Consider the following 69,012-nt stretch of genomic DNA (forward strand, 5'->3'; position numbering starts at 1 on the left):
ACCATGCCCGGCTGATTTTTTCTATATATATTTTTAGCTGTCCAATTAATTTCTTTCTATTTTTGGTAGAGACGGGGTCTCGCTCTTGCTCAGGCTGGTCTCGAACTCCTGAGCTCAAACAATCCGCCCGCCTCGGCCTCCCAGAGAGCTAGGATTACAGGCGTGAGCCACCGCGCCCGGCCCATTTCTTTAACCAACTACAAATCAGAGAATCTTTGAACCCACTTATAACCTGCAAGCACCCACACACACACTTCCAGATGTCCCCCCCCGTTTTCAAGCCAAACCAATGTACACCTTCTGCTTATTGATTTATGAGTTTACATGGAATTCCCAAGGCCCACGGGCTCCTCTTTCACCCTCGCACCAATCTTCAGGGACGCACAGTCCAAATTCTCGCCCGCGGAGCACTAGCCGCGGGTGAGCTCAAGGATCTGGATTTTCAAAAAGAAAGGTGGCGGGATTGGGCGGAAGCGCACATGCGCAGAAGGAATCAGAAATGTTCTTTCTGTGGTCTCATGCTGGTGACGTCATGGGGGGAGACGAAACTATAGTTCCCACAAGGCTCTACCGGCGGAAGAGGAGGTATTTACTTCCGGGGCGTCCGTCCTGCTACCCGTAAACCAAGACCTGAAGGATCAGGACTAAGGGCTACCCACTGGACACCGGTGTGGAATTCGGCTTCTCTGTGAAGTCCTGGATTCACAGCCTGGAACTGTGTGGAACAAATGGGGAAATTTGAATGTGGGCCAGTTAGTCGGTGATATAAATAACTTTTTTTTAGTTCTGATGTAGACATTGCCATTATAGAACCCATGTCTATTTCTTTATTGATGCTTTCTAAAGCATGCAAAAAATCATGTCCTCTAATTTACTTTAAATGTGTTAACAAGCAAAAAATATGTTAATTCTCTTCGAGCCCATTAAAAGGTGTTTGTTCTCATCTACTAACTTGTCCATGTTCCATGGATTATTTTACTCAGTTGGAATCACTGCTTTAACGTACATAGTGGAATAATAGAGCAGGGTCACAGGGTGGGTCCACTCCAGAATCCTGTGCCAGTTTACACGTCCAGTGTCTGATAATTATTTGCTCAGCAATGCCCGCGTTCCATCTACCCATCCATCCACCCAACAAGTCTTCAGTCCTTTGGTTTAGGGGGAGGAAGGGTGGGCAGGGGTGACGGATCTGAACTTTCCCTTTCCTTCCCTGGCGTCTGCCACACTGGAGGCAGAGGTTCTCAACGGGGTTTCTCAAGGCTCTGGCTACCACCGCTGTTCCTCTCTGAACAGAGAAATGCTGGGAACGAGTCATCCAGGCTGCTGTGGGCCTCGGTGTGTGGTCGGGAGTGAGGTGAAAAGGATGTGAAGTCTGGAGGAGGGTGGATGGGGCGTGAGAGACTTTGCACTTTCCCAAGACCTATCCCTGGTTTTCTGTTTTCCTAATGAATGCCCTGCCTTGTTCAAATTCCTGATACCTTCTTTGATCCTAAAATTTCCCCTCAGTGATCTACTCTGTAACTTTAGGGAACTCAGCCTTGATCTTCCAAAGAGCCTTTTGCCTCAGAATTGGAATCCCTAGCCTCCCTTCCCCAGACTCATGGACCCCAGGCCTTTCTCTTAAACCCCTGTGGGTAGGATATCTGGAAATCCTTTAAATACTGGGTATTGGGCAGACGTTGGGTGAAGGGGAACGGTGCCTGATATTCTGCCCTCTGGGATATGAATCATCATTCCCTGTCTTTGTGGGCCTCAGTCTTCTACCCAGAAAAAGGAAGGTACTCATTTGGATGTGTAGACCTTACCCTGAGCCCACTTCTAATAATATAACGGACATGAATGCAATCCCTTTCCCCACCCTAAGCAGGTAAAGTCCTCAGAGCCAAGAGGGGGCTCAGGGACGACACCTGAGGTGTTTCCAACACCAGCCCTGTATTGCAGCTTTCAGTGTTCAAGTCAATGCTTCTTTTTTAAAAGTTATTCCTAAGTATTTTGCTTTTAATTTTATATTAACAGGTTTTTCAGAATTTTATTTTGGGGTTGTTCATTTCTTGTGTGCAAAAATAGAATTTATTTTTGTATCCTGTTAGCTTTGCTGAACTCTTTTATTAATTCTAATAGTTTTTAGTGAATTCCTTACAATTTTCTAAATATCTTAATAAGATCATGTCATTTGAAAATAAAGGTAATTGGACTTCTTTCTTTCCCATCTAGATGCCTTTGATTTATTTCTGTTGCCAAATTTTCCTGGCTAGCACATCCAGCACTATCATGAAGACAGGTGGTGAGAATGGATATATTTATAATATCTTGTTCATGATCTTAAGACGTAAGTATACAGGCTTTCACCACTAAGTATGATATCAACTGTGGGTTTTCATATTCCCTGTATCAGTCCGAGGATGTTCCCTCCCATTCCTACTTTGTTGAATGTTTTCATCGTGAAAAGATGGTAGATTTTATAAAATTCATTTACTGCATCTATTGAGATGGTCATGTGGTTTTGTTTATTATTGTGCTGATATAGTGTGTTATATTAAATAATTTTTAGCTGTTAACCAAGCTTGTATTCCTGGGATGAATCCAACTTTGGCATGGGGTATAATTATTTTTATATGTTGCTGGATTCTGTTTGCTTGTATTTTATTTTTGTGTATATTTTGGAGAATTTTGCATCTATAGTCACAAGATACATTGGTCTGAATTTTTCTTTTCTTGTTTTTTTTTATTTCTTGCTTATTTTTTTTTTTTTAGAGACAGGGTCTGACACTGTTGCCCAGGCTGGGGTGCAGTGGTGCAAGTATAGCTCACTGCAGTCTCAAACTCCGGGGCTCAAGCAAGGGACCCCCCTGCCTCAGCCTCCTGAGTATTTGGGGCTACAGGTATGCACCACCACGCCTGGCTGAGTTTGTATTTTTTGTTGAGATGGGGTCTGCTATGCTACCCAGGTTGGTCTTGAACTCCTGGCCTCAAGTGATCCTCCCACCTCCCAAAGTGCTGGGGTGACAGGCGTGAGCCACTATGCCTCGCTGAATTTTTTTCTTTTCTTATGGTATCTTTGTATGGTTTGGTGTGATATTACTGCTTCATAGAATGAGTTGGGCAGTTTCAATACTACTTGTATTAATATTTTTGGGGGAGTTTGGAAAGAATTGATATTAAATCTCCAAATGTTTGGTAGAATTCACCAGTGAAGTTTGTGGACATGAGCTTTTCTTGGTGAGTTATTTTTTATTATTAACACAGTGTCTTCACTGAGACAATTCTATTCATATTATTCATTTTTGGGGTAAGTTTGGGTAGTTCATATGTTTCTAGTAATTTGTCCATTTCATCTAAATTATCTGATGTATTCACATTCCATTGTTCATATTATTCTTCTCTAAATATTTTTTTATTTTTGTAAGGTTGGTAGTCTCATCTTTCTTTTTTTATTTTTTTGAGATGATCATAAAACAGCACCATGTTTAATTTCTAATTTTTAGTTTAGTCTTCTGTCTGTTTTTTGCTTGGTCAGTCTAGCTAAAGGTTTGTCGATTGTGTTGGCGTTTTGTGAACTTGCTTTTGGTTTCATAGTTTATTGTTTTTCTATTCTCTATTTGACTGATTTCTGCTGTTATCTTTTATTTTTTTCCCTCTGCGCACTTTCAATTCTGTTTGCTTTTCTTCTTCCAGTGTCTTAACACGGAAGCTTAGGTTACTGATTTCAGGCCGGGCACGGTGGCTCAGGCCTGTAATCCCAGCACTTTGGGAGGCTGAGGCAGAAGGAACAGCCTGGGCAACATAGTGAGACCCCTATAAATAATGATCATAAAAAAATCTCTATAAATAATAATCATTAAAAAATTAGTCGGGCATGGTGGCACGTGCCTGTAGTCCCAGCTACTCGGGAGGCTGAGGCAGGAGGATCGCTCGAGCCCAGGAGCTTGAGGTTGCTGTGAGCTAGGCTGACGCCAGGGCACTCTAGCCCGGGCAACACAGGGAGACTCTGTCTCAAAAAAAAAAAAGAAAAGAAGCAGAAAAAGAAAAAAGAAAGGTTATTGATTTGAGTTTATTCTTCTTTCTTAATATAGATATTTAAAGCTATAAAGTTCCGTCTAAGCACTGCCTAGCTGCCTTCCAAATTTTTTATATATTGTATCTTTATATTCAGCTCTCTATTTTCTAATGTCCCTTTTGATTTTTTCTTTAACCCTTTTGCAGTTTTTGAAGTGTGTTGTTTAATTCCACATGTTTAAATTTCCTGCTAGCAGAGCGCGCTCTGGCGGGTTGGGGGGAGTGCGGACCTGGGGTGGTGCCGAGCGGCGGCTGAAGGGGCGCTCGCGTCGTGGGGGCAGCGGGGGAGTCCCCAGGCCCCAGAGGCTCCCACGCCGGTGAGGGCTTCTTTCTGGTTCCCACCTGGGCTGCAGAACCAGCACTGGCCACCAGGGGGCGGCAGTGCCCGCCGTGCGCAACTGCGCCCCCAGAGCCGGGAGCCCCCCAAGGTCGCTCCGCCGCCCCTGCCTCCGCCCGGCCACGCGGGCCGGAGCCCTGTCCCCACGGGGTCCCAGAAGCCGCGAACCTTCCCTGCCAGCAGGAGCCTGGAGCGAGAAGGGCAGGCAGGGGCGAGGGGCCCGGGGCCCCGAGAACTGCTGACTCTGGGGCGCACAGCGCGAGCACCAAGCGTAGGCCGAGGGCTCAGGGAAGGGAGTGTCCACGCCCTCCCCGTGGGCTGGTGGTCCCGGCCAGGCCTGCGGTTCCCGAGGCGGAGCCCTTCCCCTCGCCCGCACTCCCCGCCGCCTTCCTCGCGCAGCGGGGCGCGAGGCCCTGAAGCCCGGGCTGGGCTAGCCGGGCCTGTCCTCCCCGCCTGGGGCCCAGGGCAGCCGCCGGCCTCTGGCCTGGGCTTGTGCAGGACCCCAGCACCCTCAGCTGCCGCCCCCGCCGCGGGAATGGGGCTAACGCCGACGCCCAAGCCCCGGTGACGGATGAGCGGAAAGGGAAGGAAGAGGCCTTGGGTGTGGCCGTGGGGTCGCCCCAGACCTGGGATGTGGGTTCCAGGGCCTGGGTAGGAGCCTGAGGCTGGCCCTGGGGGAGGGAGGTGCCCTCTCTGGGGACCGCAGCCCCGGACGCAGGGAGACTGGCTTTGCCAGGGCTCGGCGACGTGCCCGGGGAGGCGCGGCCCTGCCTCAGCCCCCGCAGACGCAGTGGCGACGGCAGACAGCAGTCGCCCCGCTGCCCGGCACGCTGCGCGCCCGTCTCGCTGCTGGGCCTTCGGCGGTCCTGTTCCCTGCCAGGCCGGGGCTGCGCACACGCGGCGGGACCTGACTCCTCCCCCTGGCCTCCCGGAGGAACGTGGGCCACCGCCCCTCCCCGCCTCCCCGTGTCTGCGGGAACAGCAGTCCTTGCGCCGTTTCCACCTGACGTTAGGTCTGAGCCGTTCCTGACCCTTGCCTTTGGGCGTTCCGGGCCCCGTGCGCCCAGCTGCCCTTCCTCACCATCTCATCACGCTTGGCAGAGCAAGGGCTCACCGAGACCCTGCGGCCCGGCGACCGGGCTTTCCACCAGGGAGCCGGCTCACCGTGGTGACGGGCTGCAGTGCTCCAGGGGCGACTCCTGTGAACGCCCTCGTGCGTGCTAATTCCCTGCTGCACTCCGCCGCCCCAACAGACTCCCAGGCAGGGTGGTCGGGCAGAGGGCGCCCATTTTAAGGCTTCAAACGGGCCTTCCGCCCTGCTCCGACCCGGCCCAAGAGTTAGCGTCCTTTCTCATTCTCGCCGAGCTAGAGGCCAGGAGTTGCCACCTATGAACAACACGGCCCACCAGGTGCTGGCCAGGCCGCGAATTGCCACTCCCGGGCCTGCTGCTCACAGCCTGCACCCGGGACCCTGTGGCATCTCTTTCTCGCCGCACCTCCAGCTGCCTCAGTGCGCCCCTTGGAAAGAAAATAGTACCCAACTGCGAGGCCAAGGAGGCGCTCACCGCAGTGTCTGCACAGGGCACAAGGGTCCCCAGCCACCCTGTCCGGAGCATGGGAGGACCACACAGCCCACTGCTGGATGGCTGGTGGGCTGTGACCCGCGAGACCTCGTGCTGCCTCTTGACACCACGAAGGCGGTTTCTTCATTTCTGCCATAGCAATCCGGTCCTTAACACGGGATCTTGGGCAGGGAGGAACCATCCTCGTTTAAATGACTTGAAGGTGCTGATATTTTGAGTTATTCCCCAACCTTAATCTTTTGTTTTTTTGAGACAGGGTCCTTCTCTGTAGCCCAGGCTGGAGTGCAGTGGGCTGATCACAGCAGCTCACAGCAACCTCAAACTCAAACAATCCTCCCACCTCGGCCTCCAATCCCAACAGTGCTGGCATTATAGGCGTGAGGCACAGTACCCAGCTTTCTGCTGGGCTCTCACGCCCCTCCTGTGCTCAGTCACTGAGGTTTGGGTGCTGGGTCAGCCCCAGCCCAACCTCTTGGAGGTCACACGTGGTGCCACTGAGCTCTGCTGCACAGGACGGTGGGCAAGGAAGGCGCACTGGAGAAGCTGGCGGGGTCCCCGTCCCCACCACCTGGGCCACACCCCCTCAGGCCTTTGCCACCACCCAGCAGGTGCCGGAGCTGCTGCTCACTGTGCCTCAGGCACACCACCACCCTGCCAGCCCCAGCGCACTCCTGAGGAGCAAACTCAGGTTCAGGGACTAGACGGTTAAGCTCGCCGCCATGCATGTCCACCTCCCTCTGTACTGGGAGGGAGCCTCTGCCTCAGCCCTTGCTGGCCTGCAGTTTGGGCAACGCTGCGTCTCCATATGTAGAACAGGCGTGAGATGCCACCTCAGGGTCCCTGACCTTGGTGCAGCCAGACCCGGGAGGGACGGGTGTGGGGCACCGGCGAAGGCATTGGTTGGAGTCCATTCATTTGACAGACACAAGACATGCCTACTGTGTACAGCTGCTTTTCCAGGCACTCAGCATAATTCATTTAACAGAACAGACGGAAGTCCCTGCCCTCCCGGGTGTCCATCCTGGCCAGGAGTCAGGCAGCAGCAGGGGACGTCGGCGCAGTCAGACACGTCCTCCACTCCTGGGGTGGGGACGGCAGACCCAGGGCCAACTGGAAAGAAGCGGACTTGGGGTTGAGGACACACAGGCAGAGCCCCGGCCCCCACCCTCGCGGTTCTTACTAGAGGGCCAAGATCTGGGGCATCTCCTGCTGGAGGGGGGAGCCACAGAGCCACGGACGGCCCCCAAGAGCCCATGCCCCATGGTGCAAAGTAGGCTGCTGGTCCGCTGTGCCTCCGTGGGGGCCAGGACAGGGCCGTGGTGAGCAGCCCGCTCACGCCTCAGCCACCGTGCCCAGCGTGCAGCGGCAGTGGAAGACTCACCGCGCAGAGGGCGAGGTGCGTGAGCTACAGGTAGAGGTGCCGCGTGGGGGACACGCAGCCCACCTGCTCCCTCCTCCCTCAGGGATTTACGGGCACCTGCTAGGCACAGCAAATGTGACTAACAGCAGCCACAGCCCCTCTGGGCCCAGGACGCAGTCCCGGAGGGCACAGGCCACTAGTGGGAGGCTCCTTGCCACTTCAGTTCAGAGGCCAGGCCTGCCATGTGGGGGCCACGAGGAAGGAGCGCCCAGGTTGCAGGCTCTGTGGCCCACCTCTGCCCCGGCCCAGCCTCCCTCACGGGAGGGTAGGGCAGGCCCGGCTTCCTGTCTTAGGCCCTGGTGAGCACGTGGCAGCTCCCACCACGAGGAGGCGCCTCCAGGGCAGGCAGACGGGATGCACACGCCCCTCGGCTCAGATGTCCTGGCCTTCGCTAGGCATGCGGGGACTCCAAAAACCCCAGTCACGACGCCACCCAGCCCAAGCTCTCCCAGGCTTGCTGCAGGTCAGCGAGACCAGCACCCACCTGGCACCCTTTCAGCGGATCCAGGGTCCCTGACCTCGCCAGGCCCTGAGAACAGGGGCCTGGACAACGGCCATGGACAGCCAGGACTGCAACGGACCCATAGGAAGGGCCATTCCTGGGACACCCAGGCCACGGTGCTCGAGGTGGGGAGGGCACTAAAGGACTGAGGTGACAGCAATGGCCTCCTTCAGCTGCCGCAGCAGCTCCTTGGGCTGCAGTGAGAACATGCTGGTGTCCACTCTCTGGAAGTCAGGGTGCTCGACCACAGACGCCAGCACCTCCGCGATGCGCCCGACATCGAACGCTGCCTGCTCGGTGCCCAGCTCAGCACCTGAACTGGCCCCTGCCGTGCCCTCGCCCAGGACGAGCAGCCTTCTTTCGGCGATAACCTTGAGAAAGTGGTAGAACTCTTCGAAGTTGATGCCCGAGCAGGACCGCATGATGACCTGGGCCAAAGGGGAGGAGGCCCGTGAGCCAACGGCTACAGCCCCAGGCTCTAAGGGCCCCAGACATAGGCCCAGTCCTTGATGACAGAGCAGGGACCAGTTAAACCGAGGCATCAAGAGGCTGGGCACTCTCAGGGCTGCCCCAGGTGGACCCGTCACCCACACAGCTGGCGGCCAGGCACAGCCAGGGCCTTACGGGCCCGCCCTCCCCCTCCCCCTCTCCCTCCCCTGGCTGCAGGTCATCGTGCCTGGCCTTGGAGAGTCCTTGCCCCACAAGCCCCGCTGCCTGCACCCTGCGGGGCAGGCTGCCCCACAAGCCCCGCTGCCTGCACCCTGCCGGGCAGGCTGCCCCACCTGGCAGTGGCGGTCCCAGTCAGGCATGGAGTCCCTCCACTCGCCGATCTCCTCCTGCACGGCACGCAGCTCCTGCTGCAGGAAGTGCCACATGCGGGCCAGGTTGAAGCCATTCACCCAGTTGTGGTTGACGGAGATGGTGTCGTCCTGGGAGGGGCAGAGCACAGCTGCCCAAGAGCCCACAGCGGGTTTCCCTGCCTGGCCCGCCAAGATGACCAGGACCTCAGAACACACCACAGGGGCCCAGCCCTCTGCCACCAGGAGGGGCCACTCCCACCTTCCAGCAGTGCCCTCCCAGCAGGGAGAGGATACTGCTGAGAATATCTCAGTCCACAGCTAGCCAAGCGCTCATGGGGCCCAGGGGAGGAGCAGGCAGGGAATGGGGCCTCAGGACACCACGTAAAAGGACCACCTCGCCTGCAGGTCCCCGAGGAGGGCCAGGGCAGGTGCATGTTCCAGTGGGGAGACAGGCTGCTCCAACCCAGGTGGCCTTGCCAGTCTCACCAGGTTGTGGACTTGGTGGTGCCACCCGCTGGGTACGAACAGCATCTCGCCTGCCTCCTGTGTGACCTCCAGGGGTGGGCCGCAGTGCTGGCGCCTTGGGTACAGATGGGCATCGAGAAGCGAGGGGGAGGTCACGTCGTAGGGCAGGCTGCCATGGCGGTCCCGCAGGGCCTCCTCCTGCCCTGGAGGGAAGAGAAGCCACTTCTTCCTCCCACAGATGTTGACGGACCAGCTGAAGGAGCGGAAGATGTCAGCGTGGAACGGAGACCTGCATGCGGCGAGAGCTCCTGGTTTGTGCCTCGGAGCATCCAGCGTGGGCTGTGCTCCTTCTGAATGAGTTACCTCCAACTGAGGGAAGGGCAGCCCATTATTCATGCGGGACAGACCCCAGCTCTCACACCTGTGCCAAGCTCTCTCCTCCTGCTGGCCTGGGCCCATAAGCCAAGTGGGCAGCCACAACGCCCCCAGCCCCACGGCCTCACCAGCTGCCCTTGGGCCCAGCGTAGACAAATCGGTAGTCGTCCACATCCAGGGCATCCCAGAACTCGTTCAGCCAGTCGGAGGAGAAGTACACAGGCAGGGTGAACACATCCTCCACTGAGGAGTCCCTGTGGAGAGGGCAGGAGGCTTGGCAGGGCCCACCTCCCTGCCCTGCCCCACCCTGGCAGGCTTGCCCACGCTGGCAAGTGAGACGTGCAGCAGAGTTTGGTATTACAGGAGCTGGGCCACCTGAGACCACCCAGCTCCATGGAGCCCCCAGGGGGCCAGGCTGAGTCCCACTCAAACTCCTGACCACAGAACTGTAAGCCACTAAGGTGGCTTTGGGAATGGACCGCGATAACGCACAGACAGCTCACACAGGCAGCAGCCCCCCGGCACCAGTTCCACGATTTTGGCCTCTGGCTGAGCCGGGGCTCTCAATGTACCACTGGTATCATCATCGTTCCCAACTATGGGTTTCCTTCACTCTTCACTGACCCCAGTGAACCCAACTCTGCCTGGTGGATGCCAGGCCACAGACCCAGGCATGAGGGCTGCCTATTTACCCTCCCAACCCTCCCTCCCTCCAGGTCCACCTCCACGACCCCAATAATGAGCACCCAAACACAGGTATGTTAAACCAGCGTGGAGCAAGGTGCAACTGCAGCAACACCATGCAGGAAAGAACTTCTGGACCCACTCACACGTGACTCCTCGTCAGAGACAGTGACAGGAAGAGAGCCCCAGTAGCAACAAACTGCATGTAGTTCTCCAAAACACCATGCTGGTCCCTCTGCCTGGCCTGCCTTTGTGCACCTGACAAACTCCTATTTATCCGTAAAAACCCTGCTCAGGGGTTATCTCTCCTGTGGCCTCCCCTGAATGCCTGACCCCAGGCCTTCCTCTGCTCTCTTTATTTTTTAGGGTGCCAGATAAAATACAGGACACTTGGTAAAAACTGAGTTTCAAATGAACAATTTTCTAGTATATCCCATGTAACATCTGGGATATACCAAGATGCCAGCAATATCTGGGATGTACACATACCAAAAACCCAGCTATCTAAACCCCAAATCCACAGTGCATGACTGTGTTTGGGTCTATGTGTCTGTCTCTGCCACTGCAACAGGAGATCCCTGGAGCCAAGACAGTGTCTGGTCACACCTGGCCCACAGTGTACCCGAGCCAGCTCTCTGCACCAAGGAGCAGCAACGTGACGGAGAAGAGCCGAAGTGCTGGTGCTTCTCATGCACTCTAGATTGGCCATGGCAATCACAGGGGCCTGAATTCTATCTCCCTCTGCCTTTCTAAGCTTGCTATGTACATAAGCAAGACAAGAATTCAACTGTTTGCTGATTTACTCAACGGCAATCAAGCACCTACTCTGAGCCAGCTGATGGTCTCACTAAAATGGTCTCTGCTCATGAAAAGGTGTGGACCTTCCCAAAGAGCAACACTGCCAACCATGCTGAAGACAGCCGCATTTCTTTTAACGTGATCTAAATTCCTAACTGGGAAAAAAAGAGCTCCTTTTTGTGCAGACAGGGGCTACCACCAGGTTCACACCTCTGGGTTCACGCAGGAGTCAGGAAGGTGGTGCCATAGCCGGCACCCGTTTACCTGCACAGGTGCCAGTCTTTCAGGTAGAGGCAGCCCCTGGGAGAGGAGTAGCCCCCGTGGATGTACTCTTTCCAGTAGGTGATGTAGTCTCTGAGGGGCATGTGTTCTTTGGGGTTCGAGTTGTATTCCTGGACCCCGCAGTTTGCAACAGGTACAACCACATCTCCTGAAACAGAAGGGTCGGGCACAGACTGTGCTGACAAGCCTCCATGCTGCCAATCCCCTGGGCTCCATCCGCCCTCCAAACCGTTTGTAGAGGAAATCTCCAGGGCGCCCGGGGCTCTAGGCACCTGCTGTGATGCCCACGGTTTGCCCTGTCCCAGGAGTCTGGGCCTGGGCTCTGACGCTCATGGCTCAGTTTGCCTCATTCCCGGGAGTCAGGACACTGGCCCCGCCACCCCGCCCTCACCGTAGGCCTGCAGCAGGTGGTCGAAGTCCGGCCTGCCCGCGGGAGTCACCCAGCGCCGCCGGCCGCCCCAGCCCTCGGTAAAGGCGCCGGAGAACACGCAGGGCAGGTTGGGCAGCAGGAAGCCGCGGACGAAGTCGGCGTAGGAGAAGGCGGCGGGCTCGGGGATGAAGGCCACGCGCGCCGGGGCTTGGCCGCCGCACCCGCCGCCTCGGAAGTGGCGCTCGGCGAGGGAGCGCGTCTCACGGTCCATCCGGCCCGGCAGGGGAAACTCGGGGGTCACTGGGGGTATCCCAGCCCGGGCCGGGACGCCGGCGCCCAGGTAGCGCTCCTCACATCCGGCCAAAGCGGAAAGTGCAGGCGCGGACACGGAACCCGGAGCCAGAGGGCGCCGCGTTTCCCCCGGACCCGAGCCCCGGGAGCCGCCCAACACGCATGCGCGCGGCTCGTCGCGGCCCCGCCCCCGCGCAGGCGCCAAGCGCTCCGAGCGCCGCCGACCGGCTGAGGTTTGCGTCCGGTGTCGGTGCTCGTACCCAGTAGGCGCGCGGAGACTCTCCGTCTTCGCGCCCCCCGCGGCGCCTGAGGAGAGCGGGGCGGTAGGGTGCGGTGGGCCTGTGACCGAGCCCTTCCCGCTCGCCCTCGGCACAGTCTGCCCGCTGTGGCTGACACGGTACGAGCCCTCGGCTTCCCGAGGCCCAGGGGCTGTGAGTGGGGAGTAGGGAGGTGGGCTGGGCCGAGGATGCGGCAGAGGGCTGGAGGTGGGATCCTGGGGCATGGGCGTGGGGGGATCTGGGGCCATAGGGGGATGCCGGGACCTAGGAGGACTGTGGGGACCTGGATGGGATAGTGCGGTCTGGAGGGGATGCTAAGGGGATGCTGGAGCCCTGGAGGGGACGATGGGGACCTGGAGGGCAGGCTATGGACCTGGAGGGGTGGTGGGGACCTGGAGAGGATATTGGGGCCTGGAGGGGATGCTGGAGCCTGAAGGGGACGCTGGGGACCTGGTGGGGACACTGGGGTTTGGAGGGGGCTCTGGGGACCTGGAGGGTACACTGGGGTTTGGGGGGATGGGGCCTGGAGGGTACACTGGGGTTTGGAGGGGGTGGTGGGAACCTAGGGCGTACGCGGGTGTCTGGGGGGGTGGGGCCTGGAGGGTACACTGGGGTTTGGAGGGGGTGGTGGGAACCTAGGGCAATGGCGGGTGTCTGGAGGGGCAGCAAGGGAATGTGAGAGTGCCTGAAATAAAGGCCTGGGGAGCGAGGGTGTGGATTTGGAAGTGGGCACACAGCAGCAGGTCTGAAGTGGGGGGACCTCTGAGGGTGATGTTTTTTGTCCTGCCAAAACTGATTGGAGTACCCCTAAAAGTGGCGACAGTGGAGTTCCCATAAGGGCGTACCCCTGACCATCTGGAGATGGGGAAGGTTGGGGTTCTTCAGGAAGAAGACCTGAGTGCCAGGGTGGTCAGTCCAGAGCGTTTATTCGGGGAGCTTGCGCACAGAGGTGCTGCCGTGCGTCTTCGCTGTGGACAGTGAGAAAAAAGGGGTGTCCTACCTAGGTGTGGGCTGGGGGTCAGGGTATGCAGTCTGTGTGAAGGTTTAAGGAATTTGGCTCAGGCCTGAGGCCAGTTTCTTTCTAGCAAACCCACATACCTTTCCCGGCTCCTGGGAATGTTCAAGGCCCTGGTTTGGGGGAAACACCTGCAGCTGGCCAGGTCACAGAGCAGTCAAGTCACTGTGATTTTCAGTCAAGACGCAGAAAGAAAGTGGGGGGAACTGAGCGACACTAGAGGGAGTTGTCTCAGTGTGTTACAGAGTCTTGGCGACTCAAACCTACCCACATTAACACAGAGAAGAAGAAGGATTTATTACTGCGTAAGCCCGGCGTCACACACGAGGGCGGTCTGCGGGAGAGTATAGGGTCTGGGCAGCCTTGCACAGTGGAGTAGAAGGAAGTACAATGAAAACCTCTCTCACCTGCTCGAGAGAAACTTGATGCACCTATGCCAGGCTCCTGCACCCAGCGAGAGACCTCTCGGTCAGTTTTGGAGGTCTGTGTTGATGGTCTGAGGGTCGGCGGGCTGAGGCTGTGTCTTGTAAGATCTGGAGACCAGGGTGTCTAATTCCTGACCAGGAAGAGACACCCTAGGGGGTGGGAGGGCAACTGCCTTCCCTTTATCAAGCGATGCAAGTGTTTTATTCACCTTTGCTGGCAAGCAGGGATAAGAGAGGTCCTGGGGTGTTGGGACAATTTCCAAGGGGCATGGAGTTTACCCAGAAGGAGGACAGGGAAGATCAGAGGAGGGGAGGATGAGGTCTGGGGGTGTTGAGGAGGGTGGGGGGAGTTGCTGGTGGGGTTTGTGTGATTCCCTGTGTGCTGTGGTTCCTTCCTGGCGGGTTTCACTGTGACTTGCGTGGTCAAGGTATGGAATTCTTTATTGGGTTAGGTGTGGTGGAAAATGAAAATGCTTGGACGAGTTAAGATTGAGAAAAAATCACCCATAATCCTATCCACAAAAGACCTTTTTTTTTTTTTTTTTTTTGAGACAGAGTCTCACTGTGTTGCCCGGGCTAGAGTGCCGCGGCGTCAGCCTAGCTCACAGCAACCTCAAACTCCTGGGCTCAAGCGATCCTCCTGCCTCAGCCTCTCAAGTAGCTGGGACTACAGGCACGTGCCACTATGCCTGGCTAATTATTTCTATATATTTTTAGTTGTCCAATTAATTTCTTTCTAATTTTAGTAGAGACGGGGTCTCGCTCTTGCTCAGGCTGGTTTCGAACTCCTGAGCTCAAACAATCCGCCCGCCTCGGCCTCCCAGAGAGCTAGGATTACAGGCGTGAGCCACCGCACCCGGCCAGAAGACCTTTTTTAAAAAAAATCTTTTTTTTAATAGTTTAGGAGGTCAAGTGCAGTTTTGTTACGTGGATATATTGCCTAGTGGTGAAGCCTGGGCTTTTAGTGTAACCACCGCCATTAGTGTACAGCATACCGGCGAAGTGATTGCATGTCCTTCTTCCCTCCCCCACCAAGTGTCCACTGTCCATCGTTCCGCATGCTGCTTCCATGTTCTCACTTATAGGTGAGAACATGCAGTATTTGACTTTCTAAGTTATTTCACTTAAGGTAATGACCTGCAGTTCTATCTATGTTGTTGCAAAAGACAGACATGATTTCTTTTTTATGGCTGGATAGTAGTCAGTTGTGTATATATGCCACTTTTTTTTTTTTTTAAGAGACAGGATCTCACTCTGTCACCCAGGTTGGAGTGCAGTGGCATCATGATGTCTCACTGCAACCTCGAACTCCTGGGCTCAAGCGATCCTCCTAACTCAGCCTCCTAAAGAGCTAAGACTACAGGTATGTACATGCCACCAAGCCCAGCTAATTGATTTTTTGTAGAAATGAGGTCTTGCTAGGCTGGTCTCAAACTCCTGGCCTCAAGGGCTCCTCCTGCCTCAGCCTCCCGAAGTGCTGGGATTATAGGCCTGAGCCACTGCACTCAGCCTCCGTGTTTTCTTTATTCAGTCCTCTGCTGACGGGCACTTAGGTTGAGTCCACATCTTTGCTATTGTGAATAGTGCTGCGATAAACATGTGAGTGCAGGTATCTTTTTTGTGTATTGATTTCTTTTCCATGGGGTAGATACCCAGTAGTGGGGTTACTGGATTGAGTGGTAGTTCTATTTTTAGTCCAGAGAAGAACACTTTATATTTTCTGGTATAGAACTTAACCTTTCCAGGCACGCATTCATGCATGTATGCATTCTACTCGTTTGTGCAAGTATTCTCCCTTCCCCCCTGCTCTCTCCTTGGCCCCTCCCTGTGTGTGCACATACAGACGCACACGCACGCATGCAGGGTCTCTGTCTCCACACCATATACTGTATATGTGTGTGAGCTTATGGATGTAAACTTGCTGTTTTTAACCTTTTTTTGCTTTTCAATCTACAATATTCTCTGCTATCTTGCCACATATTGACCAGATGCCCCGTAATTATTAATTAGGTGTTTGATTACAGCTGTATTGAGTATAGATGTGGGAGGCAGATGGGAAGGAGGTGGGAACAGAGTGTTTAGTGCCATCTCAGGACCTGGGAGGTATGGTCGGAAGTCTGCGTCGTGGGAAGTATGAAATTCAGATAGGCATTGCCCGTTTCCTGGAAGCAGTTCCTGTAGCTCTGTGGTCGAGACCCAGTTTGCTGAGAAAGGTGAGGTTGGGCCCAAGACCACGGGGCAGTGGAGCCTGTGACCCTGGGAGGGAGATGGAGGCTGGTTTCTCGAGCACTCCCTCTGGGCCAGATACTGTGTGCATTATTTCCCCTGGTCCACACGGTGGCCCTGTGGTGTCAGGATTACCACCCTTGTACTCAGGAGGTGTTACTGATACACAGGTGTGTGTCACCCCGAGGCCTATAGAGCAGCCCTGGGAGCTGGTGAGACATGAATATTCTCAGCCCCACCCAGCCCCACAGAATCCAACCCTCGGGGCAGGGCCAGCTGGAAAGAGGACAACAGGAGGGGCTTAAAGTCAGCACCTTGGGGGAAATGCAGTGGGAATGGTGGGAGATCTGTGCTCTTCTTTGACAGCCCCAGCTGGCCTGTCAGAACCTCCAGGGCTGGAGCTGGGAACCTCTGAGGGAGTGGGAGGCCGGTCTGCAGGAGCAGGAGGGCAGGTCATGGAAAAGCCAACAGCGCCTGCCGCCCCCGCCATGCACACACAGCTGCCACTGTTCTTGCTCGGAGCCTTCTCGTGGTCGTCAGTGCGTGGAAGGTGTGCAAAGTGTTTCTTGTTATTTGACACTGGAAATTAACTAAAAATAGGTTGTTTACTCGACACTGGGTCTCACTCAGGGCGCACATGAGTGATGGAAATGCTGAAAGAGATCTATTATGCAAATCGCCATGATGAAGAGTGCAGTCCAGGTGACCGTGGACGCCTTCCCCAAGAGCGTCACTTGTGTGGGTTGACCTTAGACACCCTTGGGCCCCGCGCCGTGGCTTCCCTCACTGATTCCACTGGGTGTTCTCAGGGTCAGTGCAGGTCCCCAGGTCCACATCTGCACTGCTGGAGGCAGGTTGCAGATTGCAGCCTGCAGGGACCAAATGAGAACTCAGCATGCATCGCCCAGTGGGCAGCGTGTGAGGGAGGGACACGGTCCTGGGTCCTCGTGACGTGTCTGTGGCCCACTCGGCACATGGTGTGTGGGCATCGTGCACAAGACCCCTCCTGTGGCAGTCCCCTTCTCTAGTAGGACAGCCGCGAGAGCACCTGCTGGGCTCTCTGGTGCTGTGTGAGTGCTATGGTTGGCGACGGTGCATTAGGAAGGGTGAGGATGCCATTTGAACACAAACCTGGGGAGCGGAGAAGAGAGGCTTAGGCAGGAGGTCGTGGGTCCTACAGAGCCCATTAGGCCACGGCAAGGAGCTTGGGTTTCACTCCAAGTATGCAGAGGAGTGACCTTTTCTCTTTTCTTCTCTTTTCTTTTTTTTTTTTTTTTTCTGTTGCCCAGGCTGTAGTGCAGTGGTGCCATCATAGCTCACCGTAGCCTCCAACTCCTGGGCCAAGCGATCCTACTGCCTCGGCCTCCCAAAGTGCTGGGATTATAGATGTGAGACACTGTGGTGTTATGACATATATATATATATGTATAAATTTTTTTTTTTTTTTGCCATAGTTCCTGGCTCATAACTCTTATTGTTACTCCCTAGTTACAGACTTTTGTTATGGTGTTGGTGTGTTAGACCTCTGCAGCTTCCCCACCTTTCTGATTGTGGATCGTAAGACTGTCATTCCAGAGAGAGTCCCACCCCGTATCCTGAAGGCTAATCCCATTTCGACAAGGTCATCCGTAAAAACCCCGGAGAACAGGGTAGAGAGCTTCTGGCTAGCCGCATGCACGGAGGTTCCTGGAGTGTGGCTGCTCCGGACGGCGTGGGAGCTGCGCCCCATCTCCCACACCTCGCCCTGTGTGCCTCTCACCGGTATCCTTTGTAATAGCTTTTGTAGGGAGCCAGTGAATGTGCGTGAGTGTTCACCTGGGTTCTGTGAGCCGCTCCAGCAAATTAAGCAAACCAGAGGAGGGAGGGGGTTGTGGTCGGTTGGTCAGAAGCCCTGCAGGCCTGGGCTTGTGAGCGGTGGGGGAGGAGTCAGTCTTGGGGACTTAGCTCTTGACCTGTGGGACCTGACCGCTGCCTCCGGGGGGACAGTGCAGGAACTGACTTAGAGGAGGCCCAGCCGTGTCCGCTGCACGGTGTGCGGGGAAAACCCCGCCTGGTCGTGGGCGTCTTGCGCTGGCGATTATTGTGGTGTGAGAGCAGAGGAGAAGCGTGGTTTGCGGAGTGTTTTCCTAAAGCAGCTGCGTTTTTGAATTCTGTTTTCTGACTGTGTCCTGGGCTGCTGGGTGGAAAACAGGTGGTGGGGCCAGGGCGAGGTGAGGAGGTCCGCTGAGAAGTTGTCCAGGTGTGCAGGGGAGGGAGGACCCTGCCTCAGACAGTGGAACTTTGGAAAATAACTAAAAATAGGTTGTTTACTTGATACTGCGTCTCAGCAGGCACACGAGCGATGGAAGTGCTGAAAGAGATCATGATGCAGGTCGCAGTGCGTGGGGAGTGCAGTCCAGGTGAGCGTGGGCTCCTTCCCCAAGAGCATCACCTGTGTGGGTTGACCTCAGACAAAGCCGGAGCCTCTGGTGGTGGTGCGGGCCCAGGCATGGAGGGCAGGACAGCTGTCAGGACTTGCTGAGGGATCGTCTGGGAGGATGTGGAAGAGAAGAATCCGGAACTCCTGGCCCCGGGTGCCTGTGTCGAGAGAAGGGCAGACAGTGGGGCTTGCAGGTTGGGGGTGCCTGTTAGGTGTGGCATGGCATTGCCAGCAGGTGATCAGGTGTCTGATTCTGAAGCCCTGAGGGTGTCAGGGCTGGAGAGGTGTGTTTGGGAGGCAGTAGCTTGGGGACGGTGTGTAATTCCGTGGGACCATGTTGACTCATCCAGGAGGAGGGGCTTGCCTAAGAGGCCCTAGGCTGTGCCCCAGGTCAGTGAGGTGTAAGGAAGAAGCAGCAAAGGAGATTGAACACAGGAGCTCGTAGAAGTGGGGCCCCGTCAAGGAAGTCAAGGTGTAGGCGGCTCTCAGGAGGGAGCTGTGGCCCGAGGGCCAAGTCTGGCTGTCACATTTTCGTAAGTGAGGCTTCAGCGAGACAGCTTCCCTCTTTGTTGGTGAGTTGTGTGTGGCTGCTTGCACACCTCCCTGGCAGAGCTGAGTCATTGTGACAGAGACCACGTGTGGCTCTTGACAAGGGTTATGGTGCCTGGCATAGGAGAGAGGGCAACGGTGGGGTCCAGGGCCCATGAGGAGGGCCTGGCCTTGAGGGGAGCAGGGACCCCGTTCCTGTGGCCTCCACATGGGGACAGGTGTGTCGGTCAGGCACAGGGGCCAAGTCCAAGTTTGGGCGGCTTCTGACGCACTGTGGGGTGTTCTCACTTCCGCCCTTGTCCTTGATCTCTGTTGACTTTGGTTTTCTGGGAAAGGTGCCCTGGAAATCTGTGGTTGGAAAAGTTATGGCCACATGTTTCTCCCTTGGATTCTTCCTTTCGTATCGGTCAAACTTGAATACCTCTCTCGTGTTCGTTGCCCGTAGCATGATAATGAGAAGCGTCTTGTTTGCCTCCTAATTTTTCAATCTTCCTTCATTTCTTCTCTCTTTGAACTTTAGGGTATTTTAGGCTGGTGTTGTTCTTAGGTGTTTCAGTTATTTTGGTGGTGGATAAACAGGTCCGGAAGGTGAGGTAACGTTTCCGGAGCCGTAAAGTTTGTGGCGGGGCCAGAGTTGGAACCACAGCGTGCTTCCGCTGACTCTGTGATGCCAGGTGTCATAATTCTTCAGGGATTTTGTGTTTAATTTCATTCCAGCTGTACGTGCTCAAGGACCGGGCTTGGGTCAGGTAACCGTTAATGCGGGTTCACTTCTCGCGCTGGGTCTAGCTCTCCAGGTGTGCAGAGACGATGGTGACAAGGTGTGGTCCCTCCCCCCACAGGCCAGGCCTGGCTGAGGACCAGGCAGCCCCTCAGCCAGGAGCATAGGACACAGGCTTGGTCGTCGGCTTGTCCGACACTGTGAGCACCGTGGCTGAGTTGGTGGGCTCCACCCTCCCCTGATTCTGAGCAGCAGACACCTTTGTGTCACATAGCCCAGGGCCTGCAGGGTGGCCTCGTGGCAGCCATGGCAGAACCGCTCCTGGGGGCTGTGGTCAGGGCTCACTGGCCCCGCGTGGCTGTGTCAGCTGGGGCCCTGGGGGTCCGAGTGCCTTCTTCGCTGTCTGGCGCGGGCCGTCCGCAGTGCTCCAGTGAGGGTTCCTCTGAGGGGGGTAAGGATCCGCTGAGCCGCATGCCACTCCGGGCTCACGCTGGCTCAGTCCACGTGGTGCGAGGTGTTGTCGTGTGGGAAGGCGGCTCTTGTGCCGTCAGCGGGGCGGGGACCATGCCGCAGCCTCACCTGCCAGGCCCTCCTTCGGGGGCGAGGCCAGTCTTCCGCTCAGCAGGGAGAGGCCTGGGCAACTGAGGAAATCTCCCGGAGCCTCCCTGGGGAGGGCGCAAGGTGCTTTGCTTGGAGCACGTTTGATGTTGGGCTTCCCCTCGGTCTGGCTCGTAGGACAGGTTCGTACAAGGCCCTGTCTCCTCGGGCTCTTCTAGCCCTAGGCCCGGATGTCCTCCATGACATGGGGGGTCGTGATCACTGCTAGCCTCTGCTGCTTTCTGCTCTGTCCCGTGTGTCAGAGTGTGTCCCTTGTGTCCCCCCTTGGGACCAGAGAAGGCCTGCCTTCCCTGGAACTCAGGCCTTGGCAGGCTGTCCTAGAATGTTCTCTACGCTTGCTGCTTTCATTCTTGAGTGGCAATCACGGGCAGTCTTCTTGTTGCTTGTCTTTGAACATATCTGTTCTGTCTGCTCACCCAGCCCTCCCCTGGTGTCTGGACTGTGTGCTGCACCTCCTAGATACCCAAGACCCGAGACCGTCACTTTCTCAGGATTGACGTCCCTGCAGATACTTAATGATGCAGGAGATAGGATCAGGCAGGGTGGCCCTGGACTCCTGCCGCTTCTGCCATGGACGAGCTGTGCTTCCTCCTCTGTAAAACAAAGCCAGTTGGGGACCGGGTGCGGTGCCTCACGCCTGTAATCCCAGCACTTTGGGAGGCCGAGGCAGGACCATCCCATGAGCCCAGGAGCTACAACGATGCTACTGCACTCTAGCCTGGGCAGCAGACTGAGACCCTATCCCTGACACAAAAACCAAAAGACAACCGAGCCTGTTGGCCTAGATGATGTCTAGGGTCCCTGGAACCCTGATGTTTTCATTACTTTTAAGTCTCATCTTATTTTGTAATGATGACAGCATTTCTTTTAGACTTGTCCTAACTTCAGGCACAGTCGCCCTCGGTATCCCTAGGGGATTGACCCCAGGACCCACCACAGATACCGGCAAGTGGTGTGGTATTTGCGTGTAACCTGCGCACACCTTACGCGTGCTTGAAATCATCTCCAGGTTACCTGTGTTACCTAGCACAATGCAAATGCTACGTGAATGGTTGTTGCACTTTGTTGTTTAGGGAATAAGGACAAGGAGAAAAGTCTGTACATGTTCAGTACACCCAGGTATTTTTTTTTTTATTTTCTAGAGTCAAGGCCTCGCTCTGTCGCCCAGGCTGGAGTGCAGTGGTACAATCCTAGCTCACTGTAATCTCCCATTCCTGGGCTTGAGTGATCCTCCTGCCTCAGCCTCCCCAGTAGCTGGGACTACAGGTGCCACCATGCCTGGATAATTATTTTTTTTGTGGAGGCGTGGTCTCACTATGTGGTCCAGGCTAGTCTCCAACTCCTGGCCTCAGGCAGTCCTCCCACCTTGGTCTCCCAAAGGGCTGGGATTACAGACGTGAGCTGCCGCACCCGGCCTCATATGCTGATTTGTCAACTGAATTACAATGTGGAAGAAGTTTTGATGTCACCTTGAGTGGAACCATCCTAGGGTGTTATGAGTCGAGGGAATGGATTGGTGGAGTTTGCCGCGTGAATATCTCGTTTTATCGGAGAGAAGTCATCTGGCACGAAGGACGCACACTCCAGGACAGGATGGCCTTGCAGATGTAGTGCACGTCACTGACGGGCAGCGAAGGGTCCAGGCGGCACCCTCCTTGCCAGCCAGTAAGTGAGCCTGCCACCTTCTTAAGGAAACCCTGGGGCTGGACGTCACAACTGGGGACATAGGGCCTTCCAGTCTGCCTGAGTCCCATGGTGCGTTTGGGTCACAGCTGGGCAGTCCTGAGCTCAGAAAACCCCCAGTTCAGTGAGGGGCCTGTTTGCAAGCCGGCCTCATTCTGCCCGCAAAGCAGACAGTGTCCTCGTCATCCCGGTTAGATCTCCTCTCGGACCAGGTGGGAGATGGCAGCCACGGCCACGGCTGCCTCCTGTGCAGGCGTCGTCAAAATAGCGCGGGACGAAAGCTGCCACAGACATGCAGAGACGAGGTGTGGAACTGCCTCCCGACCACCTGCACCCCGTGTTTCTGCACCGTCTTGGCTTCTGGCAGATTTTCCCACGGCACTCCCATTAATTTGGCTCGGATCGAATCGTCCTGTCATAGGGCATTTGATCAAGTCTGCCGTCCCCAGGGTCCCAGTCGAATGGACACCACCAACCATGAGCGTCTGTCCCATTCCTTCAGTGATGAGGTTGTCACCCAGGAAGTATGAGAGATGAAACGTGGCCCTTGCCCTTTGGGGCTCCCAGTCCTGTGGACAGGTGGCACCCTGCAGTGTGGCGACTGCATGCGTGCGCACATGGCCCCTACCGCCCCTGGGGGAGCGGGATGGGCTCTGCCTGCTGTGGGACAAAGACTGTGGCCTCATGGGCCACACCGTGGACAAGGGGACCAGCCAGGTGGCCACAGTCAAGCCACACTCCTTCCGCTGCAGTGGCTGCTGTGCGCCCCGCAGTGTGCGTCTGGCCACCGCTGCCTGTCCTCAGACTGCCTCCTCTTGTGCGATTAGAGTCTCACTTTGACCCAGGCTCTTGCAGCGCAGGGGGCACTTTTCCGTGCGTCCCCTTCTGCCGTGTACTGCGTGACATGGTGTCTAGTGCGGCGGTCATGCCAAGTAGTGCAGCTCTGTGAGGAGATGAATGGTCCCAGTTGTCCCTGGCTCCTGAGCCCGGTACCACGTCGCTGTGGGGTTCTCGCGCTTGCCACACAGGAGGGCTCACGCACGCGCTGCCTGAGCCAGGAGGGTCCCAGAGCCTCCGGCTGTGCTGCGGAAAGCCCGCACTTTTCGGTATCTCAGCACTAGTTATTTTCTCCTGTTTTTACGAAGGAAGTCACGTCAGATAAATTGCGTGAGAGAGAGAAGTGGAACGTGTGCCACGCTGTCGCGGGGCCACCACTCTGCCCCTGAGAGCCGGAGCTCGTGTCCCCAGGCCTGGCTTGGCCCCGGCAGAGTCGCAGACTCGGGGCTGGGCCTCACACGAGGCCCACTCCTGATCTGTACTGCGAGAGGGTGGGACTGCGTGTTCCCTGGGCGCTCGTTCAGGTCTGTCGTCCGAGACTGCTCACACGGCACTGATGAGTGTAACTGTGAACGTACGAATGGGAGGCCTTCACCACTTAGAGCTTTCTAGAACTGCAGAGACAGGGAACTGGTGCATGTGCATGTTACTGCCCCGGTGTGTAGAACTCCACGAGGTCAGCTGGGAGTAAGAGAGGGGGAGGTTCGTCTGTAGGATCGTTTCCTCTGTGCATTAAATGAGTATATAGAAATGTCAAAAGGGGGCCAGGCGAGTGCCTCAGGCCTGTAATCCCAATTCTGGGAGGCTGAGGCGGGAGGATTGCTTGAGGCCAGGAGTTCAAGACCAGCCTGAGCAACAGAGTGAGACCCCTTCTCTACAAAAAATTAAAAAATTAGCTAGGCATGGTGGTGTGCGCTTGTAGTCCCTGCTATTTGGGAGGCTGAGGCTGGGGGATCGCTTGAGCCCAGGAGTTCAAGGCTGCAGTGAGCTGTGATCGCGCCACTGCACTCTAGCCAGGCAACAGAGCCAGACTCTGTCTCAAAAAAGAAAAAGAGTTTCCAAAGGGGAATGTGAGTAGAAACTTGTGTGAATGTGCATAGAGAGGGGACATCACAGACAGCGTTTCTGGGAAGGGCCTGAGAGTGAGGCCAGAGACTGAGGCCTGCATGGGGTCTCCTGCACTGCCCTTCCCTGAGTCCTGTCCCTTCTCCCTCAGAGGCGGAAGCACTGGCCTGGCCCTCGGCACAGACCAGCCCAGGAGCAGATGAGCGGGGACGTCTGCGTCATCCACACCTGGCCGTGCACCTACTATGCGGAGCTCGAGAAGCGATGGGTGCCAGGAAGACTGTCCTTGACGCCGCAGGCACTCAGATTCATGGCTGACAGCACGGGAGAGATTCTTGTTGGCTTTCCCCTGGCCAGCGTCGCCGAGATCAAGAAGGAGGCCTCACACTTCATCTTCAGCTCCCTCACCATCCTGGAGAAGGGTGGCGCCAAGCACTGGTTCGGCTCCCTGCGGCCAAGTCGGAATGTGGTCTTCAGCATCATCGAGCACTTCTGGAGAGAGCTGTTGCTGTCGCAGCCTGGAGCCATGGCCGGGGCACCCGCCCCCAGGACCCGGGGGGAGGAGCTCACGGCACTGATGGCTGGCTCCCAGAGGCGCCTGGAGGACACCGCGAGAGTCCTTCACCACCAGGGCCAGCAGCTGGACGGCGTCATGAGGGGCCTGGACAAGATGGAGTCAGACCTGGAGGTGGCTGACAGGTGAGTCTGCTGTGTACACTGCGTGGGGCCCACCCACAGGGAGACCTGCGTGCGGGCACGGGGCCTGTCCACCGCACCCTATCAGTCCACATCCAGCATGCTGAGGGTGGGCTATGCACCTGCTGTATACACCATGCTAGAGACGTTATTGTGTCTGTGGCTTCTCTTTGGTGGTTCCGGACGGGCCCTCATCTGTCAGGTCACAGAGGGTAGACTAGGTCTAGTGTCAGTCTGGTTGATGAGCTCTGTTCTGATTTTTTGTTGTGTCTTTGGTATGAAATTTATAGAATGTTTAAGTGTAATTTCTCCCTTTGTTAAAAAAATTTTTCTCTGTGTCTCATGGTTTATTAGGTTATTATGTATGAAATATCCTATTTCCTTAAGTACTCAGTCTGACAGTTGGTATCTCTGACATTTCACTTTGACACTTCTAGTTTTATTTTTATTGTTAAGGTACATCCTCATTCTTTCAAATACATGTTTTGGCTTACGATTATCATTCAAATTTTTTTAGAGCAATTTTTGTGAAACCATGGATTAGTAAAAAATTTGCATTATTTTTGAATATGAGTTCTGTTGTGGAACCAATGCAGCTGTAGCTCAAAATGTCAACAAAGTGTTTGGGAAGCATGTGGCGAGTGAACACACAGTACATCAGTGGTTTGAGAAGTTCTGTTCTGATGATTTTAATCTTGAAAATGAGCCATGTGGGCAACCTGGGACCAAGGTGGATGATGATGAGCTGAAAGCTGTAGTGGAAGCGAATCCATCTCAATCTACTCATGAATTAGCAACAAGGTTAGACGTTACTATTCCAACAGTATTGGACCATTTGAAACATGGGCACAGTAAAGAAGCTGGATAGATGGGTTCCATGTGAATTAAACGAGTGTCAGAAGAGAAATCGTCTCGAAGCTTGCCTTTCTTTGCTGTCATGACATAAAAGCCAACCATTTCTATACCATATTGTTACATGCGATGAAAAATGGATTCTTTTTGACAGTTGCAAGTGTTCAGCACGATGGTTGGATACCGACGAAGTGCCGAAACACAGTCCAAAACCAAATATTCATCAAAAAAAGCTAATGGTGTCTGTTTGGTGGTCCAGCGCTGGTATCATCCACTGCAGCTTCATGAAACCCGGTCAATCAGTCGCAGTGGATGTCTGCTGCAACCGATTGGATGAAATGATGAGGATGCTTGTGATTAAGCAGCCAAGATTGGTTGATAGAGACAGGCCAATCCTCTTGCAAGACCACATGTCACACAAACAACGCTGCTCAAACCATAAAGGCTAGACTTGAAAATTCTGCCATCCACCGTGTTCACCAGACCTTGCTCCAACTGACTACCACTTCTTCCAGGCTTTGGACCACGTCTAGCAAGGGAAATTACTCATTTCTCAACAAGCTGTGGAACATGCCTTCGAGATTTCATAACCACTCGCGCTCCAGGCTCCCTCACTGCTGTCACAAACAAGCTACTGTTAAGATGGCAAAACTGTGTCAATAGTTTAGGCACGTACTTTGATTAATTGTACTGCTGCTTTGAGATGTAATAAACTACACTTTTGATTCGAAGTCGGATATTTCGCATTTAATGATTTATACATACCTGAGTTCCTGTGCTTGTCTTCTTATGTCTTTCTGTCTTATTTTTGGCTTATTTTGTCTTATTGTTCTAATTTATATTTCTTGTGTCTCATCTTTCTATTTTTCTATTTCTCTTATATTTTTAACTTTCCAGATAACTCTTTTGTTCTCCTAGTGTTTCTCTGGAAAGCATCCTGATCTTGCATCATGGAATTCACCTGTTGTCTCTTAGGATATTATCGCTAGCCTCGTTTGCCTTTACGGTGTCTGGCTTTTCCCAGGTGCTCTTTTCCTGTCGGCGTGATTTATTCTAGTTTGTGAGGGGTGCCCCTCCTCTGGTGTCGCCGTGTGGGTGGGGTCAGCGCTGGGCTCTACAGAGGGACCTTCAGGGTGGGGCCGTGCAGTCCCCGCTTGGTGAGAGAGCCTTCGGGGGCTGCCTCCTGGCTCTGTGGAGGTTCCACCTCCGACTCCTTCCAGGGTCCCCTTGGGCGGGTCCTTCCACGGCCTGGGGCCTTCGGGTCCTGTCCTGCTCTCAGAGGGGCCTAGTCGCCCCACTCAACATCTAGGCCTCTGCTGTGCAACCTGGGCTGTCTTTCCACTTCCCCGCCACTGGCTCAGTTTGCTGTCCCGGTACTCCCCTATCCTTTTCATAAGGTCACGTCCTTGATGGGGTGGGGGGTGTTTTAAGTTCAGCAAGCTCAAATTCTTATGTGTTTTAAATTTCTATCATTATTTCTTTAGAAATAGTTTTGAAATGTGTTGTTTCTAATTTTTGAAGTCACTTGAAGGACAGTGAGTATGTCCCTGCCAGGCACCCGTGGCCGTGGCAGGCAGAAGCTACACCTGGAGCCCGGCTGGCACACCTGTGCTCAGCGCAGGTTCGATCGCTGGCCTGAGGGCGGATCTTCTCCTCAGCCGAGGGAGAGGAGATGAGGAGATCCTTCCCCACACACGGCGTCGTCGCAGGGCTGGCAGGTGCCCCGGCCCTGTTCTGGGAACTAGACACTATGGTGCCCTAGGCCCCGAGCTCCTGTTCACGTCAGTTGGGGTTCTCCAGAGAAACAGCCGGCAGAGTGTGCATCCTGGCAAGGCTGAAGTCTTCGGGGGGCACAGTGGGCTGGAGACTGGGCAGAGTTGCACTCAGGGTCCCAATTCTCTGCGTTCTCTGCTGGCAGGACTCCCTCTTGCTGGGGGAGGTCAGTCTGTTCTGTCACGGCCTTCAGCGAGGACTTGGCCCCAGCAGGGGTGAGGACAACGCATGTTTCTGCTCACGGCTGCACCGTGCCCTGCGGTGGAGGCTGCTGGCGCACCATCTGGCTTTCTCTGCCGTCCTTGGGGACATCATCTGGTTCCAGTTCACAGGATGAAACACAAACATAGCTGGAGAACGAGCTTCTCCAGCCACCCGCATCCATAGCCAAGCTTTTGCATGCAGCCGGCTCATGTCTTTTGACTTGGTGTTTCATGGCCAGTTCCTGCCTTTTTGTGCATCTGGATAGATTGTTTTTTTTAAGTGATAGGATCTCGCTCCATTTCCTGGGCTGGAGTGCAGTGGCGTCATCACCGCTCACCGCAGCGTCAAACTCCTGGGCTCAAGGGATTCTCCCAGCTCAGCCTCTTGAGTAGCTGGTACTATAGATACCACCACACCTGGCTAGTTTTGAAATTTTTCTATTTTTAGTAGAGCAGACTAACCATAGGATTTTTGTTTTAATTTAGTTTGGATAATTATACACCATCTTTATTAAGAATGGCCCATAATAAGGAGGGGTGTGCGTTGGTATTCCTTTAATGAGTGATACAGTGCTTCCTCTTAATGTGTTGGATGGCGCAGGCCACTGGCAGATCTAGTAAGTATGGTGATCTTGCGGCAGCAGTGAACGTTAACAGTGTTTTGAGATCTGCAGCCACCATGATGTGATGTAGAAGTATCTGAGTTTCTATTGGTGAAAGTCACAGGTGGCCTACATTCAGAATTGAAGGAAATGCTAAATTTCAGTTAGAATTTAGTAAAAATAACAAGGTGATTTTTTTCCCCATCCAATTTTGTTAATAATTCTATCAGTGGGCTGCCTTGTGGTTAGCTTATGTGTCAGCTTCACAATCACACGAGCCAGTTCCTTAAAATAGACCCGTCTCCCCCCAACCAGTGCACACTCGTGTGCACACACATGCACACACACACACGCAACCTGTTGGTTCTCTTTTTCTGGAGAACTCTGACTAACACAGATTCTGCTATCAAGAGTGAAGGGTGAGGTCTCTGAATTGGTTTCTGGGATTGGTTCTCTAACCTGACTGGATTTAAAGTCGCCAGTAGCTGTGTTTTCAGGGATGTGGGAGCAGACAGTCCGTGGCATGATGTGGCAATAGGGATATGCGAAATATCACCCTTGGTTGCTCCTAGTCAGGTGCTTAAAACAGGCACAGCCTGGGTGGCCATCAGTTTGATGCCTGAGAACGTTCTCATCAAGCTGATGAGTGTCATGAGATGGGCTGGTGGCCCAACCCAGCTGCACGGTGGGGAGAAAGGGAAGAGTGAGCTCAGGGCGTCACACGAGTGGCCTGCCCGTTTTTGTGTCCACCGCGAAGGAGACCACAGTCTGATCCTGCAGGTGCTGAGTTACAGCATAGGGTGAACCCCAGCTTGGCGTGGCATTTGCTGTTAAGCCAAGGGCGCTGACTGAGACGGGAAGGTTTCCTGGAAATTGAATGCGAACATGTGGGAGGAGCCGGCGAAGCTGAGGACCTGAGCCCTAAATCCTGCCCACTTCTCTGCCAGTAGAGCAGCCCTTCCTCCCCGTCTAAGGAGACTGGCCTTGCCATTTTGTTTTTTGTGTTTTTTGTTCCTTGTGTTGCTCATTTCTGTTTTTTGTTTGTTTTGTTTTGAGACAGTCTCTCTCTCTCACCCAGGCTAGAGTGCAGTGGTGTCATCGTAGCTCACAGCAACCTCAAACTCCTGGGCTCAAGCGATCCTCCTGCCTCAGCCTCCCCAGTAGCTGGGACTAAAGGAGCATACCACCGTGGCTGGCTAATTTTTATATTTTTAGTAGAGACAGGGTCTCGCTCTTGCTCAGGCTGGTCTTGAAGTCCTGACCTCAAGCAATCCTCCTGCCTAAGCCTCCCAGAGTGCTAGGAGTACAGGTGTGAGCCACCGCGCCCGGCCTGTTGTTTTGATGTTTTTTTCCTTACCTGTAGGTTAACTGAATATTATTTTAGCATTCTGTTATGATTTATCTATAGTGTTTTGAGTGTGTCTCTTTCTGTAGAATCTTCTGGATGCTCTAGGTATCCATTATATATGCATAATTTATCACATCCTGCTAATACTGACATTTTTACCAGTTTGAGTGAAATGTAGACACCTTACCTATCTTTCAGTCTCTTTTCCCTACCTGATTTAAATTGTCTGTAAAGTAAGATAATGTCATTATCTTAGATATTCCTCAGTATACTTTGAGAACCCCATTGACAATGTTACAATTTTTACTTCAATACACATTTTAGGAAACTCAAAAGTAGAAGGCAAGCTGATTTTATTTCTCTATATTTTTACTCTTTCCAACCTTCTTTTTTCCCAGATTCCTGTCTTTTATCAGTTCTTTCTGGTTCAACAACTTCTTCTAGCTATTCTTTAAGGATAGGCCTGCTGGTAACAGATTCTCTTATTTTTCCTTCTTCTGAGTCTGTCTCAATTTCCTCTTCATTCCGAAAGGATGGTTTCACTGGATATAGAATTTCGAGTTGACATTTCCTTTCTTTCAGCACTTGAGAAGTGTCGTCATGGTTTCGGATGGAGAACCCACTGTCATTTGAATTGATGCTTTCTCGTAGGTGAGACGACGTGACCCTCTTCCTGCCGTGAAGAATTTCTCTCTGTCTATCCAGTACCTCAGCATCAGAGTCATTGTTTTTTACCCTCTTTGGGGTCTCTCGAGTTTTTTCGTTGGGAAATTATTTCCACGAACGCTTTCTCAGCCCCACATTCCCGTTCTTCTTCTGGTCTGCCTGTGACTCGAATGTTAGTGCTTTTGTTTTAGTTCCTCAGATACTGGAGGCTCTGGTTTTCGTTTGTTTGTTTTAGTAGTTTCTCTCTGTTGTTCAGATTTTGTAGTTTCTGTTGTGTAATCTTTAGTTTCACCAAGTCTCTTCTCTGCCCTCTCCAATCTGTGACTTGCCACATCCAGGTTTTTTTTTAATCTCAGTTCTCAAATTTCCACGTGGTCCTTTCTTACGTTTTTTGTTTCTTCGCTGAGACGCTGCGTGTCCATTTGTTGTGGGCGTGTTCACAGCTGCCCACTGGAGCACATTGTGGCGGCTGCTCCGAAACCTTGTCTTCGCTTTGGCGTCTGCGGCTGGTCCCTTCCCAGCCAGGTTGAGAGGTCCTGGTGCGTGATGTGGCGAGTGTCTGCCGTCGCCTGGACATTTGGGGCATGACAGTGCTGGGCTCCGCGCCTGGCCTCACTCCCCTGCTAGCCCCTCGCCGCCCAGGGCTGGCAGGGCCAGCTTCCCTGTTCAGCCCTCGTTTCCAGGCCAGATGCGGGTCTCTTTGCACTCACTTGGCTTGGAGTTCGTGTAGCTTCTTGGAAGTGTAAGTTACGCTTTTTAATGAAATCTGGGAAGTTTCCAGACTTTGTTTCTTCAAACACGTTCTCTGCCCCTTTGTCCCCTTCCCTCTCACACCCCCATTACGTGCACACTGGTGCTCGTAATTTTCAACATTAGGCATGTCATTGTCGTTTTTTTATAGAGGCCCTTTATCAGATTGAGGAAATTTCCTTCTATTCGTAGCTTGCTAGAAGTTGTAACATAAATGAGTAAATTTTTTAAGCTCTTTTTCTGCATCTATTGTGGTGATCATATAATTTGCCTTCTATTTATTTTTCTATTAATGAAATGAATTACAATGATTAGTTTTCAAATGTTAAATCAATCTCATATTCCTGGGATAAATACCACTTAATCGTGATATATTATTATTTTCACTAGATTTGATTTGCTAATATTTTCTTTCTGTTTTAAAAATTTTTTTGTACAGTCTCACTATGTTGCCCAGGCTGGTCTCGAACTCCTAGGCTCAAGCAATCATCCTGTCTCTGCCTCCCAAAGTGCTGGGATTACAGGCATGAGCCAATGCACCTGGCCTATTTTTCTTTTTGTATGTCACTAGATTTGATTTGCTAATATTTTCGTAAGGAATTTTGCTTCTGTGTTAATGAAAGATGTTGATATGTACTTGTGTTTTCACAGTATCCTCATCGGGTTTCAGTAGAAGAGTCGTGCTGGTCTTGTAACATGAATGGGTAAAGCATCCCCTCTTGTGCTCTTCTGTGGGAGGGTTTGTGTACGATTGCTGTTACTTCTTCCATATAAGCTTGGCAGAATTCATCAGTGAAAGCACCTGGATCATAGTGTTCTCTGTGGCAAGCTTTCTTGTTACGGATTCGGTTTCTTTGTAAGGCTATTCATAGTCTTAATTTTTTCTTGCCTCAGTTTTAGAAGTTGGGTTTTTCAAGTGTTTTGTTCTGTTTCATATAATTGTCAATCAAGTTCATTGGTGTGGAATTGAGAATAATATTAATATCCCCCATAACCCTCTCAAGATCTGTGGTCATGTCCTCTTTTTCATTCCTAATGCATTTTCTGTATCTCTCTCTTTTTTTTCATTTCTTTTTTTTTTTTTTTTTTTTTTTGGTGACAGAGTCTCACTCTGTTGCCCTGGCTAGAGTGCCATGGTGTCAGCCTAGCTCACAGCAACCTCAAACTCCTGACCTCAGGCAATCCTCCCGCCTCGGCCTCCCAGAGTGCTAGGATTGCAAGCGTGAGCCACCGCGCCTGGCCACTTTTTTTTTTTTTTAAATCACTTCTAGTTAGTGGTTTATTAATTTTTAAAATTACTTCAGAAAAACAACTCTTAGCTTGTTAATATTGAATTTTTTTTTCTGTTTTCAAGTTCATTGAATTCTGCTTCTCCCTTTTCTATTTTCTTTAGGTTTAACCGGCTCTTGTTTTTACAACTTTTTGAGATAGAATCACTGATTTTTAAACCTTTCTAAGAAATTTTCAAATATGTGTATCGGGAGCTATAAATTTCTAATGGCTGTTGTATTTGCATCCCACCAGTTTTTGTATATTGTATTTTTATTTTCATTCACTTCAAATAATTTCTATTTTTTTTTCCTTTTTTGATCATGTATTATTAAATATTTAGGGGTGTGATTTTCTAGTTATGTTTTGGTTGTTGATTTCTTGTTTCATTTCCTTGAGGACAGGGGACAGTACTGTGTATGATGTTAGCCCTTGAGGTGTATTGAGACTTATTACATTCTTGCTTGTGAATGTTCTGAGGGTAGTTGGAAAGAGTGTGTATTCAGCACTTGTTAGATGATGTTTCTATAAATATCAGTCAGGTCAAGTTGGTTAAATAGTGTTGAAAATTCCCGCATTATTACTAATATTTTTTTTGGCTTTTTGCTCTATCAATCATTGAGAGAAATGTGTTAAAATCTACAACTATGATCATCTATTCCCCCTTTTAGTTTTGTCAATTTTTTGCTGAATGGATTTTGAAGTTATGTTATTAGGTCCATGCATATGTAATATTGTTGAGTCTTTCTGTTGGATTGACTCTCTGGTTATTATGTGATGCCCATCTTTACCCCTGGTAATACTTCTTGTTTTAAAGTTTACTTTGAGCATGGTATATCTTGTTTCCAATCCTTTACTTCCAATGTATCTGTGTTTTTGTGTTTCATAGTGTGTCTCTTGTAAGCAAGATGTAGCCATATGTAGTTTCTTTATCCAGGCTTGCTTTTTAATTAGAGGAATTAGTCCACCTGCGTTTAGTGTGAATACTAATATGGTTAGTTTAAATCTCACTATGAGATTAAATCTCACTATACTAATATGGTTTGGTTTAGTTTAGTGTGAATACTAATATGGTTTAGTTTAAATCTCACTGTTTTCTATTTGTTCCATTTGATCTTTGTTCCTTTGTTTTCCTTTCCTATCATCATGTTTCTCTCTTCTATTGACTTTTTAGATATATTTCTTAGTGTTATTAGTGGTTACTTTTGAGTTTTGCTGTCCAACGTGGTAGCCACTAACAACATTAAAATTGAATTAAGTTAAAAATTCAGTTTCTCAGTTACTTTAGCTGCATTCCAAGGCCTCAGTAGCATGTTGGCCTCCTGCTGTATTGGACAGTGCTGACATAGAACATTACGTTACCACAGAAAGTTCTTTTAGATAGCTCTCTAAGGATTAAGGTCAGGATTTATTTTGAATCCCAATTACCTAGGTCAAGGCAGCACCGTATGGAAAAGGAATATCCTAGTCAAAAGGTATGCGTTTTGCTATGTCTCACTCCTGATTGGTTTTGTGTCGACAGGCAAGATGTCTGTACTGCCCTGAGCCTCAGTTTTCTGCCCTAAACATGGAGATGATAATCCCTGCTCTCTCTGCTCCATGGTGTGAGTAGGGAAGAGAAATACTGTAAATTGGTAATGTTCTTCGCAAAGGTTAAAGCAGTTTTCTAAAAAAAAAACTAAAAGTAGCACTCTTTAAAAATTGATCAGCTTGTTTTTCTGTGTTTTCTTTGCCTTTTCAGATTGCTGACGGAACTGGAATCTCCTTCTTGGTGGCCCTTCAGCTCTAAGCTTTGGAAGACGCCTCCAGAAACAAAGCCCAGGGAAGGTGCCTTGGCGGCCAGTTGCGAACCTTTTGGAAAGGAAGGGATAGTGATCAAAATTCCTGCTATTATTTCCCAAAGGACAGAGTCTCACGTCAAGCCAGGGAGGCTCACCGTCCTTGTCTCTGGGTTAGAAATCCATGACTCCGATTCTTTGCTCATGCACAGGTTTGAAAGAGAAGACGTGGATGACATTAAGGTCTATTCACCCTATGAAATTAGCATCCGCCAGCGGTTTATCGGAAAGCCCGATGTGGCTTATCGCGTGATATCCGCCAAGCTGCCAGTGGTCATCCCCATTTTAGAAATGCAGTTCAGCAAGAAGATCGAGTTGTTGGAAGATGCCTTGATGCTCAGAAGCATGAAAGCTTCTCCTGCTGCGAAGAAGAGCACCTCGGTCTGGCACTCAGGTGGGTGACCAGCAAGGCAGTGTGTGCGTGGACTTCTGAAATGACAGCCAGACCTGGCCCGTGCACAGGAAGTACTTTACAGATGCACCACTTAGAGCCACTGTTGGCTTCCAGCTCACGAGAGATGGCCCGTTTGTTTATACATAGAGATAATTCCAGACCATGCTCCTTAGTACTTGACATCTGTGAACCTTGAGTCACCAAAATTTGTCATACACTTGATAGACACGTGGCTTTCACACTAGGTCAGTGCTGTGGTCTGTATATGGTTTTTGTCCCCACCGGAACTCATGCTGAAGTTTGGGAGGTGGGGGCACAGGGGCAGATCCCGCATGAGCGGCTTGGTGCCGTTCTCTCGGTAGTGAGTGGGTTCTGGCTCTGGCAAGACTGGATTAGTCCCGCAGGGATGGGTTAGAGTGGGTTGTTTGAGAGCCAGGGTGCTCCTTGGGTCTGTCTCTGCACATTTCCGCTTCCACTGTCACCTTCTCTGCCATGTTAGGAAACATCCCAAAAGCATGTGCCAGAAGGTAGTGCTCCCCAGCCTGCAGAACCGTGAGCTATATGCACTCTTTTCTCTATCAATTGCCCAGTCTTTGGTATTTTGTTAAAGCAACACAAAATGGACTGAGACACAGTCAAAAAGGCTTTCAGAATGCAGGTTTCAGAACGGAAGGAAGCTCCGAGTTCAGTGTTCCCACCTGTTGGTCTCTCTTCTCCCTCCCTCTGACTTGAGAACCAGCCCTTCCAGCTATAACTGGCACCGCCCACACCTGTCCTGGTGAGTCTCTGTTCCTCCACCCCTGCCCTGCCATGCTCCTGTGTCCCTGGTCGTTTGATCGACACGTTCCCAGCCCACCGCCAAGACATGTGTCTAGGGATGTGTATCTTTGAGAACCGTGCAGTGTGGATCAGCGTGTCTGTCGCCTTGTCAAGGTGCTGTGCCGAGTGGCCCTGGGGGCTCTCCTGCAGGCCCCGTGTGGAGTGTGAGCTTCAGCTGGGCCTGACCCGGGCTGGGCTGAGGGGCCAGACGCCAACAGGTGCTTTGTACATGGACAGCGTTCAGGCCCCGGCTCCCCCCGAGTGCTGGGGAGCCTGACTCTGTAGTTCACCATTGTCATGGGGGTCCGGTGGCATCTCGATGTTACTTTAACTTTCATCCTTTCATTCATTGTGAGGGGAAGCATCTGATGTTTCTTATTTGTTCTGGGCCTGCAGTTTTGCTCTGTGTGCTGCCTGTTCTGTTTTCTTCTTTCCTGTTGGGCTGTCTTTTTTTTTTTCCCCCATTTGCAAGAATTCCTTAGCTATTCTAAATATTAATCCCTTGTAGACTTTGGAGGCTGCAGATACTTCTTCCAAACCACCTTCCTCTGTTATAGAAATCTTTCATTTTGCTGTGGAAAATCTACCACTTTCCCCCTTAAGTTTGTTTCTGAGCCCTGATTAAGAAATCCCAAAGTCATGAAGTACTCCATTGTCTAATGTGAGCATTGTAGCTAATGTGTGTGCGTGTGTAGGTGAATGTTTATATAGGACACATATCCTGCAGGTACATACTTTGGTGTGTGTGTGTGTGTGTGTGTATAGCATGTATACAAGTAATCTTTCCTTATGAATTTTGATCGCCAAATCTCTCACTGTTAAAAGTGAGAGAGGTTTGCTACTACATCACCTTCTTTTCTATTCCTCTTAAGTGGTGATTTCAGTTTCAGTAGTCTGTTTCCCTCACACATGAATGGAGCTAGATGTCTTCAGGTTCCAAAATTAAATATATGTGGTGATAGCCCTGGTCCCCTAAGCACCAAAATATTGGAAATATTTACTTTAAAACTTAATTTAAAAACTAGCATTCTTGGTATTTCCAGATTTTTCTGTGGCCCCTAGGTCAGGGCAGGACACAGAAGCTGACCCACATCAGGCTGAGAAGGGTAGGCAGTGCCAGCCAACAGGTGACCCATAGCAGGCGGCCTGGCCACCCAGCCTGAGGGAGGGGTCCAAGCCACGCCCCTCGTGGCATGTGCCCTTTGAGGGGCGGCACAGCACCGCACCCTGCCTGGACAGGTGTGGGGACAGGTGGGACAGTTGCAGTCTGCTGTCAGCCATGTGACCACTGCCAACTGGGACCCCCAGGACTGCGGTACACACCTTTAACATGGCACAGACACAAAACCCTCCTTGGGTGTGACACGTGACTGTATCAAAGAGAACTGCCCGTGATCCTGGAATTGAATTAGGGAGGGCGGTTTCAGATGGAGAGGAGGACGCAAACGGAACAGAGAGATGGGATGAGATGTAACATAACATCCATCCTTCAACATGAGAAGACCAACGGGCGCCATGACTAACGGGAGCAAGCAGAGGGGGCAGAATCCCAGGGTGCGACCAGCTGGAGGAGGTAGGAAGAGGGTCTCTACCAGCTCCCCAAGTGGACAGACCATGTGGCACAGGCGTGTGACTCGGGAGGCGTGAGGACATCCTGTGCAGGTTGGGACTGTCCCGGTGGGTGAGGACTGAAGAGGTGGCACAGGCGTGTGATTCGGGGGAAAGGGGAGGTTGTACCTGCCGTTGGGCTGCATCTCAGTGTGGGTCCTGAGAGGTTCTGGGAGCTGAGGTGTTGGGGTGTGCTACCGCAGGTCTGTGTCACCTTTTGTGCTGTCCGCACCCATGTGTTTCGCCGGCCAGGCTTATTGGAAGTGGGATTCTCAGGGCAGTCCATGCTGGGCTCAAGTGTACAGGAACATTCTCCTTCTCTGTGTAGTGGTTCTGATGTGGTTTAAGGGTTTTCCATGTTTGGGGTTAGGCCTCGTTGTTCATCCAGGGTGATCTTTCCTACCTAAGGGTGAACATTGTGGGCTGTGGCCACAGGGAGAGCCTGTAGCTACTTGCATAGCATCACTCAGGCCTTGGTGGTGTTGGATAACTGCGATGTGACGACAGCACGCATGGGCTGTGGCGTGCCTGTCACTGGAGTCGTTTTAGGTGTGTGGGGTGTGTTGAGCTGTGCTGTGATGGCAGATGGCTCCTTCTCAGTGCTGACTTCCCCCAGCGCACCCCCCGCTGGGCTGTCTGGGAGGGCCGAGTGTGGGCGCTCCTTCCTCTGGGCTGGGTGCACCTCTACGCGGTAGATGGGGCACGGCGAGGGGCACCAGCGAGAAGCCAGCTGGGCTGCCCCAGCAAGATGGCATCCAGTTTGCTGCGATCTTAGTGATGCTCGTGGACTTACATGGCCCGTGAGGATTTCCCTGTCACTGCCACCTTGCTGCTGTTGTTGTCATCGCATGTCACAGCAGGGTGACTCTGTGCCAGTTCCTCTCCGTTCACTGCTCCTGGTTGGAAGCTTTGCAGGCCCTGGGAGGTGGAAACTGTGATTGATGTCTCAGAAATCCCTGCCTCCCTGGGTGAGCGCCCGTGCGCGCCTGGCCACATGGTGGCAGTCGTGCAGCACTGGTCGGGCACTCATCCTGTGAGTGACACTCTGGGCGGGGAGACTTTCCGGAGACCTGGGCGGTAATGTCTGTGCCAGCCAGGAGAAGTCACAGCCTGGCCTGGGCCCTGCCAGCCGTGTGGGGTGTGGGACGTGCTATTGCAGATTGCTGTTTTTCTGCATTGCATCTTTAAAATAACCTTGTTATTTTAGAACAGCTTCAGATTTGCAGAAGAGGCGTAAGATAGTAGAGTCCCTGTGTCTCCCCGGCTCCCCGCCCTGTTAACACCTTCCTTCGTGTGGTGGTTGTGTTGTCATCACTAGAACCCACTTTTTATTTTATTCTAGACAGATCTCCTCCTTGTGCTTGAGGAGCTCCCAGGACCCCAGCTGACCATTGGCCTCGCATCTCCCTGGGCCCCTGGGGCTCTGACAGCCTGCAAGAGGCCTGGCCCAGGGTGCAGGATGGCCCCTCAGGGTTTGTCTTGCGTTTTCTCGTGGTCAGTCTGGGCTGTGGGTTTGGGAGGAAGGCTCAGGGCGCAGAGCCCTCCCGCACCCTCCTGGGGACTGAGTGTAGTGTTTCCCAAGGGCTCCGTCTGCCTTCCAGTGTTTTCTTTGTTGCTGGCCAGCCGTCACCACCTCAGAGAGGCCGCCAGGCCTCCCCTGCCTGAGCCCTGCTCCCTGAGAACCTTGCCTGGGCTTCTGCTGCTCCCAGGGCCTCCTGCCTGTCCTCACAGCAGCATTGGCGGCAGGGTGGGCCACAGCAGGAAGCACAGGCATGTGCTGGACGGATCGTGGGGGTTTTGTCTGGGTGAGGTCAGCAGCTTCAGGCCATCTTTTGAGGCAGAGAAGTTCCAACTGGAGCCCCCGGGGTCCCAGGAAGGGCTGGAGCCTGTGTGCTGGCGTGGAATTAGCAACATCCTCTGTTTCACATTTCTGGGTATTTAAGCAAAATCCCATTTGTCAAAATTCAGGAGCGGTCAGTGTATCTCTCTGTGGCGCAGCCTCAGGAGTTGAAACGAAAGCGGGCACACAGCTGGGCGGCATGGAGGCTGTGCCCTCGAAGCCTGCGTCGGAGGTGGGGGAGCCCAGCTACAGGTGCCAAGGAGAGCAGGATGCCCCAGGTCAGCACTTGGAGGTGGGAGACAGACCCCACGGGAGAGGACCTGGCGGGGCCTGCATGGGGCACGGGGTGCCCTGAGGCAGGAGGACGCCCACCCTGGGCCGTGAGAGATACCGCCCTGCCGGTGGGGGGTGCACTGGCACTGTGAGGTGGTCTTAGGCCCAGGCTGGTAGGTACCAGGGACACGTCCTTTTGTTGTTGCTCTGTCTTATAGCTCAACTCAGCCAGAGCACCCTGCTGACCGGCTCAGAGAAGTGCTTCTCCCTAGGACCCAGCAGGCTGTGGCTGTCGGCCGCCTCCTGGGGGAAGCTCTGATTAGCAGAAGGCGCTGGCTGGGGCAGAGCTTTGGAAATGCATCTGTATACGCAGGAGCAGAGGCAGGTTATGAAATCAGCATGGTGGCTTTTGTTTTTGAAGAGTGGAATAAGTGTGGGCTTCTGGGAAGAATGTGCCTGTGTGGTGGGTGTGAGGTTGAGGGGCCTCCTTCCCCCAACTCTGGTGCCTGAGCTCTCTCCACCTGGCCTAGATCCTGTCCCTCTTCAGGGCCCCCCCTCGGAAACCTGCGTCCCTGTGCTGACCTGGGCGTGGCTGGCCCTCCTCCGCTCAGCCTGTGCTAACAAGGACCAGGGACAGTGAACTTGAGAATATTAAGAGGTGATAAGGTTGGAGCTGGAGGGGTGTGAGCGAGTGTGAGGTCTCTCCCCATGGAGGGCAGGTCTCGCTGGGCATCCTGGATACTGGCCAGCTGGGCCCCACTCTTGGAGCCTTCACCCCCAGATGCAGTTCCTTTTCCTTCTCCCTCCTGACAGCGTGATTAGCAGCGGCTCCCGGACTGCCTTGTCCCAGCCCACTGTCGGGAGCAGGGGCTCTGCTTTCCACGGCGGGATCCTGGAGGGGTGCTGAGGCCACCCACCCTTCCCGTGCCACTCCCTGTCCCAGCATCCTCACGAGCAGACGTTGGGGTGCTGGGTGCCATGGAGAAGAGCAAACGAGATGTTCATCGAGCCTTATCTAGGCCAGGAGGTGCGGAGGCTCTCTAAATAAAGGACAGGTGGCCCTCTGCAGGAGGTGGCCACGAGCCACATGTTAGCACCACCCGCACTGTTTATGGCCGGTGTCCTCCACCTGGGGTGAGACCGCTCAGCCCCGTGTGCCCTGACCGCAGGGCGACTCTGATTCACCTCCCGCCTCGGACACCGAGCGTCGCTCGGCCTGGGCGGGCAGCCGCTTCCTGTGCTCTGCAGAACCCCAGCGTGCTTCGGGTGACTCGGATGCCACTGCGCTTTCCCAGTCCTGGCTTCTGTGTGCATTGCACTGGGGGCCAGTGAGTCTTGTGTTTTCTACTCTAAATCTTCAGTCTTTTTCCCAAAAAAAAAAAAAAAATTACCACTCTTGGATAAAGGTCCTCTCTTCTCAGAGGCAGAAATAGAATTACCCCCGAGTGTCTGCAGCACTGCGGAGTCTGCCCCGTGTGGTGTGGCTCACAGAGGCCGGGGCAGGGGACCAGTGACGTGACAGGGGACGCCCCACCAGACTCAGGGCCGCCACCCTCCCGGGTACTGCTCTCTGAAGTCCTGAGTGCTCTCGGCGGTTTGCACCTTCCAGAAGATGTCACCCTGACTGTGACAGTCCTTTTCCCTTCCAGCGTCCGGGCTGATGGGCTGCACCGTGCACCGAGAGCCGCCCTCGGGGGACCAGGAGAGTGGGCCACCGCAGCTGCAGGTGAGCCAGCCGCTCTTCTCCGAGGGGGAAGCCAAGGAACTGGCCCAGGTAAGGTGTCTTCAGAGCCCCGGTAGCTGGTGTGGTGTCCCTGCGCTCCACAGGCTGCTCCCTTCCCCTCCCGACCGGAAACATGCTCGGGACCCGCTGCACCTGGAGGGGGCTGTGCCACCCACCTGCTGCAGCCACAGCGGGGAGCACAGGCAGTGCCTGTTTTGCGTCCACATGCCTCATGGCACGCAGACACACACGACACTCAGACGCATCCCCTCGCACACAGCTGCCCTGGCAGCCACTTTCGTCCATCTATCTGCACGCGGGTGTGTGTGTGTGTGTGTGTGTGTGTGTGTGTGTGTGTATGTGTACTCTGTGAGTCCTGTGCCTGTGCACGCATGAGTGTACACGCTGTGTGTAGTGTGCCACACACTTTCTGTGCATTTATATGTACCGTGTGTATGTGTGCTGTGTGTGTGTGTGTGGTATGTGGAGTGTGCTGTGCTGCACGTGTGCGTGTACGTGCGCTCTGGGCGTGTGTGCCTGCAGCCTGCGTTCGGGTTCTGCTTTCCACTTTGCCTGGGAAGTTGAAATTTAAGTATTCGATGTAAAAATGTTTAATTTGCCTTTCTATATTATTGCTGGACAACATACTGGCTTTTCTTCCTCCTTTTCAAATAAGTTTCGAGGCCGTACCTAGACATCATATCACTTCATTTGCAGCTACTTCAGTACGTGACTTTAAAAGATAAGAACCATTAAAAATAACCGTAATGCCTTTCCCACCTTAAAATATAAAAAATAAATAAAGTAAAAAGTAATACCGTAGTGTCATCGACCGTCAGGTCAGTGCTGAAGCCTGCCGGCCATCTCGCTGAGGCGCCGCTCGCTGGAGTCACCCTGTGAGGCTCGTCATGCCGGCAAGTGCCTCGTAACCTGCAGCCTCCCTCTGCCGGGTCTTTGCCTGGCAGTTGATTTGTTGAGAAGCAAAGTCGTTTCCTCTGCTGCCAGTGTGCACTTGGACCTGTGGCTCGTGTCCGTGGGGGTGCAGGCTCTCCGTCCCTGAGCCCGGCGAGTCAGCGGGCAGGCTGGGTCTGCTTCAGGCTCAGCCCCGTTTTTGGAAAGAGGGTGTCGTGGGCACCTCTGCCCACCTCCATCAGGAGGTTGGTAAACACGGTGTATCTCTCAAACCTGTTTTTAAAAACTAATTTTTACTTTATGTGTCTGCGTAAGCATAAACTCCTTTGAGCTCAGCTCTTTCCTTTTTGGGAAAAAAGTGTTCATCTTTGCTATGGGGTATTTTAAATAGACATCACTTGTCACTTTTTCCTCCTGGTCTCACTTAGTCATTTTTAGCAGTGACACACAAAAGTGCTGCTTTTTAGCTGTCACTAGCACATTCTGCAGATTACTAGTCACTTCTTTTCATAGGCCCATTGGTTTCAGAACTCACTCTGCATAGGTCTTGTTTGCTTGGGGTTTTTGAGAAACCTTAATACTATGAAGGCAAACCTGCTTGCCTGGGTTTTCCTGGCGTCCTGAGAGCCTCTGAGAGGGCGTGGGCCTGAGGCCGGTGGAATCTGAGCATGCCCCTCCCCGTAGGAAGGTGTCTGCGGCTCAGACACTCACTCTGTGTCTCACTGTCATGTTTAGGTTGACGTGGGAACAACACTTTTGGATGAAAAACAGGAATTTTTCCTGTTGGCTCAGATGGTGGCTGTGCAGTTTGAAAGGGCCCTCCGGTTTCCAGATGTCCAGTCTCTAACGCCATGTGCAGTGTGCCCTTCACGTCAAGGCCAGCAAGGATGGGAGATGTCAGCATGAAGGGGCAGAGAGCCGAGGGCAGAGCAGGGCTCCTCAGTGACCTTCTGGGATGCTGTCTTTCCCTGTGACGGCACAGGTGTTGTCATTGGGAGGCATCCCGCGAGCCCAGCAGGGTTCAACGCTGGGAGCGGTCAGGACCCCGGTATCAGGGTGCAGCAGTGGGAGAGGGACGGGCTGGGAAGGGGCCGGTGGGGCACAGGGACGAGGGCAGCACACTGGTCAGATGCAGGCCTCCTTCCTCGCAGCAGCAACCTAGTTTCACACAAGATTATCTTTTCGAGGCAAAACACATGTTTCCTATTTAGAGAAGAATTCTTAGCTGTACAGTTGAAGCCCAAGCGTAAGTCAGAATGAGTTAAATTTCTGGGGAAAACAAAAATGCAAGAAACCCTCCTCCATCCAGCTGTGGTTTTTGTTGCAAATGCTATTAAAGCCATCACGCTGAAACGTGTCCTGGTGGTGTGCATTGCAGTCGGGGCTGCCAAGGCAGAGCATGGCTGAGCCTGTGCAGGGCCGGGTGGGGGCCGGGCGGGGGCCGGGCGGGGGTTGGCGTGGCAAGCCCTGGGGTCTGCGGTCCACCCTGGCTCCTGCGTCACTGCGGCCGTGGAGGGCGGGTGGCTGGGAGGCAGCGGGAGCTGGGTTTGGCAGAGCCCCTCCGCTCGCTTCTTCTGTCTGCTCCCTCCTCAGGGCCTGGGGCCTGGACACGTGGAACAAAAGGTGGCCTTTGGCTATTCCCTCAGGGCATTCCAGGTTGGAGGGAAGCTTCCTCCTAATCCCCGTTTCTCTGTCTTATCCCGCTTTGGTGTCTCTCCGTCCTGCCTCCCCATGTCCCCAGGGAGAAACCAGGCAGACGTCACAGCCTTGGCTGCAGCAGGGATGGCGACTGCTCTGGGTTCTGGCCACCGTTTCTAATAGGAAGGGCGCTCAGTGGCTTGTCCCAGCAGGTGCCAGTCACAGGGACCACTGGTCAGGGCAGTGGGTCTGCCACTGTCTCTGAAACCTCCATGAACAGCGAACGCAAAACAAACATTAAAAGGAAGACCAGGGTGAATCATTCACTTCAGTCAAAGTCAGTGAGTTCAGTGGAAGCAGAGCTGGTGGGTTGGTGCGGGGAGGGTCTGGCTGGAGCCCGCGTGGCTGGCGGGGCTCACTTCGGGGACCTGGCGGGGACTTGGAGGCCAGGTACCTTCCGAGGCTCCTGAGGACCCAGTGCTTCTGTCTTCACGTCTGTGTCTGTGGTGAAACCACCACCGGACCTGCTTTGGCAGTCAGCTGGGATGTTCCGGAAGTCATTCTGGGTTCTCTGCTTGCTGTGAAACTATCTTAAGAAGTTAACATGCTTTTCTGTGTGTTCTTTCTTAGAAGCTATAGAACCCACTTCATGTCTGCAGCGCTCCTCCTCCCTGCTGTTTTCCCTGCTCCCCACCCTGGTGTCTCTCTCACCTCCCTCAGTGCATCCACATCTTCTCCTCCTCAGATAAGATATTCATGTTCAGCTGGGCACAGTGACATACACCTGTCATCCCGTCCCAGCTCCTCGGGAGGCTGAGGCAGGAGGATCGCTAGAGCCCAGAGTGTGAGGCTGCAGTGAGCTGTGATGACGCCACTGCACTCCAGCCTGGGCAACAGAGCGAGGCCCTGTCTCTAAAAAATAAATAAAAATAAAAAGATAATCATATTCAAGGAGTGTCTTTCAGCCTGAAATAACTGCCCTGCTTTCCCTGAGCTCACTGTCCATGTGCAGGGACGAGAGCTCCCTGCGTCTTGGGCACCTGCAGGTCCCAAGTCACAGAAAGAGCTGTGTGGGGCAATGTGCTCAGTCCTGCGTGCACCAGCATGCGTGTCGCTCATCCAGGAGTTGGAGGGTGGCTCGTGGCAGAGGGTATAGCGGGGCGGGCTCTGCGGGAGGAAGCTAGATGTGCCGTGTGCCTGGCAGGAACTGCCAGCCAAGTGGGGAGTTTGGGTCTTGCCCTGTAAGCGGTTTAGAATCATTGGAGGTTGTGGGCAAGCAGGGCTGGGTTAATTCCAGACGTTTTTCCTTTTCCATTCAGGTTCTCCCAGCATCCTGAGCTTTCCTCTGGAGCTTTTCCAGGCCCTTCCGTTCAGTCATTATTATGGGCCACAGTCGAAAGGTTGGCTTTGGGGTTGGTGAGGTTTCGCGATGCTGCTTGTATTCATGGCTTTGATGCGAGTCCAGATATTAGCACTCAGTTGGTCCATGCATTCCAGGGTCTCTTTAGTTTTGAGTTATTGTTAATCAAAGCCCCGACATCATATTCTGTGTCTCTTCCTAATGTCAAATCATAGGAACAAGGACAAGATGCCCCTGCAGCTTCTACCACCCACACGCAGGAGAGGCTGCGTCCTGTGAGGGACCTTGGGCCAGGTGTGGGGCCTGGGCTCAACACGTGTCTCCAGGGTGTCCCTAATTCAGACATAACTGCCATGGCCTGGAAGATGAATCCCAGGGAGATGGCACACCTTAGTTTTAAATACTTATCCGTGTTTTCCCCTCTGCTTTGTTGGCCAACTGGGCCACTGGTAGGTAGCCCTCAGCGCCACCCTCCTCTGTAACAACTGCCCCCGTCCCTTCCTGCCCTCTCCGGTCTCGGGTGAGCCACACTCACACGGATAGGCGCTCGGAGCTCCTGTGCACTGGGTGTCTTGGTGGTGGAACCAGCCCTGGGCTGTGGGACCTGTGGAGCCACAGGGACAGGGCGTTCTAGCCGGGTGCAGCCCTGGGGGGTCCCAGACACCCACGATGTGAGCAGAGACCACCTGGAAGCTGTGGGCACAGGGGGCCTGCACTGGGGCAGGATTCCAGGCATCCAAGCAGACCCCGCCCAGAGCAGCTCCCAGACCACCAGGAAGAGACCAGCTGCCCCAGGGAGACTTGACATTTGGAGGGTTCGTCGTCCCTGTCTCCCACTCATCACTCAGGGAGGGTCGGGTTTTCAGGTCAAAGGGCGGGTTATTTCATTACTGAACACCTGACTGTGGGAGGTAACGCATGTTATAGCAGTGTGGAATTTCTCCTTATTAACTTGTTTTTATTGCGGTAAAATACATACAGCACAGATTTTGCCATTTTAACCATTTTTAAGTGTGCATTTCCGTGGCGTCAGTCGCATTCAGGATATTGTGCAACCATCGCCACTGTTTCCAAAACTCGTTCCTCATCCCAAGCAGGGACGCTGTTCCCACTAAGAAGTATCCCCATGTTTCTGCCCCCAGCCCTGGCACCCAAGTTGTCTTCTGTCCCTGTGAATCTGACGACTCTGGGTCCCTCACGGGAGTGGACTCACACGGCATTTGTCCTTTTTTGTCTGGCTTATTTCACTGAGCATGTCCTCAAGGCTGATCCATGCCATAGAGTGAGTCAGTATTTCCCTCCATTCATTCATTTATTCATTCATCCATTTATTTATTGAGACACAGCCTCACTTTGTAGCCCTGTGTAGAGTGCTGTGGCATCAGCCTAGCTCACAGCAACCTCAAACTCCTGGGCTCAAGCGATCCTCTTGCCTCAGCCTCCCGAGTGGCTGGGACTACAGGCATGTGCCACCATGCCCGGCTAATTTTGTATTTTCGGTAGAGACGGGGTCTCGCTCTTGCTCAGGCTGGTCTCGAACTCCTGAGCTCAAGCAATTCTCCCGCCTCGGCCTCCCAGAGTGCTGGGATTACAGGTGCGAGCCACTGCGCCCGGCCCTCCCTCCTTTTTATAACTGGACGATATTCCATCATGTGGCTGGACCACGTCAGGTTTGCCCACTCATCTGTTTACTGCCACAGTTGCTTCCCCCGTGACCACGGTGAATAAGCTGCTGCGCAGGTCGACGTGCAAGCGTCTTGAGTCCTCCCTTCAATTCGCCGGGTGTGCGGCAGAAGCTCCTTATCTACAGTGGACACGCTCCAAGACCCCAGTGGGTGCCTGAAACCACAAGTAGCCCCAAATCCCATATATACTATTACAGTTTTTTCCTGTTCATAAATACCTATGATAAAGCATAATTTATAAATCAGGCACAGTCAGAAATTAACAACAATAATAAAATAGAACAATTATAACAATATGCCAGCATCACTACCTTTGTGCTTTGGGGTCATTAATAAGTAAAACAAGAATTATTATACTTGAACACAAGCACTGTGATTGCATGACAATCCGTCTGATCCCCTAGACGGCTGCTAAGTGACAGAGGGCAGGCGGCGCTGTGTACCCACGTGGATGTTCCGGCGGATGCAGCAGGATGGGAGAGATTTCAGAACAGTGTGTAATTTAATACTTAGAGATTGTTTCTGGAATTTTTCATTTGATATTTTCAGTTTCATTTACTATTTTTCGGTTGCCTGCAGAAAGCGAAACCATAGGTAGGGGCAGATGACTGTACCCCCAGGAGCGGAACTGCCAGGGCGAGTGGTGGTTCTAGACTTAGCTTTTCCAGGAAGCACCAACTGCTCCCCGCAGCGGCTACACCATTTTATGTTCCCACCGGCAAGGTTCAAAGGTTTCAGTTTTTCTGCATCCTTACCAACACTTGTCTCCTGTTTTAACATCCTTCCAGCCATCCTGGTGTGTGAGGCGCTGTCTCACTGTGGCCTTGATTTGCATTTCCCTGGCGGCCAGTGGTGCTGAGCCTCTGGTCATGTGCTTACTGGCCATTTGGATGTCTTTGGAGAAATGCCTGCTCACCTCCTCTGCCCGTTTATTAGTTAGGTCGTTGGCCTTTTTGTTGTTCAGTGGAAGGAGTCCTTATGTATTCTAGATGTCAGGCCCCAAGCAGATATGATCTGCAGACATCTTCTCCATTCCTTAGCTTGTCCTTTGACCTTCTTAATAATGTCCTTCGATGCTGTCCAGACACCAACCCCAGCTGGGTTACTGCAGCTCACTTCCGGCCCTAACTATCCAGAGTAGGCGCAGACCCCATAAGGTAAAGGCCGTGGTCCCAGCAAGGCTGCCCCACCTGAGACGCCAGCTACAGTCAGTGCCCAGGCTGTTCGCACTTCCGACCCACCAGCTACAAATCGGGGTTTCCAGGCCCCTTCTCAGGCTCGATAATGCCCTGGAATGATTCAGAGACCCCAGGAAAGCCCTTTCTTAGGATTACAGTTTTGGTACAAAGGATACAAATGGTACACAGGGAAACGACGCTGAGAATGGCTCTGGGAGGGCCCGCAGGTGGCGCTCTCACGCCCTTTCCCTGTGGGATTGGCGCATCACCCTCCGGGAAGCTCCACCGAGCCTCCTCCGTGCCCAGAGATTTTGTTGGGATTTCATATGGCGGTTGCGATTGATCAAATCACTGGTCACGTGACTGAACGTGGTCTCCAGCACCACCCCCTCCCGGCTGACATCTGCCAGGACACCCCAAGCCTCACTCTCTAACCGCAGGGCTAGTGTTCCTGCATGGCTGCCCCATCCTGGAGCTGTCGGGGCCCACAGTGAGTCACTGCATTATTGTAAACTCAGGCGCGGTCCCGGGGGCTCGCGAACAGCAGAGACACTCCTGTCACTTTGGAAAGCCCCAAGACATATTCTCCCTCCCAGGAACCAGGGACAAAGGTCAGTCAAAGGCTTTATAATACGACAGATTGCACGAAAGCTTTTGGTTCTGATGAAGTCCAGCTTGTCTGTTTTTTTCCTTCTGTTTGTGCTTTTGGTGCCACGTCTAAGAATCCACTGCCACAGCCATCCCAGGCTGTGAAGACGTACCCGTGTGTTTCTCCTAAGGGCTTATAGTTTTAGCTGTTATGTGTAGGTTGTCAGTTGATTTTGAGTTAATTTTTCAACATGGAGTGATGTAAGGGTTCGACTTCATCCTTTTGCATGTGGATATCCAGTTTTCCCGACACTATTTGGTATGCGGGCTATTCTTTCCCCACTGCACGGTCTCTCACACCCTGTGGAAAATCCATTAGCCATAGGTGTTCTGGTTTCTCTCTTAACCCTGTCCTGTGGTTAAATGTCACTGTTTTGATTACCGTAGTTTCGTAGTAAGTTCTGAAGTTGGGAAGTGGAGTCCTCCAACTTCATTCTTTTTCAAAATTCTTGTGGTTATTCCAGGTCCCTTACAGTTCCACGTGAATTAGAGGATCAGTCTTTCCATTTCTTTATAAAAGACGCTGTTGGAATCTGATAGGGATTGCACCGAGTAGTACTGCCATTGTGCCAATACTAGGTCTCCCGACCCGGGAGCACAGGATGTCTCTCCGTTCTTTCAGTCCTTAATTTCTTTCAGCAAGCGTTTTGTAGTTTTCAGTGTATAAGTCTTTTACCTCTTTGGATAAATGTATTCCTAGGATAAATGTGTCTTACTCTTTTGGATGCTGTTATAAGTGGAATTATTTTCTTAACTTCCTTTTCTGATTCTTCATTGTTGCTGTATAGAAACAACTGATAGGCCGGGCACAGTGGCTCACGCCTGTAATCCCAGCACTGTGGGAGGTGGAGGTAGGAGGATCACTTGAGGCCAGGAATTCGAGACCAGCATGAGCAAGAGCAAGACCTGGTCTCTACTAAAAATAGAAAAAATTAGCTGGGCATGGTGGCGCATGCGTGTAGTCCCAGCTAGTCGGGAGGCTGAGGCAGGAGGATCGCTTGAGCCCAGGAGTTTGTGGTTACAGTGAGCTAGGCTGACACCACGGCACTCTAGCCTGAACAACAGAGCAAGACTCTGTCTCAAAAAAAAAAAAAACACGTAACTGATTTTTCTTGTGTTGATCTTATATCCTGCAACTTTACTGGATTAGTTTTTTTAGTTCTGACAGTTTTTTGTGGAGTCTTTCTGTGGTTTTCTCCATTACAACCATGGCCTCTGCAAGCAAAGGTAGTTTTGCTGCTTCCTTTGCAACATGGGTCCTTTTTCTTGCCTCGCAGCTCTGGCCAGGCCTTGCAGTGGTACGAGGGGCTGCTTCTCTTGTTCCTCATCTCCAGGGAGGGTTTCAGTCTTCTCCTCTGGCCACGCTGTTAGATGTGCATTTTTCACAATTGCCCTGAGTCATGTTGAAGAAGTTCTTTCTACTCCTCGTTTTCTGAGTGTTTTTTTTAATCATGAAAGGAAGTTGGGCTTGGCACTGCCTTTCCTGCGTCAGATGTGATGATTGTGTGGTTTTTCTCTTCGTTCTGTGGATGTGGCGGATCACATGGACTTTCTGATGCCGAGCGCCCGTACTCCGGGGTCAGTACCACGTGGGTGTGGTTTGCTGGTGCGGTCACGTGCCACACAGCGACACTTCTGTCAGCGGCAACCCGCCTGTACTGCGGTGGCCCTGTCGGATTACAGCAGAGCCGGAAAAGTCCTGCCACCTGGATGCTCTGACTCTGCGTAGGCCTCGGCTAACGTGTGTTTGTGTCTTAGATTTTAACGAAAAAGTTTGAAAAGTTAAAAAGAAAATAAAATTTTAAAAATAGGAAAAAATTTATAGAGTGGGGATGTAACGAGAAAATATTTTTGGGCAGCTGCACAGTGTTTGTGTTTTAAGCTACATGTTATTACAGAGTCAAAAAGTGTTAAAAATTTTAAAAGTTTATAAGATAAAAAAGTTACAGTAAGCTGCGATTAATTAATTATTGAAGAAAAACTTTTTTAAATAAATTTTGTGCAGGCGAAGTGTCCGGGCTTATGAAGTCTGCCGTAGCATATGGTGACGTCCAGGCCTTCACGGGCCCGGAGCGGCACCCGGCCCTGCAGGCTCCCGCCACGCTGAGTGAGCACGGAGTTCCCGTCGTTTGTCTTTCACGCTGTATTTTCACTGCGCCTGTTCTGTGTTTAGATGTATCTGGACGCACAGGTCCTCACCACTGCAACAGCTGTGTCGCAGTTGGCTGCGGCGCCCACGTCACTCGCCGCAGCCCAAAAGCAGGAGGCTGCACCACCGTGCTCAGGCGAGTGGCGGTTGCCCCACTCAGGTGTGTGTGAGGACACTGCGGTCACACGGTGACCTACCCACCCGCCAACGCATATCTCGGCATGTGTCCCAGTGGTTCAGCGCCCCACGACTGTATCTAGCATGGTGCGTTTTCACTTTTATTCATCTCAAAGGACTTACCAGTTTCCCTTCCTTGACCATTTGGTAGTTTAATTTGTGAATGTTCCAGTTTTCCGTGTTTCTGATTTCATTCCACTGTGGTCAGAGAAGACACCTGTTATTTCAGTCTTAAGCTTGCGGAGGCTCATTGCGCAGCACGCGGTCTGTCCTGGGGTATCTCTGCATCGGGGGGACAGGCAGCTGCTATCTGGGGCGAGAGCCCTGCACAGTCTTCAGGTCCAGTGGTCTACAGTGCTGCTCAGTCCTCTGTTTCCTGATTGATCTTCTGCATAGAGTTCTGTCTTTTGTTGACATCTGTTTAACAGCTTTTAAAAACAGCCAGCGAGTGTCGTGCAGGCTTTGGATCAGGCTGGGAAGTGGGTTTTGTGTGGGCTTTGACGCAGCCATGCCCATCTGTGTTGAGTGGACGAGAGCAGTGCCGGCAGGCAGGAAGCTGGGCCTGGCGGTGTCCTGGAAGCGCATGCGTGGATGGCGGGTCATGTAACTGCCCCAGTGCCAGGCCCCATTCCCCTCCCCTTTCCACAGAGCAGTGTCCTGCCACGAGGCCGGCACCCACAAGGAACAGCGTCAGGTGTGCTGTGGGCTATGCCCCTGTCAACTTGGAAGAGCCACATTTTAAAATTTTCTTTCTATTTTTTTGTTATTTAATTTTTTTTTTTTAGAGACAGGGTCTTACTCTGTGACCCAGGCTGGAGTGCAGTGGTGTCATCATAGCTCACTATAGCCTTGAACTCCTGGGCTCAAGTGATCCCCTGCCTCAGCCTCCTGAGTAGCTGGGACTACAGGTGCACCACACAACACCCAACTAATTTTTTAACTTTTCATAGAGATGGGAGTCTCACTGTCTTGCCCAGGCTGGTCTCGAACTCCTGGCCTCAAATGATCCTCCTGCCTCAGCCTCTCACAGTGCTGGGATGTGCTGGGATGACAGGTGTGAGCCACTGCGCCTGGCCAAGAGCCAAATTTTAGTACATTTTCAGCTTGTTTCCTGTTTCGAGGGGACTGCTGAAGGCCTCACATCCAGGTATGACATGTACCTTCAGTGGTGCTGCTTTCAAATTAATCAAATGTTTTATTTGGTGAGGGCTTGACGCTCTCTTACTCACTGACCCTCTTAATGGGAAACTCCCTTGTGGTCTTATAGCAGGGAGCCTGGATCAGATCCATTGGACGGTCCAGGCCAGCCCCCGGGACGTCCTCTGTCCCCTGCCGTTCTATGCCCCAGTCTTGAACAAGCTTGGCCACTTGTGACCAGTGGGCCTGGCAGAGGCAACACGAGGCCGAGGGACCCCTGAAAGCGTGAGCTGGGCAGCTCTCCCGTCTCAAAGGCCCCTAGGAACAGCAAGGCCCGGGGGGTCCCAAGGTGGGGAGCCCAGACTCCCGTGGCCCCCAGGAATGCAGGAGGGGACTGTGCATGCCTGGGGTGGTCTGCAAGTGCCGAGTGTGACAGATGGCAGCTGAGAGTGTTGTTTACGGCCTCCAGGGCTTTGGCCACAGCGAAAGCCAACTTTCCCCTCTTAACTACCTCTGTAGCACGTTAATGGCCCCGACTGGGAGAACTATTTCGAGTTGCAGACAGCTTGATTTATCCCAGCTCTGTTCTTAAATGGTTGCTAATTTCTCACTGCAAGAAAATTCACAGTTCCTTGGTGAGTCAGCTTAATAACAAGCCTGGGGCACACACCACAGCTAACGGAGCACTCGCGTTCAGGGCAGCTAAATCCTGGTCTGCGTGGCCAGGTGCCGCATAGGTCGTACTCTCAGGCTGTGTGTGGAGACAACAGCGGGCGGCTCACAGATGGTTTGGAAGCGTCAAGACCCTGCGTTCTGCAGAGCGGGTTCCCCCCAGGCTGCGGTGGGGCCAGGGATGCACAGCCGGGGACGCTTTAGGGCCCGGTCCCCAGCCTGCAGCTTGATGGCGCATGTGTCTAAACACGTCTGTTGGGCGAGTAGACCCACGCTACTCCGTTCAGCTCTCTGTCCATAATTTAGTTTTTATCTCTATAAACAAAGTGGAAATGCTGAAAATTGTGGACTGTCCCCACATTTGCTCTGCGTGTACCTGGTGTGACGTCACTGTCAGCCCAGATGGCGTTGGTGGCGCTGGGCTCAAGTCCTCCAGAGCTGTGAGGAAATAGAGGTTCTTGTGGCAAGTGACAGAGTGGAAGGCACTTCTTCCAGAGCAGCTGCTGCCGAGGTCAGCAGAGCCTGCAGAGTTCCCCTCGCCGGTGGTGTTTGAGGAAGGGGACTCACGTGCCGTCCTGGGGCCCACGGCCGTCCGCTTCCCTCCTCGGCCTCGTTAGTTCCCTGGCTCCGTCCGTTCACGGTGTGCCTCCCGCTTCCTGCCTGAGTCACCTCTGGCTGCCCCCTTCCCGGCTCGAGGACCAGGACCAGGAGCTTGCTGCTTGGCACCCATTGGGCATCTGCAGCCACACTGAGCCCAAGAGCTCTCCTTGCTCCTGTGGTTTCTCTCAAAATGCTTCTCCTGGGCTGTGCTCCCATCAGATTGTTACATGTCTTGCCTGCGCGTATGTGGACTGTCCTTCGTCAAAGTGTAGAAAAGTTAGTTTTCTCCCAAAACCAAAGGCCCTTAAACAGGTGATTTCTGTGGAGGTGGAGCTGGCTGGAGGGCAGGCGGTTGCTGGGCTGGTTTACTGGTGGCTCAGGGGCGGGGAAGAGTCCGCCGGGAGCCGAGCCCAGCGCGGGCTCCCAGAGGCCATGTGACATTCCGGGGCTGGCTGCATCGCGCACTGATGACTAGACGGCTTGTCATCCCGGGCCTCGGGAGGAGCGACCGTTCTCAGGCTTGGCCAGACTCCGTGTGCTCCATTCTTTCCGTCCCTGTTATATGGAATGCACACGATGCTATTTAATTACTTTAGCCCCTTTCCTAAAGGAAAAAGAACCTTGTCCAGTATTCCACAGGCACTACTAGTTTGAAGGTTAACGCAGGAATTTTCTTTGTCTGCCGACCTCACGGCCGTAAAGATCTCTCTTGTAGCTTCACAGCATTAATTAATTTCAAGTGCAATTTTGGCAGGCAGGCCGAGGGTCTCAACAGGCTGTTTGGAATGAGTTCTGTTTTTTAAGGCCTTTCGCTTGGTGAGACTTTCTCTGGATCAAAAAGTTGAATGGGAACCGGCCTTTATTTTGACTGCGTACGCAGTAGAATGCCCCAGCTTTTGTAGGCAGGTCAGCTGGTCGTGGTCACAATTAATTATATGTGCATATTATTACAGTGCTTATTAGGCAAAGGTCCAGAATATAGATATTTTTGCTTTTGCACTGTTCAGCTGTGGACTGGGAAAAGGTAGGTCATTCACCCTGTTTTTAAAAATTAATTTCATGTTGTAATTGACAAACAATTGTCACGTGGGCTACACAGTGATGTTTGATACATAGAACGTGCAGTGCTCAGGTCAGGGTAACCAGCACGTCCGTCATCTCACACAGCTGCAATCCAGCCTGCGGCGGGTGGGCGTGCGGGACGCTGAGGATGGGCGGGCGTCATGCCGCGCTATGGTTGTGACCCCGTGTGGCTCCTGGTGCCTTGAATGGCGGCTGGTCCAAGCGAGACGTGCTGTACGTGTGACTCACACTGGCTTGCCAGGACTTTGTATGAGAGAAGAATATAATATATCATCAATTCCATTTATCTTGGTTGCTTGCGTGTTGAAATGATAGTATTTTGGATATTGGGTTAAGTAAAATATTTTGTTAAAATTACTTTTACCTGCCATGTTTTACGTGTGAACGTGTAGGCGTATGAAGACAGGGAGTGGCCCTCCCAGGCTGCCTTTTCGTGGCCCTCTCGTTGTGGCCTCGCAGGTCTGTGCAGCCAGTGCAGGGCCTGGGCCTGGCCTCCCTTGGGTGTGTCAGGGCCTTTCCACTGCCTTTTAGGGGACGTCCGATTTCTGGCAGGGTGCTGGGATGTGACCTGAGTCGGGTGTGTCCCAGTGGTGCCCAGAGCGCTCCCTGCCATGGGCGGCTCAGCCGCGGTGGAGCTGGGGCAGGTCACCCTGTGTAAGACACAGAATAAGTTCAAGGCTCCACTGAGATACAGTGACAGCGTTCTCGGAGCAACGGCAGGGTGCCTTGCACAGGTCTCCAAACTCTTACCTTTTATTTAGAACAGCGGGGGGATGAAAAACGGAACACAAAATTGTGTGTGTGCGTGTTTCCTGGGAGCGTACGTGGATGTGGGGATGGAGAAAGACGGATGAAAATGTGCCGCCGCAGCTGACGCGTGGTCTGACCAGCAGCGATCAGGGTTGCAGACAGCTTTTGTTTTTTCTCTAGTGTCTCTCTCGTTTCTGATTTTCTACATGCAGCGTTATTATCAGAATAAAAGCAAGTGGCCGTGGAGGTGGCAGGACTCGTGCGTGGCTGGTGGCAAGCGTTCGTGTCAAGGGTTCTGGCGGGGACCTGGGCTTCCCTCGGGGCTGAGTCACAAAAAGCCTCTCTCCCCGGCTATAGTCCTGAAGGACGTTTAGGTTTAAAACAAACTTAAATCACATTTTAATGCAGTTGACAAGGACAGGGACTCAGAGAAGAGACTTGGCGCAGATCCGTGTCCCCAGCCGGTGGACACCGGGGCGGCCTCCTCACGGGACCGGAGTGCGGGGCTGTGTGCGGCGGCGCTTTCCAGCGGAGCACCTCGGATCGCAGCAGGATGGGCGCAGACGAAGAGGAACCTGCCACCCCTGTGGAGGGCTGCAGTTTTCTTTCCTTTTCATTACAGGGCTTGGGCACCAGCCATGTGAGCTCATGGGAGAGGGAGGTGGAAAAGACCTACTGTATGAGGTCACCGGCCCCTCCCCCAGCCACTGACCCCACCGTATACTTTCCAGAGCCCCATCCAGTTTTCTAAGTCATGACTCAACTGATGGAGTTTCCATCAGTTCCCGGAGGGTGAGACTCCGGCTCACACCAGGAGTTTATTCATCTGTCTCATGACAAAGATCACAGCGAGGACTCTGTGTTTGGAAAGAGCGACGTGGCTCTTCTCACCTCCCCTCGCTTTGCCGCGCCCTGGAGTGACCCCAGCCCCCACCCCGTCCACGGAGAGGGGTGGGCTCGGTCGGTGCGGGCTCCTCTGTGCATGCGGCAGGGCCCACCCCGGCAAGGCCCTTTCCGGTTTTCACAGCTTGTTCGCATTTGTGATCTCATGTGAGCCGCGCGTTCCCATGGAGGAAGTTGGATCTGACCGCCCTGCCCTCCCTCCTGGCCACCTCCGCCTTTGTCCTGTTTCTTGTTGCTCAGGCGTCGTCAGGAGGTATCGCCAGGGCTTCCGGTCAGGTCGGGGGCGGGCCAGGAGGGGCAGGAGGCGGCTCCGTGACTAACCCCCGAGCTGTCTGCATCCCACCAGGCTGCTGCCCTGCCTGCCACGGGGGAGCGCAGAGAGCCAGGGCGCCAAGCTTCCCGCTGTGCTCAGGGCCCTGCCCTCCACTCACCACTGCCCCTGCCGCAGGGGCCCGCCCGTGGGGACTCGGTACCCAGAGCGCCTCCTGTGGGTCAGTGTCTGTGGGTCCTTTCTCCTGACCTACCCAGTGATCTGGAACTCTCCCTGAAATACAGGTACACGTTTACTACAAGTGGTGGGTTACTAAAATTTCTTTTAAAATGTGTTCCTTTTTGTTGCCAGGTGAGTATTTCAAGTTGTTAAACAAATCCAGGCTCTGAGCATGCAGGTGAACCAACGCTTCGCAGTGAGATTCGGTCATGGACCCGGCGGGGTCAGAGCAGTGGGGCTTGCGCGTGTCCTTGGCGGTTGTTGAGCACCCGCCGCTCGGTATGGTGGGGACAGCGGGGCTGCGGTGTGTGCAGAGCGCAGAGGCAGCTCACCCGCGACCTTGCGCTTCTCTGCAGATCCTACAGAGGATGAAGGGGCTGGCCCTGGACACCGAGACAGAGCTGGAGAGGCAGGACCAGGCCCTGGACGGCATGGCCACGGCCGTGGACCGGGCGACCCTGACCATCGACAAGCACAACCGGCGGATGAGGAAGCTGATGTAGAGCTGCCCTCGTCCCACAGGCCTGCCCCGGGCTCCTGTCTCTGCCCTCAACGTGCCCCCAAGATGAAGGCCTGGGAGGCGGTGCTATTGTGCCGCTCCAAGGGATGTATCTGCCTCACTTGGGGCCTGAGACCCCGGGGGCCACGCGCCCAGCTCGAGCTGCTCTGCCCAGCGAGGGGCGTGGCAGCCTGGCCCAGCACTGAGGCTGCGTCTTCCTCTGCCGCCATTTCTGTGAGCGTGAGAGGAGGATGTCAGTCACGAGGCATCTCCCTGCAGGTGTCTGCAGGCAGCTTCTGTGAGTGGGCAGGGGTCAGGAACCCCCAGCACAGCCCCACGGCCTCCAGGGCACAGGCCTGCCCGCCGCATTCGCCCCGCCCTGCGTATTCTCTCATCGCCTTGTTTTTAACCGAAAGTGAAAACAACATGACTGTACCTTAAAAAAAAAAAGTGTTGATTTTGCTTTCACGGCTTTATTTCCATCCAGAAATAAAAGGGAAGTGCTAGTTTTAGAGTTTTCCTTAAAGATGCATGTGAGTGTTCCCTGCCAAGTGTCCCGGGGCGCCCTCGAGGACGTGGGGTGCATGGTTGTCCTGCACGGGGAGGTTGGGGTGACCCTGGCCAGTGGTCCCCCCCATCACAGCAGACCAGGACGGCCATCCCTCAGAAGCCCTGTCCTCAGGCGGAGTCTGACCCACTGTGGCCCTCCCAGGATGGCGCCCACAGTGCCACCCAGCTGGTGTGTGCAGCCTTAGTGCCCTGGAGCCCGATGTCTCACAAGCTCAGGCACCTGCACCAGGGATCGTTCCCCTAGGTCTGAGACCGGGAACCCCCAAATCAAGGTGTCCTGGGCCGTACGCCCTCCAAAGCTTGGGGAGACCCTGCATAGCCTCTTCCAGCTCCTGGGGGCTCTGGGCATTCCTGGGTGTGTGGCTTTGTCCTCACGTGGCTGCCTCCCCATCTGCATGTCTCAGATCTCCCCCTTTCTCTGAGGGACGCCTGTCCTTAGGCTCAGGGCGCACCCTAACCCAGATCATTCACTGGTTATACCTGCTGAGACCCCGTCTCCGAATAAGGGCCCGTCCTGAGGCTGCGCGTGAATTGGGGGCTGTTGTTCAAGCCACCAAGGCCAGCTGCACAGGAACGCTCACCCTCGGTGACACTGACGCAGTCCAAGGAGACACTGAAGGCAGCGTTCCAGACAGTCACCGTCGGGAGTGGTGTTCGTGTTCTCCCCTTTTTAATTTGGGGAGTTGTTTCCTACTCTCTATCTCTTTTGGTTTATACTTCGCAACCTCCAAAGGGGGATTCAGGCCTGTCTCTTGAAGAGTCTTTCTTTTTTTTTTTTTTTCCTTTTTCTTTTCCTTTTTTTCCTTTTTATTTGTGTTAATTTATGGGGAACGGGCTGGGCGGGTGGCTCACGCCTGTAATCCTAGCACTCTGGGAGGCCGAGGCGGGCGGATTGTTTGAGCTCAGGGGTTCGAGACCAGCCTGAGCAAGAGCGAGACCCCGTCTCTACTAAAAAAAAAAGGAAGAAATTATCTGGACAACTAAAAATATATAGAAAAAATTAGCCGGGCATGGTGGCACATGCCTGTAGTCCCAGCTACTCGGGAGGCTGAGGCAGGAGGATTGCTTGAGCCCAGGAGTTTGAGGTTGCTGTGAGCTAGGATGACGCCACGGCACTCTAGCCCGGGCAACAGAGTGAGACTGTGTCTCAAAAAAAAAAAAAAAAAAAAAAAAAATTTATGGGGAACGAGTGTAATTCTGTTGTGTGCATAGATTGCATAGTGGTGATGTCATGGCTTTCAGGGGATCTGCTGCCTGAATGATGAGCATTGCGCCCGCTGGGTAATTTCTCTCCACTGTCCCCACCCTTCTGAGCCTCCACTCTCAGGGCTTGTGTGTGCCTGTCGCTGACCTCCCACTTACAGATGAGCACACCTGGAGGTGTTTTCCATTCCTGAGATAGGATACTTCACTTAGGGTAATGGTCTCCAGTTCCTTCCAAATTGTTGCAAAAGGCATTAATTCATCCTTTTTTATGGCTGAGTGGTACTCCATGGTATACACACACCGCATTCTGTTAATCCACTCATGAATTGATGGGCACTTGGGTAGATTCCACATCTTTGCAATTGTGAATTGTGCTGCTGTAAACATTTGAATGCAGGTGTCTTTTTGATAAAATGACTTATTTTCCTTTGGTTACATACCCAATAGTGGGATTGCTGGATTGAATGGTAGGTCTACTTTTAATTCTTTGAGAAATCTCCATACTGTTTTCCATAGGGGTTGTACTAGTTTGCGGTCCCACCAGCTGTGTATAAGCATTCCTTTCTCTCTGCATCCACACCAGCATCTGTTATTTTGGGACTGTTTGATGATGGCCATTCTGATAGAAATAAGGTGGCATCTCATGGTGATTTTAGTTTGCATTTCCCTGATGGTTAGTGACTTGAGCGTTTTTTCATATGCTTGTCGGCAGTTTGTCTATCTTCTTTTGAAAAGTTTCTGTTTGTATCTTTTGCCTACTTTTTAAGGGGATTGTTTGTTTCTGTTGTTGAGCCGAGTTCTGTGTAGCTCCTGGACATCAGTCCCCTGTTCGATGTGTGGTTTGCAGACATTTTCTCCCACGCAAGACGTTGTTCACTGTGCTGACTGTTCCTCTTGCTGCACAGAAGCTCTCTGATTTCAGTCCCATCTGTCTGCTTCTGCTTTGCTAAGGCCCCTCGTTCTAATGCTGACCGGGAGCTGTGGCTCCTCAGTCCTCCTGGGAATCCAAGGGAGGCAGGCGCTCGCCCAGGCCGTCCAGGGCAGGCTGACCCCAGGGCCAGGGTAGGGTTAGGGATGCTCACAAGGCCGCCGCCCAGCCTGGGGGTGACGCACAGGAAAGGCCATCTGCCCAGACACCGGCAAGAAGCCGCGGACTCACATGGACGCAGCCCACGAGGAACAAGGATTCCCCCGAAGAGCTGCACACTAGGGACTGAAAAAAATATGTATGTACATTACATGTGCATACATCTACATGCACACGCATGCAGACATGGATGTGTACACACACCCAAATGCGCACACATGCTTTATACACATGCGTGTACATGTATGTGATGTGTCCACATGTTGCGTATGCATAAACACTCGTGCGCACACATGTGATATGTGTGCACATGTACATGTGGGTATATGCACAGACATCTCCGTGCACACTTGTATACTACGTATGTGCACATGTCTACATGCATACCCACACACCTCGCCCCCAGCGTCCCCCCAGGCAGGCTGGCAGCATCCCGACAGGGTCCATGTCCTCCCCCAGGGCAGCAGGGCCAGGCAGGGCCTGAGCCAGCCTTGGCGATTGCTCCCTGTCCACCTCCAGCTTGAGATGGTCCTGAGCAGCTGAAAGAAACCCGCCTGCTCCACTGTGCTGGATTCCGAGCCCAGAGCGCCCTCCTGCCCAGTTTCTGGGCTGTGCCCCTAGTGGCCAACCAGCACCTGTCCTGTGAGCTTCCATGGGCCATTCTTACCCACACAGCAGCGGGACATGGGACCAGCGTGCAGCTACACGTGGGGGGCGCGTCGGCACCCTGGAGGGCGGAGCTGGGACCCAGGCAGGGGCCTCCGCTCAGCACGGGGCTGAGCTGTCACCGGGGAGGGATGATGCCAAGGGGGTCGGGAAGGTGTGTGAACGCACATAGCAGTAAATGAGAGCCATTCTCCAGGGCCCTTTCCTGTCCAAGAAACAGTGAACTGGAGAGCAAGGGTCTGTTCGTGGAGACTTAAGAAGGCTATTTTAAGGAAGAAGCTAAGGGCACTTACTGCATTTAGATTTTCACTTGGACACATAATTTTTTAGCATCGACCCTGCCTGAACAGCACAAAATAGGAGCTAACTTTTTATAAAACTGTGTAAAGCTCCCAGATTGGGATGCATTTGCCAAAACTCCTTAAAATACAGGAACTACATCCACCTCCTCACTGTACCCACCCAAGGAAACTACTCATTTTGTTCATATTTTCTCTCGTGTGGAGTCTCCTATGTCCCCTCTTACCGTGCACAGGACCTCACAGTGTGGGGTGGGGGTCTCCCCTCTCCTGTCCCCTCACTGTGCACAGGACATCATAGCTAACATGGTGCGATGTGGTGAGAAAGTAGAATCTTCCCAGTAAAATCAGAAAGATGTGAAGGTTGTTCCTTCTCATTTTTTGTTAATATTTTACACTTAGCGCCAGCTAATGTATAAGAGAAGAAAAAGAAATAAAAATAAAACTATTGAGAAATTGGAATAAAAGTATTTGTTCACAGATGACATGATTTTCTGAGCACAGCATCTAAGAAATGACCAAAGAAAACTCCCTAGATGTAATAAGTATAGCAAAGTTTTAGAATATGAGGTGAATATACAAAAGTAAGTCGCTTTCCTATATACCAGCAATGGATGTGTGCAATTTCAAATTAAAAACACCATACCATTGACAGTAGCACCTCAAACAATGAAATTTTAGGTACAAATCTTTAAAAATGTGTATAAGATGTATATGAGGAAAAGTATAAAATTTTGATGAAAGTAATCAAATAAGTGGAGAGACATTCCATGTTCATGGACAGGAAGTCTCCATATTGTCAAGATGTTAGTTCTTTCCAACTCGATCTATAGAGTCAATGCAATTCCAGTCAAAATCCCAGCACATTGTTTTGTGGATATCAAACACATTCTAACGTTTATATGGAGAGGCAAAAGACCCAGAATGGCCATCTCAATACTGAAGGAGAAGAAAAAAGTTGGAGGAGTAGTATTTCTTGACTTCAAGACTTAGTTAAAACTTGACTTCAAGACTTACTTAAAACTTGCTGTAAAGCTACAGTATTCAAGACAGTGTGATACTGGTAAAAGAATAGCTACATATATCAATGGAACAGGACAGAGAACCCAGAAATAGGCCCACGTAAGTAGAGTCAACTAATCTTTGATGAAGGTGCAAAGGCAATACAATGGAGAACAGATGCTCTTTTCAACAAATGGTGCTGGAACAAGTAGACATCCACATGTGGAAAACACAGACCTCACTCCCTAAACAGAAATTAACTCAAAATGGATCATAGCCCTAAATGTAAAATACAAAACTATAAACGCCCTAGAATATACCATAGGAGAAAACATAGGTTACCTTGGTTATAAGTAGGACTTTTTAAATGCAGCACATCAAAGCCATGGTCCTTGAACAAATAAACTGACAAGCCAGACTTGATTAAAATTAAAAACTGCTCTGCAAAAGATGCTGTTAATGAGACAAGTCACATAGTTGGAGAAAATATTTGCAAAAGACATATCTGACAAAGACTTTCTTCAAAATATACAAATAACTCTTAAAATACAACAAAATTTAAAAATGAGTAAAAGGCCATAATCTCACCAAAAAAGATACACAGATGGCAAATAAGCATAGGAAGAGATGCTGGACATTGTATGTTATTAGGGAATTGCAAATTAAAATGAGATGCCACTACACACTTACTGGAAGTCCAGTACACTGACACCACCAAATGCTGGTGAGGATGTGGAGCAACAGGAACTCCCATCCATCACTGGTGGGAATGCAAAGTGCTGCAGCCACTTTGGAAGACAGTTTGGCAGTTTCTTATAGGACCAAAAATACTCTTACCGTATGACCCAGCAGTCATGCTCCTTGGTATTTATCCAAGTGAACTGAAAACTCATGTCCACACAAAAACCTGCACATGAATGTTTATAACACCTTTATTCATAACTGTCCAAACTTGGAAGCCACCAAGATGACCTTCAGTAGGTAAATGGATAAAGTGTGGCCCATCTGGATAATGGAGTATTATCCAGTGCTGAAAAATAAATGAGCTATGAAGCCATGAAAAGAACTAGAGGAAAATGCATGTTACTAAGTGAAAGAAGCCAATCTGAAAAGGCTACATACTGTATGATTCCAACTGTATGACTTTCTGGAAAAGGTGAGACCACGGAGACAGTAAAAAGATCAGTGTTTGCCGGGGATTGAGGGGAGAGAGGGATGAATGAGCACAGCGCAGAGCATTTTTAGGGCAGGAAACTACTCTGTTTGATGCTGTAATGGTGGATCCATGTCATTAGACATTGTCAAAACCCACAGATTGTACCTCAAGAGGGAGCCCTAATGTCAACTTTGGGCAATAATGTGTTAACGTAGGCTCATTGATGGTAATAAATGTACCACTGTGGTGGGAGGCTCTGTGTGTGCAGGGGCAGGGGGTGTATGTGAACTCTCTTCGTCTTGCACTCAATTTTTCTGTGAACCTAAAACTACTCTTTAAAAGAGAAGAGAAGAAAGAAAGAAAGGAGTCACCATTCTCAAACAATATTGAAATCCATCAGAATAAATTTCATTAGGTTTCAAAGCCTGAGAATAATCCTCTGTGATTCAAGGCTTTGCCCTGTGAGCCCAAAGCTCCACCCATGGGGTCATTCTTCCTTTTTCTTTATAGGTAGAACGTGTCCTCAGCCCGGTAGCTCTATTCTGGAATTCCAACATCCCTTTTCCACTTTGTCCTGTCTCTGTACCTTTTGGGCCAAGCCGGAAGTGTTTTTGCTGATACAACAATCTCAAAAACGATGTGGGTCTCCTGTGTATGTCACAGGGATCAATGCATTAGACAACAGGGTCCTCCCCAGGTCTTCTTAGACAGCCCATCTTGGTTCCTGGCTTCTGCCGAGATGGTTGAATGCACCGTGAGTCACACAACTAGTCTCTTCAGCAAAATGTCCGGCCACACCCTTGGTGTTCTCTCCAGAGCACACTTCCCTAACGATGAATCTCCTAATTTTAGCATCTTTTGCTGTCTGGGCAGGCTGAGAATTTCCCAAATCATCAAGTGTTGGTTGTAGCTTAACAGTCCCATCCTCAATTTATCTCCGTCTTTTTGCATTTACTATAAGCATCAAGGAGGAAACAGGCTGCACCTTCAACACTGTGCTTAGATCTCCTCGAGTTCGTCACTTGCCAGTTCTGCTTTCCACCCAAGAGCAGAGCACAATTCAGCCAAGTTCTCTGCCACTTTATAGCAGGTTTCCTGCGGTTTCCAGTAACGTCTTCCCTGTTTCCTCTGAGCCTTTACTGGCAGAGGCTTTAACGTCCGCATTTCTACCGACAGCGTTCGAGTCCAGGCTTTTTCCATCGTGTGCCTCAGAATTTTTCAAGCCTGTATCCGTATCCTAATCCCAAAGCCACTTCTGTGTATTTAGGTGTTTCTTACGGCAGCACCCCACTTCCTGGTAACAACATCCGTGTTGGTTTCCGGGGGCTGCCGTAACAACGTACCACAGACCATGTGGCTGGAGGGAACAGAGATTTATTCTCTCACAGTTCCCAAGGCCGGCATTTGAAATCAAGGTGTGGGTGGGGCTGTGTCATCCGGGCCCATCTCAGGCTCTTCCAAGTTCACCCAGGTTGTTGGTAGAATTCGGTTCTTTGTGGCAGCAGGACTGAGGTCCCCAGATCTTGGGCCTCTGCGTTTCCTCCCTCCAGGAAGCCACGGGCCAGCCCTGCCCTCTCACTGGGCAGGAGTGGAGAACTGTCTGCAGGGCCTCAGGAAGTTACATCTGTCTGGGCATCCATCAGATAGACATGTCCGTGCATCCCACACACAGTCGTAAAGACCTGTGTCCCCACCAGGCCTTTGCGGGTGTGGGCCCCCACAGGCCAGGCGTTCCCGCCTCTCTGCAGTCCCTCCTCCCCGAGGGCTTCTGGGGCTGAGGGAGACCTACCGAATGACCCTCTTGAAGGTTGCCCGTGCTACAGAAGCCCCTCGGTGTTGGTGGACCTGGGAGGCCTGAGCCCCCTTGGTCTACTGAGGTGTCTTTGAGGGAGGTGAAGAGACCACCCCTTGCTGTCTCCAGCCCTGCTGACACGGGGTGGCTGGCACCTCTGTCCTGAGCACCTCATGCTGCAAGTCCCTGGCCACAGGACTGCAGGGTGGCGGCCAGTCCAGACACCCAGGGCGGGCCGGGAAGGAGGTGCGGCCACATGGAGCAAGTGCCTGGCACCGGGGAGAGGGAGAGCTTCTCCTGCCCTCCCTGAGAAAGGCCGGGTGGCTACAAACGCCATCCACGGAGACGTTAGGATCCATTCCACATGTGCAGCATGTTGTTAATTTAATGGTTTATGTCGCAGTGGAGTGTTTACAGCAGTGAAGTCAGCGACAGAAATGGAGCAGTCATGGGCTAGTACTCCCTTCTAGCACACAGGGCGCCGCCACTGGCTGGTCAGCAGAGGACATCACGGTTTGCCCACGGGTCATGTGTGGGCCCTCTGGGAGGAGTCTGGCCCCCCTGGCCCTGAGGTCATGCAACACACAACCCCTAAGTCCCTGGGAGGGAGGAGAGGCCTGTCCTTGACTCAGGGGACTTGGGGTCCAGGGAGGAAGGTGCAGGCCACATGGGCCTCCCTGCAGGCTCCGAGGAGGGTGAACCTCGTGGCATCTGTGAGAGAGACGGTGGCTCAGAGCAGGGGGCCAGGCTCAGAGACAGGCGTGTGCGGGTGTGGGTGTTCGCGCGCGCCCACGCGAGAGCTTGGCACGTCTGGTCTTGAGGGCGCCCAGGCTGTGGGGCAGGAACAGGCTGGCCAGGCGGGTGCCTCTCACTGGGAGTACAGCAGACGGCGCAAGCTGGGCTGAAGCTTTGCGCTGTGAGACCTGGGTGCTGGGAACAGACCTCGTGGTGGACCCAGGACTGCTGGGAGAGAACCGACACGTCATCTTCTCCGAACACAACCGGGGTGCCCAACTTCTCCAGCCTGTCTGGAGGGGGCGGCGAACGGCGGGGGGCCTCGCCGTCCCGCACTCCAGGGCGTGGCAAGGAACCCACGTGCACGGAAGGACCCGAGGGCCCGAGGCCGCCTTCCTGCCCAAGAAGGCCCCTGGGCAGGGGGACCCGCAGGGTCGGAGCGGGCCGGCGCGGGGCGCCCCGCAGAAGCACAGTCCGGAGGCGCGTCGGGTCGGCGGTCGCCGGGAGCGCGCAGCTCGGACCAGCAAACACGTCGCCCGCAGTTTCAGAAGAAAGCGTCGACGTCCCGCGATTTTTCAAAGGAGACGCTTCCCAAACAAGAACCTCTGCCTAGATCTGGAAGCGATCCCTCCTTTAGAGTCAATTCCTTCCTGATGTTTGGAGTCCGATGAAAGCGAGGCCGCTCTGCCTAACGCCCGCCGCCGTCTGCGGGCGCGGGGGACCGTCCCGGAGGAGCACGGCGCGCGCCGGCCTGGAGCACCGAGCCCGAGCGCGCCCGCGCAGGTGCCGGCCCGGGAGGTGGGAAGGCGAGCCCAGCCGGGGCGTGGGGCTGCGGCGACGGGGGTGGGCAAGGGGCGGGGAGGAGGAATGGGGCGATGGGCACAGGGCCAGGGGGTGGGCGTGGCCGGTGGGCAGAGGCGAGTGGGCGTGGCCTGGCGATGGCTGGGCGTGGCCTCGGCGGGTAGGCGGGGCGGGCAGGGCAGGCGGGGCGGGAGGGGCCCCGCACTGGGGCGGAGGGCGTGGGTGGGGGGCGGAGGTGCGGCCAGGCGGCAGGGGGTTCAACCACCCCTTGCAGTGGGGCGGTGGGAGTGGGACCTGGGTCTGGAGAGCCACCGGGATGGGACCCGGGGTGGGGAAGCGACGGCGTCCACGTGAAGCGGGAGGCACAGGGGTTGGTGGGCGCGGCAGCCCGCACCAGCGCGCGTGGAGGGAGGGAGCGGGGGCGGGCGGCGGCGGAGCGGGGCTGAGTGGCCCTCGGTGAGGGCGAGGGGAGGGGAGGAAAGGATTTGCACCTTCGGGAGGCCCAGAGTGAGCTGGAAACAGCTCCCAGGTGACCCGGGTCCCTTGCCCGGCCGCGCAGCCCGGCCCGCCCATCCCCGTGGCCTGGGGTCTCCTGCAGGGGTCCCAGGACTTCGCAGGACGCTGACCAGGAGCAGCCTCTCGCCAGCCGCTCCAGAGGTGGGTTCGGTCTGGTGGGGCTTACCCGAGGGGCGGAGGGACCGTGTCCCGGGAAGGTGCGTCCGCAGCGCTCTGATGGCACAGTTGTGTCCAGGCACAGGGCGGCCTGGCTGGGGGAGCCGTGGGGGCGTTCCCCTTGAAGCCCACTAGGCCCCCTTCTGTGGGCTGTCAGCCTTCCAGGCCTGGGGGGAGGAGCACAGGCCAAGTGGCGTGTGTGCGAGCGTGTGTGTGCATGTGCATGTTGTGTGTGCAAGTGTGTACTCAGGTATGTACGTGGGTATACTCAGTGGTGTGAGTGTGTAGTCAGGTGTGTGCTGGTGTGCGTGCATGTGCATGGGGTGTGTGCAAGTGTGTACTCGGGTATGTGGGTATACTCAGTTGTGGGTGCGAGTGTGTACTCAAGTGCATGCTGGTGTCTGTGCCCGTGCATGGCGTGTGTGCACGTGCATGGTGTGTTTTTATGTGTTCATGTGTGTGAACCTGGGGTTGTGTCTGCTGGGCACTAACAACCGTGCTGTTTTCGATCTCAATTTGAGGATCGCCTTGTCAATTTTTCAGTTTCCCACCAGTTTTTCCCATTTGTCCCCAAATCCTGGGCCTCTTCACATCCCAGGAGGGGTTTCCTGGATGTGGGGCATCAGTAGGAGGGCTGTGGCGTCCCTGATAGATCAGAGAATCAGTTCACCAACCCCCAGTGACTTCCCTCTCTGGCCTAGGATGAGCCAGAGAGTAAATCGGGGGTCTCCTAACACTCTCCACGGGGCCACCCACCCCAGCAGCTCTGCCTCTCTGAGGCCCCGTCCACACTGGGGGCCTGGGAACTCTCCCTAATTGGTCAGAAAAGACCCTGTTACCCAGGTTCTGCTGCCCGGCAGGGAAGCAGGGAAGTCTGAGGAGACGCGAGCCTCACACACACACCTGGCCTCGGGTCTTGGCTCCTGTGGCCATAGCCAGGGCCTGCTGGCAGGCGCCCTACAGCACAGTGGCCCAGCCGCAGCCCCTCCAGGCTGTGTCCTACTTGTCCGTGCTGGTGTGAGCGGGCCGCTTCCTGGCCGCTGGTTCTGCTCCCGCCAGGCTTTCCCTCTGGGCGCCCGCGAGGGCGGGATGCGTGGCACAGGAGAGCAGCCTTCCCCGCACCCTGAGCTGGCCAGGCCTGGGCACCTCCTCCGACGGCAGAGGGCTGGGAGGGAGGACGGGGGGTGTCACAGGCTGGGCTCAACTCTGAGGGGCAGGAGACCCTCGGCAGAGGCACCGCCGGCTGCTGGACAGACCCCGTGTGCAGAGGCACCGTCCGTGTCTGCCAGGGGCAGAAAGTCCCCCGAGACAGATGGCGTTTTCCGGACCAGGCTCCCCGGCGTGCTGTGGTCCTTCCCCCCTTGCCAAGCCCAGCTCACCTGCTTCCTGAGGAAAGAGCACCCACACGCAGCGCCGTGCCGGGCAGAGTGGGAGGCGGGTTTACGAGGAGAAGCAGAGGCCCCTCGGTGAATCCAGAGATCTGGGACACACGGGATGCTGAGGCCCAGCGCGGGTGAGCAGCTGCCTGAGGCTACCAACCATGGCAGCAGGGCCCCAGTGCCATTCTGCAGAGCTATGGCCAGGTGCTCCCCAAAATGCAGGGTTTGACCCTCTGCTGTCTATGGCATGAGCGTGGGCTCCCTGGAGGTTTCATAGAACAGGCAGACTACATCCAGGCTCTGTATCCTGCAAGGGCTGGTCTCTGGGACGTTCTCTGAGAGGAATCAAAGCCTTCCACCACAGCGTTTGGCATTAACCCCGACCCTAACCCTAACATTAACCCAAACCCTGACGCTAACGCGAAAGTAACCCTAACTCTATGTTTAAACTAAATATCTTCACATATTAGGGATGGTTTTAAAGTCCTTGTAAGTTTCGGGTACTTCTTGCCAACTTCTGTTATTTATGGTTAAAAATGCAAGCGGTTGTGATTGAACGTTACAACACTTTCCTTCTCTTGAGCGTCTGGGTCAGTTTAATTAAAATGTCTTTGGACATTTCAAGTCAAGCTGTAAAAAAAAAAAAAAGCCATTGAATTTATTGGTCCACCCACAAAATAAATTGTAGTTGAGACCACGCAGTCATTCATATACTCAGATTTCACGTTTTTGGATGTATCAAAACAATCTCGTTATCCTTATTGCCTTTAGAGCTGTTACGCACTTAGCGCATAGTTATAAGTACATAATTGAAAGTACTGATTTCATTTGTTTTGCTGCCAACAGTAAGTTTGAAATCCACAATCTCTTCTCAGGGATTGTTCCTTGATTGCCATTTTCTTTTCTTTTTTAAAAATTTTTCTTTTTTATTTTAGAGACAGAGTCTTGTTCTGTCACCCATCCTGGAGTACAGTGGTGTCATCATTGCTCACTGCAGCCTCAAATTCCTGGGCTCAAGCGATCCTCCTGCCTCAGCCTCTCGAGCAGCTGGGACTACAGGTGCCACCACACCTGGATAATTTTTTTTTTTTTTTTTGCCAGAGAGGGGTCTTGCTATATTGCCCAGGCTGGAGTGCAGTGGCATGATCATAGCTCACTGCAACCTAGAACTCCTGGGCTTAAGTGATCCTTTCCCCACAGCCTCCCAAGTAGCTGAGACTACAGGCACGCTCCAACTCACCTGGCTAATTTTTCTTATTTTTTGCAGAAACAGGGTCTTGCTATGTTGCCCAGGCTGGTCTCAAACTCCTAGC

General features: G+C 53.1%; 2 protein-coding genes across 5 annotated transcripts; one reads left to right on the plus strand and one right to left on the minus strand.

Moving 5' to 3' along the window:
• Positions 1–6,939: 6,939 nt before the first annotated feature.
• JMJD4 (jumonji domain containing 4) lies at positions 6,940–11,999 on the minus strand. 2 transcript variants are annotated; one of them, XM_012641700.1, is made up of 6 exons: positions 11,694–11,999; positions 11,285–11,450; positions 9,667–9,792; positions 9,185–9,452; positions 8,681–8,827; positions 6,940–8,326 (listed from the first exon to the last, which is right to left on the minus strand). In XM_012641700.1, exons 1-6 carry the CDS (start codon positions 11,941–11,943, stop codon positions 8,036–8,038), a joined length of 1,248 nt encoding a protein of 415 aa, XP_012497154.1. In that variant the 5' UTR covers positions 11,944–11,999; the 3' UTR covers positions 6,940–8,035. The 2 variants fall into 2 exon arrangements, with proteins under 2 accessions (XP_012497154.1, XP_012497155.1); XM_012641701.1 differs by lacking the exon at positions 9,667–9,792.
• A 298-nt stretch (positions 12,000–12,297) lies between these two features.
• SNAP47 (synaptosomal-associated protein, 47kDa) lies at positions 12,298–56,694 on the plus strand. 3 transcript variants are annotated; one of them, XR_001137362.1, is made up of 7 exons: positions 23,953–24,498; positions 33,700–34,190; positions 40,380–40,504; positions 54,851–55,598; positions 55,692–55,836; positions 55,968–56,058; positions 56,192–56,247. XR_001137362.1 is itself a non-coding variant. In XM_012641699.1 (5 exons), exons 2-5 carry the CDS (start codon positions 23,999–24,001, stop codon positions 56,336–56,338), a joined length of 1,263 nt encoding a protein of 420 aa, XP_012497153.1. In that variant the 5' UTR covers positions 12,298–12,360; positions 23,951–23,998; the 3' UTR covers positions 56,339–56,694. The 3 variants fall into 3 exon arrangements, 2 of the variants coding, with proteins under 2 accessions (XP_012497153.1, XP_012497152.1); XM_012641699.1 differs by lacking the exons at positions 54,851–55,598; positions 55,692–55,836; positions 55,968–56,058 and adding an exon at positions 12,298–12,360 and having other exon boundaries at positions 23,951–24,498; positions 56,192–56,694; XM_012641698.1 differs by lacking the exons at positions 54,851–55,598; positions 55,692–55,836; positions 55,968–56,058; positions 56,192–56,247 and adding an exon at positions 42,101–42,306.
• Positions 56,695–69,012: the final 12,318 nt, after the last annotated feature.

The sequence above is a fragment of the Propithecus coquereli genome, unplaced genomic scaffold, assembly GCF_000956105.1.
Source record: "Propithecus coquereli isolate 6110/MARCELLA unplaced genomic scaffold, Pcoq_1.0 Scaffold168, whole genome shotgun sequence".
Classification (NCBI taxonomy): domain Eukaryota; kingdom Metazoa; phylum Chordata; class Mammalia; order Primates; family Indriidae; genus Propithecus; species Propithecus coquereli.

Bases quoted from the DNA above. Each gene is read 5' to 3' on its own strand.
- JMJD4 (XM_012641700.1), bottom strand. From the start codon at position 11,943: ATGGACCGTGAGACGCGCTCCCTCGCCGAGCGCCACTTCCGAGGCGGC. The intron at 9,793-11,284 runs GTAAACGGGTGC...CCCTCTCCACAG, and splicing joins AAAGACTGGCACCTGTGCAG to GGACTCCTCAGTGGAGGATG. The intron at 9,453-9,666 runs GTGAGGCCGTGG...CGCCGCATGCAG, and splicing joins GCTGGGCCCAAGGGCAGCTG to GTCTCCGTTCCACGCTGACA.
- SNAP47 (XM_012641698.1), top strand. From the start codon at position 23,999: ATGAGCGGGGACGTCTGCGTCATCCACACCTGGCCGTGCACCTACTAT. The intron at 24,499-33,699 runs GTGAGTCTGCTG...TTGCCTTTTCAG, and splicing joins GACCTGGAGGTGGCTGACAG to ATTGCTGACGGAACTGGAAT. The intron at 40,505-42,100 runs GTAAGGTGTCTT...TGTCATGTTTAG, and splicing joins AAGCCAAGGAACTGGCCCAG to GTTGACGTGGGAACAACACT.